At 44.1% G+C, this 60,948-nt stretch overlaps 2 protein-coding genes across 3 annotated transcripts; one reads left to right on the forward strand and one right to left on the reverse strand.

Moving 5' to 3' along the window:
- Nucleotides 1-8,519: 8,519 nt before the first annotated feature.
- Nucleotides 8,520-12,902, reverse strand: CETN2 (centrin 2). Its single transcript, XM_030305960.1, has 5 exons — nt 12,816-12,902; nt 11,687-11,845; nt 11,023-11,151; nt 9,545-9,682; nt 8,520-9,098 (listed from the first exon to the last, which is right to left on the reverse strand). The coding sequence occupies exons 1-5, from the start codon at nt 12,816-12,818 to the stop codon at nt 9,009-9,011; spliced, it is 519 nt and encodes a 172-aa protein (XP_030161820.1). The 5' UTR covers nt 12,819-12,902; the 3' UTR covers nt 8,520-9,008.
- Nucleotides 12,903-13,120: 218 nt separating this feature from the next.
- On the forward strand, nt 13,121-43,030 carry NSDHL (NAD(P) dependent steroid dehydrogenase-like). 2 transcript variants are annotated; one of them, XM_030305873.1, is made up of 9 exons: nt 13,126-13,226; nt 20,603-20,670; nt 21,529-21,640; nt 25,104-25,262; nt 33,571-33,717; nt 37,149-37,277; nt 40,015-40,157; nt 41,285-41,387; nt 42,470-43,030. In XM_030305873.1, exons 3-9 carry the CDS (start codon nt 21,569-21,571, stop codon nt 42,800-42,802), a joined length of 1,086 nt encoding a protein of 361 aa, XP_030161733.1. In that variant the 5' UTR covers nt 13,126-13,226; nt 20,603-20,670; nt 21,529-21,568; the 3' UTR covers nt 42,803-43,030. The 2 variants fall into 2 exon arrangements, with proteins under 2 accessions (XP_030161732.1, XP_030161733.1); XM_030305872.1 differs by lacking the exon at nt 20,603-20,670 and having other exon boundaries at nt 13,121-13,226.
- Nucleotides 43,031-60,948: the final 17,918 nt, after the last annotated feature.

Consider the following 60,948-nt stretch of genomic DNA (forward strand, 5'->3'; position numbering starts at 1 on the left):
CTAAGCATAATATTTTCAGGATCCTTCCACACTATAGTATATATAAAAATTTAATTATTTTTATAGCTAAATAATATTCCATTGGGTATGTATACCACATTGTGTTTATCAATTCATCTGTGGATGGACACTTGAGTTTCCACCTTTTGACCATAGTGAATAATGTTGTTATGAACATGGATGTGCAAATATCTTTTCAAGTCCCTAACTTCAATTCTTTTGGTAACATATTTAAGAGTGAAAATGCTGGGAGGCGCCTGGGTGGCTCAGTCGGTTAAGGTTTTCATGGGGCACACAATCCAGAAATCATAATGAAAAAAACTGATCATTTAAATGCACTTACATTTAAAAAAAATTTTTTTAAAGCGGGGTACCTGATTGACTCAGTTCGTTAAGCGTCGGACTTTGGCTCAGGTCATGATCTCACGGTTCATGGGTTTGAGCCCCATGTCGGGCTCTGTGCTGACAGCTCAGAGCCTGGAGCCTGCTTAGGATTCTGTCTCTGTCTCTCTCTGCCTCTCCCCTGCTCATGCGCGCTCTCTCTCTCTCTCTCTCTCTCTTTCTCTCAAATATAAATAAACAGTGAAAAAAATTAAAGAGTGAAATTGTTGGGTCATATGGTAGTTTAATGTTTAACCTGAGAAACCACCAAACTGTTTGGCAAAGTGGCTGCACTATTTTACATTTCCACTAACAATGTATCAGGGTTCCCATGTCTCTACATCCTCACCAACACTTATTATTTTCTGGCTTTTTTATTATACCATCCTAATATGTGTGAAGTGTTATTTAATAACATTTTAAAAATATAAGTCATACTGCGATACAATCTTGTTTTAAGAAATTCAAACCCAGAACAGAATAAGAGGAAGAAATCCATTTCCCATAGCCCACGAAGCACCTTCCTCTCTCCAGAGGAAACCACTATTAAAAGTTTGGTATGCATCTTTCCAGACCTCATTCTCTGCATTTATATTTTACATAGGTATGAATGTAAGATTATACATAATGTATACACATAAACTATGTCAGTAATATCATTTTCCATCCTTCTTTCCATTCATTCCCTTTTTCTTTCTGTTAGAGAAATTCCACCTGTGAAATCTGGCCTTATAGCTTATCCCACTGATTATAATGTGGTCTTTGATTTCCAGCAGAACTTTGGTGTCTATCTCATGCAGAAAAATCATGATGTCATTGTCACTGTAATAAGCCTGTTCTGGGGATGACCATTTCCTATCACATATACCAACAGCTCTTTATGCCCCTTTCTCCCTCTGAAGTTACCTTTCTTTTGTCTGGAAGGAAAAAAAGAATTAGATTTTCTCCTTTTTAAAGAAAACAATTGTCTAAGAGTTCCAAGTGGGAAACAGACAGTGTTTGATGGGAGATTGCCCTCTGCTGGCTGTATTAGTTAGAGTTCTCCAGCGAAACGGAACCAACAGATTATACATATACATATACATATAATTAATTATATTATATTATATCTATCTATCATCTATCTATCTAGACAGAAACAGAGAGACACAGAGAGAGATTGATGGATGGATGGATGGGTGGATGCATGCGTAGATTATAAGGGATTGCCTCACATGATTATGGAGACTGACAACCGTCAAGATCATCAGGATAAATCAGCAAACTGAAGACCCAAGAGAGCCAATGGTGTAAGTTTCTGAGTGTGAAGGTCTAAGAACTAGCAGAACCAATGGTGCAATTCCAGTCTGAAGGCTGGCAGGCTTAAGATCCAAGAAGAGCTGATATCTCAGTTTGAGTCAGAAGGCAGGGAAAAAGCCAATGCCCCAGTTCAACGGAGGAATTCTTTCTCTGTTACTAAGAGAAGGGTCAGCCTTTTTATTAAATTCATGCCTTATACTGATTGGATGAGGCCCACTCACATTAGGAAGGGCAATCTGCTTTTCTCAGCCTATAGATTTAAATGTTAATCTCATCCAAAAACACCATCAGAGAAACACTCAAAATAATGTTTGACACCCCATAGCCCAGTCAAGTTTTTACATAAACTAGATCATTGCAATAGCCAAGTGAATGTCTTTGGAGACCTAACCCCATAGCAGGAAGCTGTAATGCATTTAAGTAATTGCCCTGATGGGTGTTGTAGGCAATCAGAATTCTAAGTGAGAAATTAAGATAGAAATCGTGTAAGCCAAACCAGAGAGAAAGAGATAAACCATCCAGCTTCCACTTAAAAGTATTTAAACTCCTTGAAATAAGAATCAAATTGTTTTACTTAGCAGAGTGATAGAGTAGAAAGAGCATGAGCTTTAGAGTCAAACTCTGAGCTTCAGTCTTGGCTTTCATGCTTAACCTTCCTGAGCCTTAGTTGCTTTAAATGTAAAATGGGGTAATAAATATCACTGTGCAACACTGATAATACAAACATCAAGTCCTTTCTAAACCATAAAGAGTTTGGGAAATCCTAGGTCTGGGAGTTATAAGCCACTTTCCCTAGAATGATCTATTAAACCTGACCAGCAAGAGAGAACTGACTGTGGCTGAGAAAATAACCAGAACTTGAGAGAAAATAATAATGACATTTTGAAGTTCATAATAATAATAATAATAATAATAATAAACCCGTTTGGGTAGACATTAGCTATAAGCTTAGACTAGAGGACCTGAGGAGGCAAACTCTGGGAGGAAACAGGCAGGAAGCTAAATAGCACAGAGTATAATCTGTGATCCCACTGCTAGAGACTCTAGAAGGGAATGTGGCTCCTGAAAGATGGGAATTCTAAAAAGGAGAAATCTGCCTCTAACGCTTCACATTCCATAGCAAAACTTGCCCCAGAAATTTCTCAATCTCAAATAATCCAAATTAAAAAAAAAATGTCTAAGTCAGCCATGTAGCTATGCAGGGAGACCTTTAAATGAGCTCATACTGTGAAAAGATACATACTCTCATAGGCAATTCTCAACACAGCTGCCAGCATGAGACTCCAGTGTAAGGCATGTTACTTTCCTGCTCAGATCCCAGTGCTGACCACCACCCCCATCACCCACAGAACATAACCCTTACTTTGGGGATTTACAAGGCTTTAACTTACCCAACTGCTGCCTCCTTCTGCAACTTGCCATTTTTCACTTTGGTGTGAGTGAGGAACAGTTCACTGCTGCCTCAGGGACTTTGCACCCGGTGTTTCCTCTGCCTGGGTACTCTTTCCCCAGATCTCCACATGGCTTCAGGTCTTTTCTAGAATGTCATCTCTACAAGGAGGTCCTGTCTACCCTGTCTAAAATAGCACCCCTTCAATCCTTCACTAGATTGTAAATCCCATGGGGCTCCTGGGTGGCTCAGTCAGTTAGGCGTCCGACTTCGGCTTGGGTCATGATCTCATGATTTGTGGGTTTGAGCCCCGCATCCGGCTCTGTGCTGTCAGTTCAGAGCCTGCAGTTTGCTTCGGATTCTGTGTCTCCCTTGCTCTCTGCCCCTCCCCCACTCTTGCTCTGTCTTCTCTGTCTCTCAGAAAATGAATAAATATTAAAAAAATAAAAAAATTAAATAGACTGTAAATCCCATGAAGCTAGCAACTGTGTGTTTCTTTTTCACTTCAGAGCCTGGGTCAAGGCCTGAGTGCTCATTAAGTATTTGCTGAATGAATGAATGAATGAATGCAAAAGAAAGGAGAGAACAGTTCTAATAATAGATATTAAAAAAAAGCAATGATGTGGATCCCAAAGAAAAAAAAAATTCAGGGAGGCTAAAGCTGAAAATGGATTGAAGGTTTCAAAAACTGCTGAAGACAGATAGGTAAACAGCCTTTTAGTCAGTGCAAGTAAGAAAAAAAGCAACTTTCTGAAAGAAAATAAATCCTCTTTTGTTGGCATATTCCTTGAAGAAGATTGATTTTTCAAGCTAAAAAAGACTGGAGGGAAGGGAGGGAAGATCGCAGGAAGTCCAGGTGAGTGATGAGGTTGCTGGATCCAAAGAGTGATTAGTTGCCAGGAAGTCTAAACAGGGGCAGATACAGCATTGTAGAGATCGCAGGTCCCACAGTGACAAGGAAGAAAGGACATTATAGCAATCCAAATTTGGGTTGAGGTGGTAGTTTCAGAAATGAAAAAGAAAGGGGTGCATCACAATGACTACTACAGGGAAATGTTGGTGACATAATAGACTTTTGGGGCAAAGAGGAGAAAGGAAATGAAAATCACAAGCCTCTAAATGGTAGCTAGCAACAAGAATCAAACGTAGAAAGGCAGTGGTTACTAGGAGGCTTAGAAGAGATGACTGGCAGTCAGCAGGGAAAAGCTAGAAAAGACAAGTTCTGGTCGTAATATTTTAGAAATGGGCTTGGAGCTTCTGTGAGAGTCTTAGGGGCCACTGATGGAGATTTGGGTCACTAAATATGTCTGATATGTCACAGCATGGCACACTAGAATGATGTCACTGCTTCACAGCTGTGATCAATGCAGAGTGATTACTTTTGCTACAGCTGAAGATGTGCAGTAGTCCAGTGGCTTCTAGAATACAGCCACTAGAATACAGTGGCTTCTAGAATACAGGGGGCGCCTGGGTGGCTCAGTCGGTTGAGCATCCGACTTCGCCTCAGGTCATGATCTCAAGGCTTGTGAGTTCAAGCCCCACATCAGGCTCTGTGCTGACAGCTTAGAGCCTGGAGCCTGCTTCGGATTCTGTGTCTCCCTCTTTCTCTGCCCCTCCCCCGCTAATGTGCGCGCGCTCGCGCGCTCTCTCTCTCTCTCTCAAAAATAAATAAACATTCAAAAAATTAAAAAAAAATTTTAATTAGAATATAGGATGTTGAGCAGGGCAGGTTCTGAGACATGGAGTGGACGAGGGAGCCACTTGCTACAAGACACTTATCACAATGGCCATGGAGGGCTCAGAAACACACAGCACCTAGACTGTGGGCGAACTTGGCTTCGTGAGGGAGCATCATCAGGGAGCAAGCAGTTCTAGTCAAAGCAATATATCAATGCATAGTGGGATGGCTGTGGAGATGTGACAGAGTTGTAATTGTTGGTAAAGTGCTGCTTTGAGTGTATTACTCCCTTCGAGTGTGCTGCCAAAAGTCAGTATTTGAAAGTGTGACCAAAACAAGCATTTAAAATCTGATAGGAGGTGAACAGACCCCAGAAGATGCCCCCAGGCAGCCAATGTACATTTCTGCCCTTTGATGTCCCATCAACATCCTGGATCCAGCAGCTCTTCCATGTCTGAAAGACGGGGACTGAGCTACCTCCTTTCTTTAAACAACTTTCTGAGATAGATTTTACTTATATGAAGCCTGAGTATGGCTATTGATTAAGACAGCTGTTCCTAGCAGTTGTAATGCTTTGGAGCAAAGAAAACACTATTCCACTGGAAAGTTCCTTCAAGGAAATCCAGTATATTCCTCAGTTAGTACGGAGGCCCACAAGGCCCAACAGGAACTGGCTTTTTTTTTATCCCACCCATCTCCCCCCACCCCAAAGCCCCCATTCCCACCATCTCCCTGGATCTCTCTGCTGGATTCTCGTAGGAAGTGACCCCAGCTCCCTCTCTATCCTCACTTCTCCACCTCCCTCCACCTCTCTGCTCCAGCTCCATATGAAGATACTTCTGATCCCTCTTTATCTACATGCCTGCCATCTCCCTATGACTCTCTCTTGTCCATCTTACATCAACCAACTTCAGCTCCCTCTCCCTTCCAATACCTAGCTCAACATGAAATGCCCTCCCTTGCTCTCCATCCTACTCACCCCTACATTTTTCTACTACCCCCTAACATGAACTAACCTCTGCTCTCATTCCCCTCAGCTCCACATGAAGGAATCTCGCCTCCCACCTCCCTGTCCCAACTCTCATGAACAAATCTCTGTGCTATGTCAAATCCCACCCCACTCCTCTACAGCTCCCTGGTCCAGCTCCACATGAACTGACCTCTGCTCTCCCCATCACCCCCAAGCCCCTACATAGAAACTATGGGCTGGGCCATCTACATAGAAACTATAGGCTGGGCCATCTACATAGAAACTAATTCTTGCTCCCTTTCTCTCCCCTTTCCTCCTCCCCCTACCTGAATCACTCTTTCCTGCCCTCATAGACTGACTTTGGGCCCTCTACTTCCCAGCCACCTCTCCTCAGGATCTTTCTAATTCATCCCCAATTGAACTGACCTCTCCTACCTCTCCCACTCCACCCTACCCTACTCTCCATACATCTCCCTCGTTGGTTCCTGTTCCCTTTATCTCCCTTCCTATCTTCCTTCATTCCCCTCCAACTCTGTAGACCCTTCCTGTAAACTGTCCTATGCTGCCTCTCCCTCCCCATCTACCCTACACCCCCCAAGTCTTACCTAACTACTCTTCCTACATTTCCCTGATCCAGCTTCACAAAAACTAGCTTCTACTTCTCTATCCCCACCCTCTGCCATCTCCCCTACATCTCTTGGTTCAGCCCCACCTAAGCTGACTCTGCCCCCCCTCTGTCACCATCACTCTCCACCCACTCTACAACTCTGCATCACCTGCAGCTGCACTGACCTCTCCTACAATTTCTTCCCCATCCCATCCATTCCCTTCAACTACCTGGTCCAGCCCTATATAAACTGACTGCAGTCCCCCCTCCATCCACATTCCCCCACCCCCTTGTAGTCCTCTTTTCTGCCTTCCCATGAAGTGGTCCCAGCTGCCTCTCTGTCCTCATATTCCTGACCCTCATGTGACTCTCTGTTCCAGTCTCACACCCACTGATTCATGCTGCTCCCTGTGTCCCCATCCCCTCCACAAACCTATTTTAAAATGGCTGGCAGGCACCAATATAGTGAGTACCTCGTGCTTGTTTTTATCCTTAAGGATAACATGTTGGGGCGCCTGGGTGGCGCAGTCGGTTAAGCGTCCGACTTCAGCCAGGTCACGATCTCGCGGTCCGGGAGTTCGAGCCCCGCATCGGGCTCTGGGCGGATGGCTCGGAGCCTGGAGCCTGTTTCCGATTCTGTGTCTCCCTGTCTCTCTGCCCCTCCCCGTTCATGCTCTGTCTCTCTCTGTCCCAAAAATAAAATAAAAATGTTGAAAAAAAAAAATAAAAAAAAAAAATAAAATAAAAAAATAAAAAAAAATAAAAAAAAGGATAACATGTTACGTATCACTTTCCCTTCCCCCAAGATTCCTGACTATATTTCATTTATGAGAACATTAAGAAGGAGGAGATAAGAATGTTTCCAGGGTGACAGTTAACAGTAAAATGGGAAGTAGGACCCAGTCTTCCCGCTCCTTTCCATTATCGTATGTCTTTTATCAGATCACATGCCTCTTATTAGAAAACAGAAATATGACAAAGGTCAAATCCTCCCAGTAAATGCTGTCAACTCGACTTTGGAGGACAGTATACATTAAAAACTTCATGGATGCATATCTAACAAAGCTATGTGACAATCACACCAAGGAAATGACCTTGAGAACAAACAGTTCTGAAATGCCCTCTTGGCCCTTTGTGTGAGTCTGCATTGTGCCCTCAGAGACTCAGACTTAAGCACAACTCTTCTCCCCACTACACAGACAAGGAACCTGAGGCACTTGGAGAGGGAGCTTGTCCCAAATTACCCAGCCAGAAACTGGTGGAGCCCATGAGAGAACCCAGGTCTGAAGCTACTCTGGGTTCCCCCACCACATCCCCCCAGTGTTTCTCAGAGTTATGCCCCTGTAGACTTGTCTGGGAGTGGGTCACCAAGTTGTTCAGGATGCCAGTGTCCAGGGATGAGGCCCAGGGTCATGCCTCTTTACATGTTCTCCATGTAGGGTTACCACTTGAAATACAGGACACCCAAGCAAAGTTAAATTTCAGATCAACAGTGAATAAACAACACAAAGTCCAAATGGGACATACTTGTACTAAAAAAAAATTGTCTAAAATTAAAATTGACCTAGGTGTTCTCTTTATTAGCTGAGGCAACCCTATCCTGGGATTAGGATGCCCCCAGAAGTTTGAAACCCATTCTCTTCCCCTCCACGTGTGGGTGAATGAGCATTCTATCACTGTTGTTCATTTTCCATTTCCCCTCCGCCTTTCTTGTTCCCCACCCTCAGCCTGGGGCAAAGACTTTAACATTATCTGCCATGGCTTCTCTTATAGGTCATCCCATGTAGGGTGAAGAGGGGGCTAGACAAGGTCATTCAGCCCAATCTGACACAGAGATTCTGAGACACCATCCAGCAAATAAACTGACCAGAGGTTGGCTGAATTCAACCTACTGTCATAATAACTTGCCTTTCCCCAATTTGTCCAAGCACAAATTACCAATAAGACTCTCAGACTAACTGCGCCCAAACTATTTTTAAGGCATCATTTAGGCTTAGGTGAAATGGAAATTCTACTAGTTTTACATACTGATGGATTCCCAAAGAAACAAACAATTCAAGTCAGTAGTAAAGGATTAATTTTCTGTCCATCGGCTGGGAAGGAGTTGGGGATCTACCAGGCTGTCTTCAACACAGTGGTTTAGAAGATGAACTCATATTCAAGGTTAAAGAACTCACCCTTAGAGAACAAAAGCTCAAAATAAAAAAGGCTTTATTTTTAAGACAAAAAAACAGCACAAACACACATCCAAATGCAAGTGAATAACTTCACTGGGTTTTATAAAAGAGAAAGCTGCACTCAGGTGTCAATTATAACTGGAAACCTCAAAGAGAGGCCCCCTGCTTCTGGTGACGTGGGTACAACATGTGCTAGTCCAAGAAGTCATTCTGTGGTGTCATCAATGTGGAAATGCATGACAAGAGTGAGGCGATACAAGGCAGAACTGCAGGTGGGTGAAAGCTTTAAGACCCTTTTCTCCACTCTAATACGCTCTCATTTTGCTTTGGGGAACTAAAGTAACCAGCAGGTCACCTTACAAAGAACTTTAATGTCTAAGAACACTTTCAAATACCTAAAAGAGATTCAAGGTTGTTACTAAAGTTATACAGGGAGGTCAGTGGGGGAAAATAGTTTGTGTTCTCAAAACCCAGGTTTCACACAATATGAAAAGAAGACACTGATCTTAGTAAAGGCTGGTCTTTTTCATGATGCGCAGGAACTCTTGCTCATTGACTTCTCCATCTCCATCTCGATCAGCCTCATCGATCATCTCCTGTAGAACAATAAGGATTCAACTTAGATTCATTCATAAATGAATTAAAATGACTGAGCAATGGCTTTCATAAGGTTACATGAATAGACAGTTGTGGTCCACCCATTGCAAATGTGCTGCTTTTTAGAATAGCTTGGTTCCCAAAAAGTTATTTGAAAATCAAGCAATACTTTGTCATACATATCCAGAAGAGAGCCTGAAAATCATCCTGACTAGAGGGATTCTTAAAACCTAAAATAGGAGGTAAAATTTTACGTGTGCATTTTTCTGGGAGCAAGGCCCATAGGCTTGTCACACTATTAAAGGAGAAATTAAGTGGTCAAGAGAGGGACAAGAGAACATTAGTTTTCCTTCAAAGTGGGGCTCACATCAGAGAAAATGTTATTCAGAAAAGTCACACAGGGGCTCCAAGCAGGAGCTAAGCTCAAGTCCGATGCCTTACAAACCTGCAGCTCCTCATCAGTGAGGTTCTCACCCAACTCCTTGGCCACACGCTTTAGATTTTTGAATGATATCTTCCCAGTTTCATCATCATCGAAGAGCTTGAAAGCTTTCAGAATTTCTTCTTTGGTATCTTTCTCAGACTTAGCAAGTAAAACAAATAACACAGAAGCAGTTACTCATGCAGCAGCTCACCGGCACCTAACCCCTCTACGTGGTCTTGGTGATGGCTTTCATGACATAGGTCCTAGCTCACAGGAGATCAAACGTCATCCAGGGTAGAAGAGGACAAACTCAATGACATTATTATAAACAAGCTAAAAAGGAAATATAAAGGACTGACTTAAAATATTTTTTCTATACAAAGCAGAGAGAAACAGGAATAGAGGGTAGAGTTAAAGCTAGAGGAAATATAGTGCTTGAGCTGGCAGAAGAGGGGTCCTCTCGGTGGGGGAAGGGGGGTGCAGGGAGGAAAGAGAGGGCTATTTAACTTGTTATGAGGTAACAGAGAGTTACTGGGATCCCAAGTACTCCAAAAGAGGAAGAGAGGAAAATCCCCCAACAGCTCAAACTCCAGAAATTCCTGAAAGGTAGCTAAAGATAAACAGAACCTCTCTAATAAGAGCAATTTCGGAACCCACCTTTAAGGTGGGACAGCTTTACTAGGTGGTTACAGAAGGTTAAGCTTCCTGATCACTTAAATTAGTACACAAAGAAAAATGCAGGTATCATTAGATGATTTCAAAGCCACAGAATTATTAGAGTAGGAACAGACCTGTGACCTGAGACACACATGGAGTTACTTTTCTACATGCTACTAAAGCGAAGATAAGCCTCACAAAAGGGGAGCTGGAAGGCCAACGAATGAGCAATGGCCCAATGGGAACATCAACATACATCCTGGGTGGGATGACACTCAGGGGAGTGAGGTGGATTGGTCAGGTCTTTCTTGACCCCCTGGGCCCGTTAAAATGGTGACACCTGAGGGACTAGAGAATGGGTACCTTCAACCTTGAAAATGCTAAAAGACCAAATTCCCAGGGCAGTGAAAAGCTAGGCTGTTGGAAGTAACATGCCCTCAGGCTAAGGCTGCCCAGAATAACAAATGAGAGAGAAAAGAATTTTGACCTTTAAAGTATAGGCACTTCACCTTGTCAGGCACTGTAATATTGCTGGTGTTTACAGGTTTTACTGCTTGTGGTTATCATATTGACAAATCAGTTGAGAAAAATAATCACAAAAGAGTGACAGCAGTAGTACTTTTACGACTTTACAGAGGGTAAACCGACTTTTTGTGATTTGTGTGGACTTGAAGAAAGCCAAGAACCTAAGCATTCTAATTTTCAGTCATAAATACCATCCTTTATCAGCTGAACCCTCCATTTTGTATTAACTTTTCTTCAGTGAAGACATTTTCATATCTAGATTCAAATTTGTTCACCATTATGGGTGGAAAATATGCTGATTATTCCAGCTAACTTACCATTTTCTGAGTCATCACAGTCAAAAAGTCACTAAAGTTCATTTTTCCTGTCCCTTCCTTATCAATTTCGCTTATCATTTTCTTGATCTCTTCTTTCTTGGGTTCAAAGCCCAGTGCTCTCATTGCCACCTACAATGAAAACAGGATCATCTCAATACGCACATCTAAACCGTTAACAGGAACAAAAATGACAGCATTGAGAGTATTAAGCCAGCATCTGACACAATTTCATTCAAATGATTGGGAGAGGCGCCTGGGTGGCTCAGTCTGACTTTGGCTCAGGTCATGATCGTAGTTCCTGAGTTTTGAGCCCTGCATTGGGCTCTTTGCTGACAGCTCAGAGCCTGGAGGCTGCTTCAGATTCTGTGTGTGTCTCTCTCTCTGCCCCTCCCCCACCCGCGCTCTGTTTCTCAAAAATAAATAAACATTAAAAAAAACTTTTTTAATGATTGGGAAACACTAGAACATTATGCAGATTGATATTTGTGTTCCATTTTATTTAATAACACTTGAGGTAAAGAAAAGATAGGAAAACAGAACACAGTGCATCCTCCCCTGTTACTTCTTGCAGAGAGATGAGGAAAAAAGAGGTACAGTGGTGACAGGGAAACAAAAAGATGTAGAGGAAAGGCAAGGCTGGGGAGTTGGAATGTAAATGGCTTACCTTAAGTTCCTTAACATCTATGGTTCCAGTTCCATCAGCATCAAAGAGATCAAAAGCTTCCCGGATTTCCTGTTTCTGCTCTTCAGTAAGCTCAGGCTTAGGACTCATCCTTTTTCGCTGGGCAGATGTTGCCATGCTTGCCTTCTTAAAGTTAGAGGCCTTTAGACGTTTTACAAACACAGAAGCACAGTATTATGTAATATAATCTATATTTTACATAAAATAGTTACAGACAACAAATTATTTTAAAATTGTTTACACCAACCAATTCCGAAGCTTTGCTTAACAGAAGAGATAACAGGGTTTACTGGAAAGAACAGTGAATCCTTCCATGCACCTCTATCCCTCCCTCTTCTTTATTTACTACTGTTTCTAGAAGCAAGGAGACCCCTTGTTTGGTTGGACACCTCTGATTGAAAATCATCCTAAAAGAGATCTAGCCAAGGAGCTGACTGCATAAATGTACAGATAACCAGGTGACCTTGATTTTGGGGATCCTAATAATTATCTAGAAATGTCCTTACAACACCCACTCGCGGTACTCCGCTTCCCTCTATGCAGTCCGACTTTAAGAAGTAACCACGCTTCCAGATTTGGCCAAATATTACTAGGTTGCTAAAATGTATATTCTGCCAATATTAAACAATAAAACTCAATCCACTTGGCACATCTGTCCCTCCTGCAAGGAGCTCAAAACATGTCCCGAATATCCCTGTACTTAAATTTTAGGATGCATGTTACCAATCAAACATAATAAACCTCCTCCCCAGTTCTATGGGTAAACTTTGGTAGAGCGAGGCGGCCAGGTCAGGATCTGAGAAGTCAGGGCCTGCGGGTAACGTCAGTTTTCTTTGTCCAGGGGCGGTCACCGAGGGGGCCGGCAGGGGAAGATCAGGGGAGCCTAAGGGATGGGTGGGCGCAGCGCAGACTGTGGGTGAAGGGGAGCAGCAGCGAGTCACAGGCCCATCTGGGCGGCAGGCGTCTCTACACTACGCTTCCGGGAAAGAACTCAGAGGAAGGAGGGGCACGCCAAAATCGAGAACGGCGCAGGAGAGCTGGCAGGGCCAGACGAAATCTTGGAAGGGCTCAGCCTCTGGGCGCGGGGCACCAAAGGACGGCCTGCACTCACCATTGCCGACCAACTCCGCCGCCCGTTGTTACGGCAACCGACGTATACACTGACTCGGCGCCTTTCCCACCTCCCCACGCGCGCGGCCCTGCTCCCCATTGGCGGCCCACTAGCCGCCACCGCCCCCCATTGGCGCAGGGCTGTGGTGGGTGGGGCTAATCGGACAAAGGCCTGGCCCAGGGCCTGGGGGCTGTGCACTCACAGCTAAGACCTGGCCTCATTGGGCAGGATCACGTTATGAGCGCCGATTGGCTGAACTAGCGCTAAACTAAGCCAATCCCGTTGGCGGAGGAGTCTCGGCAGATCCTCTGCTCACGCGGGCGTGGAGAAACCGGTGCCCGCCGGCGGCTGCAGGTCTTTGAGTGCTAGCTTGGGGAGCGCTGAGGCTGGCCAGGGGATCACCTACGGACGGTAAGGGTTACGACCTCGCCCTGGGAGGCTGCCTTCTATCGGCTACAAGGCAGGAGGGCAAGGGGCTGGGTGAGGCGGTCTGGTCGGGAGGTTTCTGGTCTGGCCTAAGACAAAATTAGGGTCAGAAGGGCCAGAGAAGACCGTGACCTTGCGTGTTACAGCGGAGACTACACAAGGAGCAACTGAGACCCAGAGAAGTGAAGGGGAATGTTGCACAGGTTTGGACGGCTGGGACTTAGAAACCGTGTCCCGCTGAGGCTATTTCTTCGAGTGTCCATTCTATAGCACCGCCTCCCCCCCGCCCTGCCCGCAACTGATTTTAAGAGTGGATCACTGGGGCGCCTGGGTGGCGCAGTCGGTTAAGCGTCCGACTTCAGCCAGGTCACGATCTTGCGGTCCGTGAGTTCAAGCCCCGCGTCAGGCTCTGGGCTGATGGCTCGGAGCCTGGAGCCTGTTTCCGATTCTGTGTCTCCCTCTCTCTCTGCCCCTCCCCCGTTCATGCTCTGTCTCTCTCTGTCCCAAAAATAAATAAAAAACGTTGAAAAAAAAAATTAAAAAAAAAAAAAAAAGAGTGGATCACTTTGGTTCTCTCCTGGCTAAAAGCAGCCAAGGAGATGAGGTGGGAGCCTGGGAACGGACTTTGAAGGAAGTGAAGGAGATATGAGCGAGCATGAGGGGAGAGGTCGTTAAAATAGACTTTTTTGATAGTCACTCAGGCGGATAGGGGGGAGCATTCCAGGCCGAGACATTGCCATGAGCAAAGTCACGGAGGACTTTGAAGTGTGAGGGGTGCTTGGAGAGTGTGGTTTTAGATTTTCTTTTATTCAGTTTGTTTTTATCATGATAAGTGTAGTCTTTAATCCCCATCACCTATGTAACTCATCTCCCCACCTATTTCCCCTCTGGTAAGGATCAGTTTGTTCTCTATAGTTGAGAGTCTGTTTCTTGGTTTGCCTCTCGTTTTCGCTTTGCTCATTTGTTTTGTTTCTTAAATTCCACATATGAGTGAAATCATATAGTATTTGTCATTCTCTGACTGACTTATTTCACTTAGCATTATACTCTGTAGCTCCATCCATGTCATTGCAAATGACATTTCTTTTTTCTTAATGGCTGAGTAACATTCCATTGTATATTTATACCACATCTTCTTTCTCAGTTCATCCATCCATCAAAATATGGACTACTCCCATATCTTGGCTATTGTAAATAATGCTGCTATAAACATTGGTGTGCATGGATCCCTTTGAATTAGTATTTTTGTATCCTTAGGGTAATACCCATTAGTGCAATTACTGGATCATTTTTAATTTTTTGAGGAACCTCCGTAGTGTTTTCCAGAGGCGCTGCACCAGTTTACATTCCCACCAACAGTGCAAGAGGGTTCCTCTTTCTCTGCATCCTTGCCAACATATGTTGTTTCCTGAGTTGTTAATTTTAACCACTCTGACTGGTGTGAGGTGGTATCTCAGTGTGGTTTTGATTTTTATTTCCCTGATGATGAGCGATGTTGAGCATCTTTTAATGTGTCTGTTGGCCATCTAGAGGTCTTCTTTGGAGAAATGTCTATTCATGTCTTCTGCCCATTTTTTAATTAGATTATTTGTTTTGGGGGTATTGAGTTGTATCAGTTCTTTATAAATTTGGATACTAACCCCTTTTCAGATATGTCATATGCAAATATATTCTCCCATTCAATAGGTTGCCTTTCAGTTTTATTGATTGTTTCCTTCGCTGGGCAGAAGCTTTTTATTTTGATGTAGTCCCAATAGTTTATTTTTGCTTTTATTTCCCTTGCTTCAAGACACACATCCAGAAAAAAAAGTTGCTACAGCCAACATCAGAGAGATTACTGCCTGTGCTCTCTTCAAGGATTTTTAGGGTTTCAGGTCTCACATCTAGGTCTTTAATCCAAATTTTGAGTTTATTTTTTTTGTATAGTGTAAGAAAATGGTCAAGTTTCATTCTTTTGCATGTGGTTGTCCAGCTTTCCCAACATCATTTGTTGAAGAGACCATCTTTTTCCCATTGCATGTTATTTCCTGCTTTGTCAAAGATTAATTGACCATATAGTTGTGGGCTTATTTCTAGCTTTTCTATTCTGTTCTATTGATCTATGTGACTATTTTTATACCAGTACCGTACTGTTTTAATTGCTACACTTTGTAATATAACTTGAAATCTGGAATTGTGATACCTCCTGTTTTGTTTTTATTTTTCAGGATTGCTTTGGCGAATCAAGGTCTTTTGTGATTCCATAAATATTTTAGAATTGTTCCAGTTCTGTGAAAAATGCTGCTGGTACTTTTCATAGGGGTTGCAGTAAATCTGTAGATTGCTTTGCGTAGTACGGACATTTTTAAAATATTTGTTCTTCCAACTCATAAGCATGGGATGCCTTTCCATTTCTTTGCCTTATCTTGGATTTCTTTCATCATTGTTTTATAGTTTTCAGAGTACAGGTCGTTGACCTCTTTGGTTAAGTATATTCCTAAATATTCTGTCGTTTTTGGTGCGGTTGTAAATGGAATTGTTTTCTTAATTTCACTTTCTGCTGCTTTATTATTAGTGTATAGGAATGTAACAGATTTCTGTACATTGATACTCTATTTTGCGACATTACTTACTTCATTTATCAGTTCCAGTAGTTTCTTGGTGGAGTCTTTAGGGTTTTCTATATATAGTATTATGTCATCTACAAATAGAGTTTTACTTCTTCCTTACCAGTGTGGATGCCTTTTATTTCTTTATGTTGTCTGATTGCTGTGGCTAGGACTTCCAGTACTATGTTGAATAAAGTGGCAAGAGTAGACAACATTGTCCTGTTCTTGATCTTAGCGGAAAAGCTTTCAGTTTTTCGCCGTTGCGTATGATGTTGGCTGTGGGTTTTCCATACAAGGCCTTTACTGTGTTGAGGTATGTTCCCTCTAGACCTACTTTGTTGACGGTTTTTATCATGAATGGATGTTGTATTTTGCCAAATGCTTTTCTGCATCTAGTGAAATGATTATATGGTTCTTATCCTTTCTCTTATTGATGTGATATATTACGTTGATTGATTTGTGAATATGGAACCAGCCTTGCATCCCAGGAATAAATCCCACTTGACTGTGGTGAATGATTTTTTTGAATGTATGGTTAGATTTGGTTTGCTAATATGTTGAGGATTTTTGCATCTGTATTCTTGAGAGATATTGGCCTGTGGTTCTCTTTTTTTTGTGGTGTCTTTATCTGGTTTGGTATCAGGGTGATACTGACTCATAGAATGAATTTAGGAGTTTTCTTTCTTCTTGTATTTTTTGGAATAGTTTGAGAAGAATAGGTATTAACTCTTCTTAAAATGTTTGGTAGAATTTGTGAAGCCGTCTAGTGCTGGAGTTTTATTTTTTGGGAGTTTTTTGATTACTGCTTCAATTTCTTTGCTGGTAATTCGTCTGTTCAATTTTCTATTTCTTCCTGCTTTAGTTTTGGTAGGTTTTATGTTTCTAGGAATGTATCCATTTCTTCTAAGTTGTCCAATTTGTTGGCATATAAGTTTTCATAATATTCTGTTACAATTTTTTTGTATTTCTCTGGTGTTGGTTATTTCTCCTCTTTCATTAGTTATTTTGTTTAGTTGAGTCCTCTCTCTCTCTCTTTTTTGATGATTCTTGCTAGAGGTTTACCAATTTTGTTGATCTTTTCAAAGAACCAGCTCCTGGTTTCATGCGTGCTTGGAGAATTACAAGGGTGTGTGTGCAAGGGTATGGGCTGAAGCATTGGAGCTGGAGGTCCAGGATCTGCCCTCCACAGCTAGCCCAGTGTAAGAGGGCTCTCAGTCCTTACATGCTTCCCCTCTGGGCATTGGGGCATTATTTAGGGAGGCAGGGCACAGAGCATAAGCTTCTTAGGCTGAGAAAGGCATGAGATATATTAGCATCCATTAAATTAACGTCTTTGCTGACCTTCTTCCCTTTTTTCCCTTCCTTTTTCAGCATGAACCAGGTCCAAAACCATTCAGTCATATTTGACTCTTTTCCTGTCCCCTCTGCATTAACCAGCCTCCAGGTTCTATCCGTTCTCCCACTTAAAGGCCATTCCTTTTCTCTTTTCCACCTCTGCTGCTCCTCTTCCAATTCAGGCCTTTGTCAGCAGTCTCCCAGCTCCTACCAGCCAGAATTCTCACCGTGGTCTGCAGGGCCTGGCATATCATGCCCTTTCCTTTCTCCAGGCTCATTCCAGCTGGGACACTAGGTTCCTTGTTGGGCCTCAAACACACAGGCACAATCCTCAGAACTTTGGCTCCAGCTGGCCCTTCTGCCCGCTTGCTCCACTTCTTTCCCTCCTCCAGGTCTTTGCTCCACTATCACCTTCTTTCTTAGTGAGCCACCCTAAGCACCCTATTTGTTTAGCACTGCCGCCCCCAGCATGCTTGAGCCCCATATCTTGCTCTACTGTTTTCCCCTGGTACTTGCTTATTTTGTTCTTTATTGTCCACCCACTAGAAGGTAAGCTCTATGAGGGTAGGCATCTTTGTTTTGTTCACTGCTGGTACTCCGGTACCTGGAACAGTGAAGGGCACATATTAGGTACTCAGTAAAGCTTGTTTGAATGACTGGTGAAGAATGTCCCTGTGCCTGCTTCTCACCTGCCTAGTCTACCTGCTCTGCCAGGTTTGTCTTCCTGGTGAACACTCTGGTCAGGTCATCCCCCCTGCTCTTAAACCTTCAGAGGCTTCCCATGACTACAGAGTAAAGTCCCAACCTGGCATCTGAGCCCCCTGCCCAGTTTTGCCTCTGCTGGTCCTTATATGTCTTGTCTTCCATACCCTACTTCCTGGTCTGCAGGGTGACAGACAGCCTGGCAGAGTAGAAAGAACAGCCACAAAGTTCTGCCTTGGCTGTGTAAAATCTGTGTGGTGCAAGTCACTCGACCTCTGTGCCTGAGTTTTTCTTTTGTTGAATGAGACCTAACTGGGTGCTTTAGGGATCTTAATGGTGTAATATACTTAGATGTAAAAAGACCTGGCATTTGGCAGTTTTTCGAGCAATATTATTTCTTTTCTCTGATTTGCTCTTGTTATCTCCCCTACCCCGCATGCCCAAAACTTTAGACTTGGGTAAAATCCCTTCTCCGCACCGCAGCCAGAGTGATCCTTCTGATCTTAACACTCACCCTGCTTACAACTTCCCAGGGCTTCTCCCTCTCCTCTTAGTGTAACCTTAACTTGACACACAGTCCCTCTATATTCTCAACTTTGCTCCCAATCTTGCTTCATACTCACTATGACACAACTTGTCACAGTTGCCAGAACATGCTGGCTCTGTGCTATCACCTGTCCTTCCCACCCCTGGCCATGGAAAGGCTTTTAGGACACCCACCCCTGTTTGACTCACTCCTCCATGGCCTTGAGAACTTGGCTCAGGGATCGCCTTCTTGGGCCAGCCTCCCCGTTCTGGGTTTACCTTCATGAGAACTCAGAAGCATTCCACAATTGTCCACTAAGTCTGTCTCTCACACTAGATCGTGGGCTCCCTGGAGGTTGGTGCTGTGTCTTAACGCAGGTTCTGCCTGGCAGTGGCCAGCATTGGGTGAGTGAGCCAAAACCTGGGTGCTTGCTCTTTTACAAGTTGCAGCTCCACTTTTATCCCCGAGCCTTGTTTGAGCCCCATAGCAGCTCTGAGGTCAGCAGGGAGGATCACTGCTCTGCAGAAGAGACCTCTGGGAGCAGCTGCAGGAGAACAATACAACCCCTGCTCTGTTCCAGGCTCTTTGCTGGCCCTCAGGGGGCTCACAACCAAGTAGGAAAAAAAAGGTATAATTGAGCGTGCTGAGTATTAGAACGGGAGCAGACAAGGAAGGAGCTGACTGTCCCCAGGGAGGGAGAGGAGGTTCACAGTAGTGACAGTTGAGCTAGGCCTTGAAGGATAAGGAAGAACTCACCAAGGAGAGGGAAGGTATTCTAGGTGGAGGGGATAGCATAAGCTCAAGCTCGCAGGCATGCTGATGGGTTTCTCGAGGGCCACTACAAATCCAAAGCCAGGGTCTTTCTGTGTCCTAAAAATAGACAATCAGAGAGACGAATGACTAACAGAAACAACCAGACGCCTCAGGTCTATGAAAGGACAAGATTTAGCTGATTGAGTCCTTTGGGGAAGTGTGTTTTGCCTTGACTCCTGTTTGCAGTTTTCTTTCATACACAGACATTGTCTGTCCACAGACTAGACCGGTGAGCTTGTGGTAGCTACATCTTACCTTCCTGCACTGACTCCATGGAAGACAGCAGGCCGGGCCCCGACTACCCCCACACACCCTAACACACCCCTCTGAATTGCTCTGCATTACCCCTTTACAAAGAAGCTGATCTCCCATGTTTTCAAAGGAGGGAATACTTTTTCTTTCTATCTGGTTTGAGGTGGACAGACTGTCCCTTCCTTTTGCCTCTAGGACTTAGTTTTTGGGGACTTTCCCCAGTAAGAAGGAGATTAGGCTCACTTGCTTGTCTTCTTATATAATCCTGTCAGCAGCCTTTCTCCCCTTGCCCAGAAGTTGAGCAAGGCACTTAGATTTCACCAGTAGAAGGTGGATCTCTTCCTAGTTTGTTTTTTTTAGTTCAAAGCTTTGTCTCAGTATGAATATACTGGTTTTTAATGGATTCAAAGAACTAACATTTTACAGGAGAAAGATTTGAGGCTTCTGATGTGTGAACCTTAACAATCCCAGCCCCCTGAATGTTGCTCTTTAGGGTCTTATTTTCCCATTAAGAGCTATTCTGAGCCCACTTTTAAGAGTACGGTCAGTGGCATTCATTTCACATTGTTGTGCAACCATCCCCACCATCCATCGCCAGAAGTCTGCCTCTTGTAGAACTGAAACTCTACCTAGTAATCGCTAAGTCCCCAATTCCCCCTCCTCCCAGCCCCTGGCACCCACCATTGTTTCTACATATATGAGTTTGACTACTATACATATCTCATATAAAAAAGGATCATATGGTATTTGTGCCTGCCTGATTTCATTTAGCATAATATATTATGTGAAAAGTGAAGTTTTAAAATGTATTTTCCTGATAACTTCCATTATGATTTCAGAAACATGTTTCCGTAAAATGGCCCCATCAGACACAGAGGTTCATAATACCCATTTCAAGGCCATTTTATCCAGCCACAAAATCATTTCCTACAAGAACGTGTGTGTGTGTGTGTGTGTGTGTGTGTGTGTGAGAGAGAGAGAGAGAGAGAGAGAGAGAGAGAGAGAGACTAGAGGTGTGGAATTGGATCGGAGCAGTCATGGTGTTTGAGACCCTGGTGTTGGCTGCCTGGCAGCCACCTTCTCACTGATAAGTGTTCTGTGAATCTAGCTTTTTGCACGCAATTGGACTGTTTTCTTTGTCACAGATTTCACCGTCTCCAGATGTTAGGAGATCCATGGCTTAAGTAAATTGACCACTACCAAGAAAACAGACGTAAGACCAAATACATCTAACCCAAAATTGAATGCTTCTCTTTGTTTGCGAGTCAGTATTATGGGTGAATGAAGAGAGGAGCATATCCTAAGGGCCGTCACGAAAGCTGGTCTTATAAACTACTCGTCTGAGTGGTGTTATGGTTCTTTCATCAGCTGGTATGCTTCATTGTGTCTTGGTTGTGAAGTGCTCAGTCCCCACCATACTCTGAGCACTTCCTGAAGGCTTCTGACAGCCCCAGACACTGAGTTCTTCCACACATAGTCAGGATGGCTTTAATTTCACCAAGAAGAGCTCTGTCTTCTGTTATACTGTTCCACTCCCAGCACCCCCTGCCCTAGCATCATGGGGATGAGCAGCACATAGTCCCTTTTATTCACGGGGAAACTCAGCTGCAGCAGAAAGACAGGACTGGAGTGGATTTACCTAGTTTGTGGTAGGGCTGGCACCAGAACCCAGCACTCCCTGGGTCTGTGCATTTTCCCACTGCACTCCCACAATGTAATGATCAACACAAGGAAAATCAAGAATAATTGAAATGTGTGAGTGCCATGGAAAAAGCTACAATGCCAAAGATGCTCCTTTTGTTGTAAATGACGAGAGAGCCATTTAACTGGCTTCCCATTTTGCCTCTAATCCAAGAATGCAGTGAGTTATGGGCCCAGTTACACCTTTTCCGCAGAGAGAAGCCTGTCACAGGAATATTAAGCAGAGGGCTTCATTTAATAGCTACCACTGTGGTTCAGCTCTTTGTGGAAACTTGACAGGGGAATGGCATCCACACAAAAACACTAATGCCTCAAAAATGTTTCAGTTGATATTATATAAATGTCTGTCTCTAAATATGTCTTTATGAAGAGAAAACTTCATCGCAAACATAACGTTATTCGGAGCTGAAATGGAACAAGCATTTGGTGAGCCAATGAGAGACCAGGTCACACGGACACATTTGACAGAAGACATTCCAAATGTGAGTACTGACACACAAAAAAAAGGTTAACCAAAACCAGATAAGGGGAAAGTCGAGCACATATATACCAGGAAGCCACTGATATTACCTGTGGATTAAAAATTGTATTTGGTACATTTATCAAATCAATTAATGTTGAGTTTATACACATACACACACATATATACATATATATTCAAGGTTTCAGTTACTTATTGCTGTGTAACAGTGTTAGAACATAGTGGTTTAAAACAATACCATACCCATTTCTTTGTTCTTGATTCTGTGATTCAGGCTGGCCCCACTTGGGAGTCCTTGGCTGGTTTCCTCTGGGTTTACCCACCCACCTGCAGTCAAGGGGACCCCCCCCTGAGGTGTGAGTTCCAAGCGGCCTCACTCACATCCCTGGCAGTAACTGCTGGCATTGGCTGGGTGCCTCAGTTTGCCTTCATGTGGCCTTCAACAGGCTAGACTAGGCTTTTGGTTGGAATGGCAGAAGGCTTCTCTAGCAACCACACTGGCAGTAGCAAGGACTCCTAAGATCTAGCATTGCAAGTATCAGAAAGGACTTTAAGGAATTGTCAGGGCTCCTGGAGGTTCTTCATGTAGGTCTGCATAGGTTTGGTTTGATTCATTTTTGATGAATGCTAACGTTTCAGAAATGAAATCACGTCAAGATAAAATGTGTTTAGATCAAATGTTAATAAATTAAAGATGCCGAGGAGTTTCCCCACTAGATCACACTTGTCTTGGTGGGTAGCTCAGAATAAAGCCTCCTCTGTGCCTCTATAATAGAAGGTTAATGTGAGATTCTAATGTTCAGATGAACCATCAGAGTCCCTTGCCATCTAGTTCCTTGTTTGTATAAATTAGGATTTTATTGATACTCAGCAACCAAAAAAATTAGATTTCAATGGTTGTGTCATGGTGTTCTTTCTCACTGGTTGCCTTTATAAGAAGTATAAGTTAAAAATTTAAAAGAACACTTTTATATTACCTTATATATATGTTCTGTGTAAGACTTCTCTGAAAAGAGGCCCACTGCTAGAGACAAAGGAAAACAGAACAGGTTAAAAGAAACCCAGGGGCCTAGATCATTCTCTTACCTCAAGGTCATATTGCAATTAAAATCATTTAGATGGCTTTCTTTTCTATTCTTAAAACTCTCTCCAAGATGTTGATTTTATAACTTCTCTCAGTAACCCATTCTTGAGTCTCATTACCTGTTTACAGTCCAGAGTTTTATTCTTGTTAGTACATGTTCCTTCTTGTCCACTGTGCCCACTTGCTCTGCATCATCTTTCATGGCCATAAAACGTAAGTGGTTATTTCATATGATCTCTAACCATGTGGTGTTATAGGTGTGATTAAAGACGTTGGCCCATCACACACCTGACTTTTCTGGGGTAAATGTCAGTTCAGTTCTCATCACTACACAACTCTCTGTGGAATAGCCATTGGCCCACTCGTTCCAAGCAATATTGGTGCCACATTTCAAAATAATAATAATGATTAAAAAAAAAAAAAAAAAACAGGGGCGCCTGGGTGGCTCAGTCTTGATTCTGGCTCAGGTCATGATCTCGTGGTTCATGAGTTCAAGCCCCACATTAGGCCCTGCACTGACAGTGCAGAGCTTGCTTTGGATTGTGTCTCTCCTTCTCTCTACTCCTTCCCCACTCATGCTTGTGCTCTCTCTCTCTCAATATAAATAAACTTTAAAAAAATAAATAAATAAAATCATGAAAGGAAATTGCACTGGACATAATAGAAAGGTTATTTGATTTTTTAAAATAGACCATCAAACTATGAAACAATTGTAACTAGAGATGCTAGATAACAAGAGAATTTGAAATCCTTTGGGATACTATCAAAACATGTCTAGTTTGAACCTCTTTGAACTAAGGCAAGCTTTTAGCAAACCAAGAAAAATCAGTTTGGGGAGCAGGGAGGCTCAGAGTTATTCTAAACAACCTACATTTACCTATACAGCTGACTTGAGGGAAGGAGAAGGTATAGCCAAAATGAGGATCAAATGGAATTTGTGTATTTAATTTGCCTATGTCCTGGGAATATCTTAGAAATTCCAGTCAAGGTACAAATTATTTAGCATGGTGTGATTATATGTATATGAGAGTAATCAAACAAAACCTAGACAAAAATGGGTTGAAGAGATCATTTTGTTGGGGGTGGGGTGCGGTGTGGAGTAGTGAAGCTGATTACATCAGTAGGTTACACGTGCCTGAACAAATGATGCTTAAGCTCCAGAGCCATCTCTGGGTGGCCCAGTAGACTCCAGTAAAAATGCCAGTCCGTGGGATACTAGGTTGGGAGGGGCGAGTCTGTAGTAGGGGCCCTGACACCTCTGAAGTCTCCTGCATAACTCAATTGTATAGATATTTAAGGGATAAATAGAGGGGTTGTTTGTTTGCTTTCTAATCAGGATCAGAATTTCTTTAATATCTTTAGTTTCCACACTCCCAACTTTGATTTACTGTACATGAGCTTAGGGAAAATGGGTGTTTGTCATTTTCAGAAAGCCCAGATACAGTTTTAGAAAGACCCCAGGGAGGATGGATATCACTGGTCCTCCTTTGGAGACTGTTGGGGCCAGCTTAATCAGTGTGCAACAGACAGTTTTATTCTCCCTGGCATCAGAATATTGAAGTGCCTGCATCTGGTGCTCTGTCCTTCCATTATCCCCAGTTGCCAGATTTGGAATTTAGCCCAGAAAGTGCACATGTTGCAGAAGGTGAAATGTAAGCACCATAGCTCTTCCCTGATTCGTCGGTTTGCTCAGAGCTCAGAGAAGGGAAAGCAAAGCCTAGGGCCTGGCTGATTAACAGTTTACTGATCCTCCCTGCAACCCCTCCAGGAGATCCCATCAGACAGCAACAGTCTTGGATATACTAAGGTGGGAAGGGATTAGGTGACAAGTCCAAAGTCACACAGCACAGCCCTATAATGGTCAGTTTGAGGAAAAGAGGCTGACTTTCTCCTGCGAGCATATAGACTTTGCTTTCTTCTTACTGATATTTTAAGTCGACATTGTCAGTTGAGTGGGTGGCATGTTGTGTTGTGTTTTATTTTGTTTCTGTCTGTTCTAGAAGTGCCCAGGGCTCTGTTATTAGGAGCAAGAAGGTATGACTTTGGGGTTTTTTGTATTGTCCAGTTTTGATCATACATAGTTTCATTTTTTCCAGAGGTGTTTCCTGCTCCTTTCGTTAAACACACAGCATGCATGTATCAGATCATCCAATCCAGCCAAAGTCTATCTCAGTATCATCTGCTATCTCTCTTTCCTCCTTACTTGTCTCTGGAGAGGAGGGTGCCACTGGCAATAGAACGCCAGAATTATATAAAGCTTCCAACTTGACTCAAAAAGAATTTCAAACAAACAGATGGACTTGCTCATGAACATGTGAGTCAAAGTTCTTTATAGCTTCAAATTCTCATATACCCCCTGCCCATCCCTCTCTTTCTGCAGGCCACTAAGTGCACAGTGATTGGAGGCTCTGGATTCCTGGGGCAGCACATGGTGGAGCAGTTGCTGGCCAGAGGCTACGCTGTCAATGTATTTGATATACGGCAAGGGTTTGACAATCCCCAGGTGCACTTCTTTCTGGGTGACCTCTGCAACCAACAGGTAATGAATGATGGACCACCCAGCCTTGCCAGTTTTCCACAGGCCCCCAGAGGGAAACTACCAGGCTTACCCTGCTCAGAGGTCAGCCAAATTGTTTCAAAAAAATTTTTTTTGAAAAAATTTAAAGTTATACGAAAGAATTCAACACATACCCTCATTTCGTCAGTACAACTGCACTCTACCATGGTAGTGCAAAAGCAGCCATGGTCAGTACATAAAGGAATGGGTGCAGCTGTGTGCCAATAAAACTTTATTTACAACGTTGTCCACAGGCTGTACTGTGCCGACTACTGTTCCAGAGTATTCAGTTGATCTTGGAACAACATGGGTCAGAGACACCGACCCTCCGTGTACAACTTTTGACTCCCCAAAAGCTTAACTGCTAGTAGCCTACTGTTGACTTTACCGGTAATATAAACAGTCACTTAACACACATTTTGTATGTTGTATGTATTATATACAATATTCTTACAATAAAGTAAGCTACAAAAAGGAAATGTTGTTAAGTAAACCATAAGGAGTAGGGCACATGGGTGGCTCAGTCACTTGAGCATCTGACTTTGGCTTAGCTCATGATCTCACAGTTCGCAAGTTTGAACCCCACTTTGGGCTTGCTGCTGTCAGTGCAGAGCCCACTTTGGATCCTCTGTCCCCCTCTCTCTGCCCCTGTCCCTCTTGTGCTCTCTCAAAAATAAATAAGCATTAAAAAAAGAAAACCGCAGGAAGAGAAAATACATTCATGGTCCTGTACTGTATTTACCTCAAAACCACATATAAGTGGGCCCATGCAGTTCAAATCCGTGTTGTTCAAAGGTCACCTATGTACCCCAAAGTGCAGTCGCTGGTTTTCAGGGTTTTTTTATTGATATGTTTCACATTCCATAAACTTCATATTTTTAAAGTGTACAATTCAGTGGTTGTTTGTGTAGTTAAAAACTTGTGTGACCATCACCTTGGTCTCATTCCAGAACATTTTCATCATCCCAGCAGAAAATCCCAGGCCCATTAGCAGTTGTTCCCCTTTTGCTCTCCTGCCCTCCCAGCCCTTGGCAACCCACTCGTCTCCTGTCTCTGTAGATGTGCCTGCTCTGGGCGTTTCATATAAGTGGAATCATGCAATAATATATGTCCTTTTATGACTGGCTTCTTTCACTGAGCATGTTTGCAGGCTTTACTTGCGTCATAAGGGTATTAATATTTTGAGTTTTATTAGATGTTGCCAAATTGCTGAACAAAGCTGCTATATCAGTTTTCTGTTCACACCAGCAGTGTGGTTGGTAGGATCCGCATCGTTCTACGTCTTTGCCAACACTCAGTGTACTTAGACTTTTTGGTATCGCCATTCCAAAGAATGTGGAATGGTAGTTTGGTGAGGCTTAGAGTCATGTGCCCTCCCTATTCAGGAGGCCAGACTCTGTGCTCTTTGTTGATCCTCTGTGAAGTGCCTGTCAACAACCTTTGTCCATTTGTCTTTGGCTTACCTTATTTCTCTTATGGATTTAGAATGCTCTATCACAGACAGCTTCCTTCAGCCTGTCCGTGGGCTCTTATTCTTGACTTTGGCGTCATTTGCCATAGTTGTTTTACTTTGAATTTTAAGGACACAGCTTCCCTCGCAGGCTGTCTTCTCTCCCATCCTGCCCACACCTCTGAGCCTGGAGATGGGGTAGAAGTCTTCCTTGTTTGTCATTGCCACTTCCTCACTGCCCTAAGATCCCTCTGGCTGTGCAGATGGTGCCAGCAGACTGTACATACCCCAGTGCCTTCCTTGGGACAGTCATCCACAGCCATGTGTTCCCTTTCCCAGGGGACTCCATCTCATTTCTTAGTGATTTTAGCTCCTGGCCGAGGTCAGCCTCATCATAACTGTCGATAAGTTCAGTAATCACACAAATGACCCTGCCAATACCCTCACCTCACCTCTCCTTGGCCTTCTGTCACTCAGCCTCTTGGCTTCCAGGCCTGTTGTCATCCCCCACCCCAGAGCCTGTTATCGATACTAAATGTGTCCTCAACATGATCTCACTTACAGGCCCCCCACTCTGCACCACCTCCTATCTTTCTAGTTCATAACCTAATACCTTCACCTACCAATTCTTAAACCACACCCAGATTTCTGGCTCTTTTCCACTCTCCATCACCCAGTTTGTGTCCTCACTGCCTTTGAGTCCATGGCTGACTTACTCTCTTGCATAACACTTATCCCCCTTGCCTCTTTCTTCTTGTCTGTATCAGTCAGGGTTCTCCAGACAAACAACCACTAACGTGTGTGTGTATGTAGATAAAGAGGAAGAGGGAGAGAGAGATGGAGAAAGGGATAGAATAAGATTTAATTAAATAAATTGGCTCATGGGATTGTGGGGCTGGCAAGATTGAAATTTGCAGGGCAGGCCAGCCGGCTGGAAACTCATGCAGGAGCTGATGCTGCAGTCCTGAGGCAGAATTTCTTACAGAAACCTCAGGGTTTGCTCTTAAGGCCTTTCAAGTAATTGGATGAAGCCCACACAGAGTATGGAGGATAATCTCCTGTACTTAAAGTCAGCTGATCATAGATGTTAACCACAGTCATAAAATACCTTTATGGCAACACCTAGACAGGTATTTGATGGAATGATGGGACTGGAGCCTCACCAAGTGGACACATAAACTTCTACATCAGGTTGTACTTCCTAGGTATAACCCCAGTCCTGGTTAAATCTGATTCTCCCTCCTCCCTCGGGGCCTCTGGGCACTGAACAGGGCCGAAGAAGAAAATACAAGGTTTTTTGCCTTGTTCTTCATGGCCATGGCCTTCAAACTGGTCCCATGGTACCTCATGGCACCACATAACACTGACGTGCCTGTGACCGCATCCACGCTCTGCAGGTGCCTCATCTGTGCCAGCTGGAGCCCCTCTCTTCCTACCCAGTGATTCAGCTAGGGATTCTGGCCTTTCTCTCCTGCATCAGCAATTGATCCCTGTCTGCCCAATCATAGCCATCAGCACACAGACATATTGCAGGCTCACCCATCGTAAGAAAGCAAAACGCCCTGATGGGAGATCCCACTCCAGCCATTGCCCCACTTGTCTCTCTCGTGTCATAGGGGGAGCTCAAAGAACCATTTGCACTTGTCGCCTCTGATTGCTTCATTCCATTGTCTCTTACAAGTACTCCAGCTAGGTTGTCACCAACAGCCCCCTGTCACAGCCATCGGGGGCCTAGAGGAAACCAGATCCAGTGGCCAAGCCTAGGACACCCCACTTGCCCATTTCTCCTCTTGGCCATTCTGTCTCATCTCTATAATTTCTTTTTTCTGGTTCTTGTTCTCCTTATCTCTATAGTTTCTAAATGTGGCAGGCTCCAGAGCTTATTGCTTAGATCTCTTTTCTTCTCTGAGCACACTCAGTGTCCACGTGAATCCCCCCTCCCCTGGTTCACCGATGAAATACAGTCTAGGAGCTGATGAGCTCCCAGCTTGATATCTCCAGCCTGTAGCTCTCCTGGACTGTATCTGTCCAGCAGGCAGATATCTCTATTTAGATACATAATAGACATTTTAGACTTGCCATATCCAAAATTCAGCTCCTGGTTCCCTGCTACAGGCCCCCTTTCCCACTACAGCAAGCCTACTAAAGTCCTTTCCCTCTCAATAAATGACCCACTCTGTCTTTCCAGTTGCTTTGGCCAAACACCGTACATTTACCTTTGATTCCTTTCTCTTGTACCCTTCATCCCATTCATCATCAGATCTTTTTGACTGCACTCTCTGAATAGATCCCCAATTCACCAACTTCTTATTCCTTCATTTGTTACCATGCTTCTCGAAGCCACCACCCTTTTAATGCATAAATCAAATCTTGATACCCGTCTGTTCAGAAGTCTCCAGTGATCCAGTTCTGTTTAGAGCAAACACGTAAGCCCTTATAGTCACCTATGAGGTCCTGCATGATTTGCCCTCACTACCTCTCTGGCCTAACCCTCTCTTGTATTGCTCTGCTCATTGCTCTGCTCCAGGCACACTGGTGTCTTTACCACTCCTCAGACTCACCGAGTTTCTGCCTCAGGACCTTTGTACTCACTGCTCTTTCTATCAGGAATGCTCTTTGTGAACCACCAACCTTGCTCCCTAAATTTAAGTCTCCGACCAACTTATGCTAAGCCACAAGCCACTCTAGATCTCCTTTACTCTGTATTATATTTCTGTATAACACTTGATACTAGCTGATATACTCTGTATCTACTTGTTTATCTGCCCACCATCCCTGGAGAAAGGAAGTTCCATGAAGGCAGGGATATTGTCTCTCTTGATCAATGCTGTGTACTCTCAAAGGAGATGAGACTCCTTAGCAAACTTCAGCTTCCTTCCAAACTGCCCTCTCAAGTATCTACTACTCCTGTGATATGGTTGCTAGTCTTTTATTTACGAAGTTTTTTTTTAAGCACAAACTTAAAGCAAGACCCGCCAGCATGGTGTATTCTCCAGCTACACTCAGCTACTCAGGCACCAGCAGGGAGAAGGAGAGAGTTGCATTTAACCAGGGCTGCAGTTTGCCAGACCAACTTGATAAAGACAGATATAGGCAAGGTCAAGATTGCAATGATGGATCAAGAAGTCCAAGCTAAAGAGGATGTGAAGAGGGTGAAGGGGTTTAAAATGGGTTTGAAAGTCACTACTTAGGTTTTGTGCCGTATTCTTGAATTCGTTCATCAGTACTTCTTCTCTCCCATTTCTTTCTTCTAGGTTCCTTCCTCTTCCTGAAGTGTTTCCTTTAGCATCCTTCAGTGAATATTTGGGCAGAAAACTTTCTATGGCCCTTGTATGCTTGAAAATGTTGTTATGTCACCCTTTCTCATAAGTGCTTATTTGCTGGGGGTGGAATTGTAGGTTCATAACTATTCCTTCCAACACTCAATCTGATTATTCCTTTGGGGGTCTGCTGGGTTTTAATCTCATGCCTTTTAGGATTTTCTTTTTTATCCTGTAAACTCTATGGAAAGCGTGTCTAGGTCTGACTTTTCGTTTTGTATTTAAATCCTACTCAACACCTAGTGGGCCGTTGGACTCTGAGGATGGAATTCTGTCCTCATTTCTGGAAAATTCTTCAAATACTGACTCTACTTCCATTCTCTTTTCTTTCTGGAAGCCTTACCAGACATATATGGAGGGAAGGTGGAGTCCTTAATTATATTCTACATGTCTGTTAGTTTCTCCTTCATGTGTTCTTTCAAGTTCTGTCTTTGTAATATTTTATAGATTTCCTCTGTATCATATCCACTCACAGACAGTCTTGTTTCACCTATATCCCCACCCCACCCTCATTGTTTTGAAGCCAATCCTAAACACCATTATCATTTTTATTCCTATAAATATTTCAGTATTTGTCACTAAAAGATAAGGAGCCTTTTTAAAAACACAGTTCCATAACTACATCTAAAACATGGTGACAATTCCTTAAGTTCCAGCCTGTGTTCAAATACCCCTAAATGTCTCATAAGTGCTTTTAAATAGAGTTCTTTCCGAGTAATGAACCAAGAAGATTTCTTTCCAAATAACGAACCAAGAAGATTTCTTTCCAAATAATGAACCAAGAAGGTTAAGATACTGAAGTTGATTGAACTAGTTAAGTCTCTTATAAAAGTTCCCCTTCACATTTCATTTGTTGAATAACTGATATTTATTTAGAACTGTATTTATTGTCCTGTAGCATTTCCCATGGACTGGATTTTGCAGATTGCATTCCCATGGTTTTGTTTGACATGTCCCTCTGTTCTCTAGGGTTTCTAAACTGGTAGATCTGGGACTGCACTGTCCAGTAAAGCAGATGTAGTACAGAAAAAGGGAATATACATAATTCATTAATAATTTTTATCTGGATTACATATTGAAATGATACTATTTTGGATATATTAAATAAAATACATTATAATTATTTTCATCCATTTATTTTTACTTTTTTGATGTGAGTACTACAAAGTTTAAAGTCAGATCTCTGCCTTATATTTCTAGTGGACTAAAAGCTGGATCTGATTCTGGTTCAGTTTTTTCCTCTGGGGCACCAATAGCAATATGCACATCTAGTGCTCAGATTTTGATTTCTGTATGCTATTGCCCATAAAAGGACCAGGGTTCCTTGGGAATATAGCTTATTCAGGACTCTGAGCAGGGGTAGTACAGTGAGCCTGAGACATTTTCTTAGGACAAAATTAAGAAAGTGCTCAAAACCTAATAATATGTCAAAAGGACAAAGGAACCTGGGGTGCCTATGTGGTTCAGTCGGTGAAGTGTCTAACTCTTGACTTCGGCTCAGGTCATGATCTCACAGTTTGTGAGTTTGAGCCCTACGCCAGGCTCTGCTCTGGCAGGTTTGGAGCCTGCTCAGGATTCTCTGCCTCTCTTTGCCCATCCCATGTGCCCTCCCCCCCCCCTCTCTCTCTCTCTCTCTCTCTCTCTCTCTCTCTCTCTCTCTCTCTCGATATATGTGTGTGTGTGTGTGTGTGTGTGTGTGTGTATCTTTCAATAAATAAATAAATAAACTTTAAAAATTTTAAAAAAGAAGGATATGAACCAACTTGAGCTTCCACTGGCCAAATTTGGGACACTTAAACCTCACAAAAGGTAATAGTAGTGGATAGTAATGCATTGAATAAAATAAGAATCCATGTGTCCCTGAAAATGATAAAAAGAAAAATTAGGGGGCACCTGGGTGGCTTAGTCAGTTATGCTTCCAACTCTTGATTTTAGTTGAGATCACGATCTCACAGCTCGTGGGTTCGAGCCCTGTGTCAGGCTCTAGGCTGACAGCATGGAGCCTGCTTGGGATTCTCTCTCTCTCTCCCTCTTTCTCTCTGCCCCTCCCCTACTCGCTTCTCTCAAAATAAATAAATAAACTTTAAAAAAAAGAAAAACTAGTATAAAGGAGGGGGAACATCTACATTACAGAGGAATGCCAACTAATAAAAGTAAAACAAATGCTAGAATTAGGATTTTTACCATTTTGCAATAATGTGTTAATAAGTGTTCCAGGCAAGAATCATCACTGAATGTTCAAGATTGAAAGAGACAGAAGAGACATGAGGACTAAATACAATATGATCCATGATTGGATCCTGGATCCAAATATAAAAATGCCTTTAAAGGACATTACTGGGACAATGGGAGAAATTTGGATATAGACTAATTATTGGATAAGAGTGTCCTGTTACATTTATTGTGTGTGATCATTATTTAGTGGTATTTAGGAGGATGTCTTTATTCTTAGAAAATACCTAATGAAGAGTTTAGAGGCAAAGTGGCACAATGTCTCAACTTACTCTTAAGTGGTTTCAAAAAAAAAAAAAAGATCTTGTGTGTGTGTACCTACAAAGAAAATTTTGGCAAAATATTAATAATCAGTGGATCTAGGCACATAACTCATGATTGTCTTTGTTTTAGTGATGTTCGTCTGTTGATGATCATTCCTAGATCTTATTACTTAATGAAGGTTTTGTAAAATGGCGACATGCTATCATTCTTTCTTTCTTTCTTAATTCAATTCTTTGTACCTTATGCAGATTAAATGTTTGACTGTTTGTTTCCTTTATTAGTTTATAGAAGGAATTCGTATTCTTACTGGTGATCAAATTGTCCCTTTGGCCAGTGAGAGCCTCTTCAAGATGACACTTGAGTCCTTTTAACAGGACCCCAGGAGTCTTGGCTAGCTAGCTTCCTTACTTTCTGGCTCAACAAGGTGTTCCTGACTCGTCTTATCTATTTCCTGCCCCAGATCTATAATCAGCCATTGCTCTCAGGAGCTCTGGTTCCTTTTAGCAGTAAATTAAGCATACCTGTTTTTATTTCCTTTCAGCTCTTGCTGTTCCATATCTATTTTCACAGAAGGGACTACTCCTGTGTATTGGCTGTTTGCACTGCCTTTCATGGTGTGGGACTTTTTCATATTATTCATAATTTGTATCTATGAGCTGGTTTTCCCAGGAGTTTTACCCTCAGGTGCCCTGAATTGTCACACACATGCATACATACCCCCCATGGTACACAGAGGCACAGATACTGCCTTTGTCTGGACCCCACAGGCTTCTTTCTTATGCCCTAAACCAGTTTTTCCTGGGGACCAGTCAATGGGGAGGGGCGATTGAAAGGACAACATGGTTTCTATCCTATGTACTTCTGTATTATTTGAATCTTTTACAATGAGATGTATTTCCATGTTAATTAGACTTATGAAAGGGCAAGACACCTACATGCCATAGATTGGAGAGTGGGAATGTGAGGAGGCTGTTTACTTGTTTAAAGCAGGAATAATTTCTTTGGTCTCTGTTTGCTTTTCTAGGATCTCTACCCAGCTCTGAAAGGTGTAAGCACGGTTTTCCACTGTGCATCACCCCCACCATCCAGTAACAACAAGGGACTCTTTTATAGAGTGAATTACATTGGCACCAAGAATGTCATTGAAACTTGCAAAGAGGCTGGGGTTCAGGTAAGGGGAAAGCTGGAGTGAGTGCTATCAGGAGCATGTCGTGGCCCCTTCTAAGTGTGTGGGAGCCAGGGTTCTTCTTGCTCTCTTCCTGGGTCTAGCCAGGCTTGCTTCCTAAAATATTGTGAAGATCCTAGAATCAACCCTAGGAGCTGCTGGGCCAATTTGAGCTATAATACTCTAACTGCATCTCAGTAGACCATCTGAGGATGCTAAGGCTTATCAGTCTCTGGTTAAAGAGCTGTAAAATGTCTATTGCTTATATTTTTTATTATGATGTCATAAAATTTACCATTTTATCCATTTTTTAATTTACAGTTCAGTGGCATCAAGTACATTCACATTGCTCGGCAAACATCCCCACAACCCATCTCTACTTTCATCTTCCCAAACTGAAACTCTATCCCCATTAAACAATAGCGCCCCTCCCCCTCCTATCCAAGCCCTTGGCACCCACCATCCTACATTCTGTTTCCATGAATCTAGAGACCGCATAGAAGTGGATTTTATATCTAGCTTCTTTCACTCAGCATAAGGTCTTCTAGGTTCATCCATATTGTAGTCTGTGTCAGAATGTCTTTTTTTTTTTTAACCACTTAAAAACATTCCGTTGTGTGGATAGGCCACATTTTGTCTAGCCATTCATTCATCAGTGGACACCTGTTGCTTACATGTTTGACTATTGTGAATCATGCTGCTAGAGATGTAGGTGTATAAATATCTGCTCCAGTCTCTGCTTTCAGTTCTTTTGGGTAAATACCCCGAAGTGGAATTCCTGGATCATAACACTAATTCTATGTTTAACCTTTTAAGGAACTGCCATACTATTTTCCAGACCTTGCTTACATTTTCAAAGAAAAATTAGCTGTTTACTTTTTACCAATAGAAACCTGTTATAATTCAGATCTGAGGGCATATGAATTTCCACCATGTCATAGCTTGCTGCTTTGTTACAAATCTTGGTTCTCAGGATCATCACCCTTATGGGCCACCCAGCATCATCAGCTGACCCAGCAAGAACAAGTGGGTGCCTGGTGGCTCAGTCGGTTGAGCATCCGACTCTTGATTTAGGCTCAGGTCATAATCTCACGGTTCGTGGGATCAAGACCCATGTCAGGCTCTGCACTGATAGCATGAAGCCTGCTTGGGAATCTCTGTCTCCCTCCTTTGTACCTCCCCAGCTCATGCACACAATCACTCATGCTCTCTCTCCCTCTATCTCTCTCAAAATAAATAAACAAACACCAATAAATAAAAAAAATAAAATAAAACATTAAAAGAAAAGAACAAGTGGATAAGGAGCTCTTCAGAGGTCAGTGCCTGGAAAGGTTGGATCATAGTAATAGTGACCCCTTATACTTTGCAAATGATAAGACATTTTGCCCTGTAGTTGTCACCTGATTTGCTTCTCAGTAGGTAACCAGGAGCTACTAATGTATCTTAATAGGTGAGGAACCAGATTTGGAAGGCTAAATGATATCTCTTTGCCAGTAATGAAAGAGGTGGGATTAAAATCAGACCCTGTAATGCCAAATCCCAGACTCCTTAGTCTATACCATGCTTGAGCTCTGTGAATTTCACTGCTGCTGTTTTTTTTCTCACGGAATAAACAAATAAGAATAATATAGTACTCATATAATCATCACAGAGTATAAGTAACACTACTGGTGAAGTTGAAGCCCTGTGTGTTTCCATCCTCAATGCCATTGCTGTCCTTCCCCACCCATGGAGAATGACTGTCCTGAACTTGGGTTTATCATTGCTCTTTTCTCCATGTGCAACCAATATAAGTTATCAGTTTGCATGTTAAAAGCTTTATAGAAATGATATAGTGAATATATCTTCCTGCAACTTGCATTTTCTCCCAACATGTTTTTTGAGATTTTTCCGTCTCAATATATGTATATGGAGTATATTCACTGAAGTGGCAGAATAGCTTAGTGGCTGCAGTGCAGAAAGTGGCTTTTCATATTATATTTAGGAAACATTCCTAACACTGGAATCAAGAGACTGTTTAATGTGGGTTTTCTCCCCAAAGGTTTAAAGTGTTATTTTGCACATTCAAATCTTTAACCCACCAACAGTTTAAGTTTGTATGTGGTCTGAGGTAGCGATTGAATTTTTGTTGTTCAGCATCATTTATCATGTGACCCATCCCTTATCTGCTCTTCCCTGCCCCCTCCAGCACATCTCAGATGTAGGTGCCTTCCACGGGTCTCTTCCCAGCTCTTTCTTCTGCTTCATTGGCTTCCGCCTGTGCCCATACTACTGTGCTCTGCCTTCAGTAAGCAAGGCTTAAGGTCAATCTCAGTATGTGCTAGAACAACTCACCCCCTAGCCATGTTCTTCAGAATTTGCGTGGCTGTCCTTAGCCCTTTGCTCATCCATATAAATTTTAGAATCAACTTCTCGAGTTCCTTGATAAAGGCTGTTGGAGTTGTTATTGTCATTGCATCAAATTTAAAGGCAATTTGGGAGAGAATCGATACCTTTCCAATACTCAGTCTTTGTATCCATAAATACATAATAACATCTCTATCTCTCTCTTTAATGCCTTTTCATAGAGTTTTATCCTTTACTTTAGAAAGATTTTGTACATCTTTTGTTAAACTTATCCCTGTGTTCTTAATTTTGGGTTATTAAAATATCTTTCATATTTTTAATTGCTAATGACAAACACAATTTTTGTATATTGATTTTGGACTCACCAACTCTGCTGAACTGTAACTATAATATTTTCTGTATGTTCATAATGTTTTCTGTGTAGACATTTCCAACATCTGTGAATGGTAATAGTTTTGTTTCTTCTTTTCAAATTATTCCTTATTGTTTGTCTTAACCCACTACACTTGCTAGGACTTCCAGTACAATGTTGAATAAAAGCGGTAAAGATACGATTCGAGCTATTGGTGTTCAGTTTTTGACATGCTGCCTTTAACCAGAGGGCTGGAAGCTGGGACCCTTGTAAGAAAGCATTTCCTTTCCAATAGCACTTCTCAAGTGGGTATGGTGCACATGTTCTTGTGTACCTGTGCTGACATGCCAGGGTTGGTACCAGAAGCACCAGGCATCTTTTTCAGACAGACATCTCCCTCTAAGTTTGGGGGCTATCCTTCTCCCTTGAGGAATCATTCCCACAGTGAGATACCTGTTCCATCTCTCAGTAGTGATAGAGAAAAAAACGTGAAATCCACTGTTTTAGAATGCTATAGAATGTATCTCGAATCCACGTAGCTAACAAAAGATGCTGATCTTTGAATTATTTTAAAAATACCTGGATAGCAAAGCATTGCAGTAAATAATTTGTACGGTGCCTTGCCTGTGAGGGTTGTGAACATGTTGTTTGATTCTCTTTCATGCATGACCATCAGATTGTTTAAATAATGATCATTTCTTACTTTTATTTTTTTTAACCTTCCTTTCTCCTCTGCCAGAAACTCATTTTAACCAGCAGTGCTAGTGTCGTCTTTGAGGGTGTCAACATCAAGAATGGAACCGAAGACCTCCCTTATGCTATGAAACCCATTGACTATTACACGGAGACAAAAATCTTACAGGAGAGAGTACGTACCTGAGAACTCGTTGAGTGACAAGCGAGTTCCGTGAACATCTGTAAGGTTTAGATTTTTAAGAAAAATATTTATGAAGTTAGTGTTCTCAGGCCTGAATACCTAACTTGGGAAGTAAAATTCGTGGATGAAATTCGATTTAAAAAATAATAACAATAGCTTAATGTGAGTGTTTTACAGGAACTTTCTCATTTAAACTTCACAATGACCCTATAAGGTGGATATTATTATCATCACCAGGTTACAGATGAGGACAGTTGATGCACAGAGATTCACTTTCTTCTTGAGACTCTGCAACTAGTGGGTGGCTAACCCCATGCACTCAACCTCTACGCTATGCAAGGTTACTCAGTTGCCATAGAAATCAGAGGCAATTTATGATGATCCCAAGCATGCAAACAGAACTTGGGCTTGACACACAAGTGTTTTCATTTGAACACACCTTCCTAGTGGCACTCTTACCCCCTTCCTTTATTCTTAAACAATGAAAGGATCTTGCTTTATTTTAAGGAAAAGTACGTGGCAAGGCACTGGTTTCCACTTGGCAAACTAGCTTCGCCCAGGAGCGCCTGGTTTTAGCAGCAGTCCGAGTTGAGTAACAGGGCCAGTAAGCCTTTGGACTCCAGGGCTACAGGGACCCTGACAGCAGCTAGCTCCAGGACTAATGTCCAGAGAGAATATTACCCTAAGGGCATACTTAACTTGAAGGCCATAGATGCTCATTGAGCACAGACAGCTTGCCTTAGTGGGGGAAGCTGTGACCTTACCTCTCCCAGGTGTTTGCTGCATATCATACCCACTGAGGTTGCATTTCACAGCCAGCAAACTAGAGCTTAGTGCTGGCTTGGCATGCATCCCACTGTGCTGTCTGAGAGCCAGCTGCCTCCCATCTGTTTGGTATTCCTCCAACTCAAAAAGTTCCTGAATAACTCATCTGCAGGGAGACACAAGGGCATCCCCAATCTAGGGGGTGGAAGCCTGGCTTTTTGTAAGCTGCAATCCTGTCTCCAGCTTCTGCCACCCTCTCCTTGGAGCATGGAGAGCCTCACAGAGCTCCCACCTGCTAGGACTTGAACCAAGAAGCACTCTCATCTAAGGCACTGGGACTCCCCCTGTCTACCCTCAGGAGCTGTAAGTGGCAGCCATGCCTCAGACCATCAGTGCCTCACTTGCGTTGACTTTTGGCTGCTCAATTAGAAGTAAGCAAAGCCTATAAATGCCTGCAACAGTGACCTTCCTGGAGCCCCATGTCAGCCCCTGTTGGCACACATCTCGCTGTTGATTTTCAGACCTCTCAACTGATGATAAACTCAGTGAACTCAAAGTCAGCTTAAACTCACCAGGAGGAAAACATGTGCAAGAATTTTGCCACCATAGAGTAGAAATCCTAGGTGAGGTGGTACAATAAGTACACATATCAGGCACATACCGAAACAGTTGACGTGGGTCACCTCATTTGGTCCTCCCATCCGGGTAGGAGCTGTCGTGGTCCACATTTTTACCAATAACATAGCAAATCATTCGGGATGTTTTGTCACTTTTGAAGCAAAACCTGTTTCTCTGTACTTCAAGTCCTTAAGTTCTAGTTTGTCCACTAAGCCACGCGAAACATATCTTTTCTGACAGTGGATGACACAAATAACGGCTGCCACTTCTCGAGTGCTTACTAGGTACTAGGCACTGCTCTAGGCTTTACCTGTGTTGGATCATCTCTTTAGCTACCCAGTCACTGCACTGTTTCTCCCAGACCCATTACCTTCTCAGTCCCTTCTTCCTGGCCCACTTGGGTTCATCAGAGACCCTTCCCAGGAGGTCGTTCTTAGAACTGACCAGAGCGGCCTGTGACTGATGGAAACAAGCACGTGGAGCTTAAGGCAGGAGGCTAAAGGCTAACTTGCTAACTAGAACCCTCAGATTTTTTCCACAAACTGCAGCCAAGGCTCATCTTCCCCTGGCTGCAGTTGTGCATTTTAGGCCTTTCTCTTTTTTTTTTTTTTTCCATCTGCTACTATATTTTTTTTTTCAATATATGAAATTTATTGTCAAAATGGTTTCCATACAACACCCAGTGCTCATCCCAAAAGGTGCCCTCTCCAATACCCATCAACCCTCAGTTTATTCTCAGTTTTTAAGAGTCTCTCATGTTTTGGCTCTCTCCCACTCTAACCTCTTTTTTTTTTTTCCTTCCCCTCCCCCATGGGTTTCTGTCAAGTTTCTCAGGATCCACATAAGAGTGAAAACATATGGTATCTGTCTTTCTCTGTATGGCTTATTTCACTTAGCATCACACTCTCCAGTTCCATCCACGTTGCTACAAAGGGCCATGTTTTCGTTCTTTCTCATTGCCCTGTAGTACTCCATTGTGTATATAAACCACAATTTCTTTATCCATTCATCAGTTGATGGACATTTAGTAGGCCTTTCTCTTTAATCATACTGTGGTCGTGGTTGTTGTTGTTGTTGTTGTTGTTGTTGTTGTTGTTGTTTAAGTAGGCTCCACACCCAACATAGGGCTTTAATTCACAACCCTGAGTCGCATGTTCCATTGACTGAGCCAGTCAGGTGACCTTGATCATACTGGTTTTGACCCAGCTACCTCTCCTGTGTTTTCAAATTTGGGTGGCATGGGTGGATGGGATAGAGAAGTAGCTTCAAATTATACCAGAGCAGAGGCCAGCCTCCATGTCTCCTGTGAGTCGTGCTACTGACCTGCCCTTTCTGCTCTTTACAGGCAGTCCTGGACGCCAATGATCCTGAGAGGAATTTTTTAACCATAGCCATCCGCCCTCATGGCATTTTTGGCCCAAAGGACCCCCAGTTGGTCCCCATCCTCATTGAGGCAGCCAAGAAAGGCAAGATGAAGTTTGTGATTGGGTAAGTTGGCCCACAGTTGGTCTTCTTCATGACCCCTTGACAAGTATCAGTCAAGTTTGTGTAGTTCTCTTCCAATGTGGCCTTTTCTGCCACCCTCTCTGTTTGTCTCCTGGGGCTGCCACAAGTGACCACAAACTGAGGGCCTTAAAACAACAGAGATTAATTTTCTCCCAGTTCTGGGGGCCAGAAGTCCGAAATCAAGGCATTGGCAGGGTTGGTCCTTCTGGAAACTGAGGGAGAATCTCTTCCAGGCCTTTCTCCCAGCTTCTGGTGGTGGCTAGCAGTCCTTGGTGTTACTTAGCTTGTGACAAATCACTCTAATCTCTGCCTCCACATTCACATGAGCATCTTTTCTGTGTGTCTCTATCCCAATTTCCCTTTTAAAGGGATGCCAGCCACTGGATTTAGAGTCCATCCTACCCCAATATGTCCTCATCTTAACTTGATTACACCTTCAGAGACTCTAATTCCAAATAAGGTCACATCCAAAAGTTCCAGGGAGACATGAATTTGGGGAGGACAGCGTTCAACCTAGTACACTGTCAGGTAGCCTGGGAAAATATTTGTGTCCCTGTTGGGAAATTGAGGAAATAGGCTCAAGGGGGAAAAGAGTGGCACAAGGTCAAGGGCCAGGCCTTCAGCTCTCCTTGCATCTAGGAAGGCAGGTAGAGGTGTTCGCATTCCTCATCAAGGAAAGTGCAGGTGGTAAGACCCTTGCAGGTGGTGACAGAGTGTGGCTGTTTCCCCAGTACACCTTGGCTTCCTTCCTTTCTTTTTCTTTCTTTCCTCCTCTTATTCCTGTGTCCTGGCACCTTGCTTCTCTGCCTCTTGCTTTGCTTCCTTGCTGCCCTGTCTTCTTGCTTTGAGGGATTAGAAAGAGATGGTAGAAAAGTGTGAGGCCAAAGTAAGCCATTAGCCCAGAGTGTCCCAGGGGGAGTTGAAGAGCCGCTACCCAAATAGAAGCCCAGAGCAGATAATATCGGGGTTGGCCTTGCCAGGATAGGGCAGGCTGGGCACTGGGCTCTCAGACTCATTGCTTGGCCCTTACATATCCCACCTCTGAGGGCCCCAGGAACGTTGGCCCCTGCACATCTCTAACTGTGGAACCATTCCCGGCATGCCCACAGAAATGGGGAGAACCTGGTGGACTTCACCTTCGTGGAGAATGTGGTGCATGGACACATCCTGGCTGCAGAGCACCTCTCCCAAGATGCGGCCATCAGTGGGAAGGTAAGGCTACTGCTCCTCCTGCCCCGTGTGTGTTTGCCTATCTTTGGATTGTGTCTCCCCATGATTGGATTTGTTGGCAAATTGCCTTCATGTTCCCGTGTCCTGGCCGATCTGGTCCGAGGTTGATCCCCTATGGTAGGTGGTGGGGTGACATTGCAGTGCCACACAGCTCCAAACAGCCCAAATCTGGGGCCAATGAGCTGGAATTGAATAAACATTCAGGACCTGGTTCTCCATGTTACGTGACCTGGATACACACAGTGGACTTGACTGCTCCCAGCAGGGTCCCACGTACATTTGATGGGGTGCTTCCTATTCATCTTTTCTCATGCTTATTCTGGAAATTTCTCCATTTCTCCCCCATTGCCCACCCATGCCCATGCCTCTCACCACTCCAGAGGGGTGGATATACCTAAATGTCCTGGCATTTGGCACCTGGTGGGCAGGATGGACATGTCAGGGGAGGTGAGCCCTCACGCAGAGAGGGGAGAGCACATTAGGGCCTCCTCACCCTCCCCTCCCACTCATAGGGCCTCCATCTTCCTGTTTCTCACCACTACCTTTGGAAGTCCCTCTTTGGGCCTCATTTTTCTCCTGGACCTCTGCTGTTTTCCCACTGCTGTAACACTTAGGGTGGCAGGACTAGGGTAGGTGTATGGCTTTTGGTTTAGATGAAACACATCACATTTGAGAAATGTAATATAACCTGTTTGTTGCATCTGAAGATAAAGAGTTTTACCATGAAGAACATTATTATTAAATTAAGTGCAATTAACAAACATACTTTCCTGAATTCAATCTAAGCTTCGCTTAAAAATCCTGGCCCATAGGTAAAACTCCTCACCTTCCCTCTCGACTTTAAGGCTACCTGCCCGTAGCTGCAAACCAAAAAAGCCCCTCTGCCGCAGTCTGACATTGGTAGATTGGAGACACTAGGTGGGCAGGCAGGGAGAGCCACTAGCTTCCTAAAATACTGGTCCCAGGCTGAGCCAGCAGCGTGTGGCTGAGCTCCCAAGTTCCAAGTGTGGTCTTCTCACCTCTGCAGCTGGGGAGCATTTTCTAACTTCTTGTTCTCTCTCCAGGCATTTCACATCACCAATGACGAACCCATCCCTTTCTGGACATTCCTGTCTCGTATCCTGACAGGCCTCAACTATGAGGCCCCCAAGTATCACATCCCGTACTGGGTGGCCTACTACCTGGCTCTTCTGCTGTCCCTCCTGGTGATGGTGATCAGTCCTATCATCTGTGTCCAGCCCACTTTCACACCAATGCGGGTTGCACTGGCCGGCACCTTCCACTATTACAGCTGTGAGAGAGCCAAACAGGTCATGGGCTACCGGCCCCTGGTCACCATGGATGACGCCATAGAAAGGACTATACAGGGCTTTCACCACCTGCGGAAGGTCAAGTGAGGCACCCCGGATACTGGGCCCTCTCAGTGCATTCCCCAGCCACTAACTGTCCCCTGTGGATCAATAAACTAACCTCCTTCAAGTGAGTTTCCTCTGAGCTTAGGTCTCCTCCTGCCAGTTAGATGAGACCACACCCAGCTCTTCTGCTACCACAAGGGTGGAGAAAGCAGCAGACATTTCTCCCTTTGTAGGATTGGATTTGAATTTCTTAAAGCAGGCAGCTTCATATTCTGCTGTGTGGTGTTCTCGTTCTTTCCCTCTTCCTCTCTGCCACCCCTCCTGAGTCCTGGGTTACTTATCATTCCAGTGTGCTTGTGCATAATCAAGGAAGCTATAGGAAAGAAACAACCCATTTGCTAATTGATGATGAGAAAGTACATTTTCTTCCATGTGAACTGATACTAGAGGAGAAGCCACAAACTGTTCGGGGAGCCACATAATACAGATATACTAGAAGAAGAGCAGAAGTTATAAACACATGGTGAAACTTCAAATGTACATTTCAAATACACACAGAAGTTAGAGCAAAAACTTTTAAAAATTTTAAATAATTGTCACCCCACCACCAGCAATCTCCAGAGGGAAGAGACCGCTTGTTGGTCACCTCCATATTATGCGTCCAGGTTCTCTCTCAGGTGTAGCTGGTGTGCCTGCCTGCATTGTTTTTTCATAAAATGTTCTTTCATGGACACATGTCTCTTTAGCAGCAGAGCCCCATTGTCCATTTTAGTTGCAAGGTGGTAGTGTGCCCCAGCAGCCTGCCATTTCAGCTGTGTAGTTCCTGTTCTAACATGGGACGTGGGGCCACTTGACAGTCTGCCACTGAAGAGGTCAGAGAGAAGTACCTCCTGGATCTGCTTGGAGTTTGGGCAGAAACTCCACGAGATGATGCAGAAAGGGCTGTTTCTCTGCAGCTCACGTTCATAGAACCCTTCAGCCAGTTTCCAAAAGGCAAAGCACATACGTTTCAGTGCTCTCTATTTTCTGGTGATATTCTGCTTACAGAACCTGCTTTCTTCCCAGACTCATTGAAATGTAATGTTAAAGATTTCTGCTTTCTTCTCTGCCTTTGCCCAGGGGTGGAGAGGCAGCAGGAGAGACTGGAGTAAAGTGAAGGTCTTGTACATGCCATGAGGTATGTGTGATAGGAACGTCACCCCCGCCTGGGGGTAGACTGTACAAAGCTGATGGGGCAGGGGAGCACAAGCAGAAGTAAGACAGGGTCTTTGCCCCGGAGGCACTTAGAATAGAGGAGCTTGATATATGTTCACAAGCCGGGGTGCCTGGGAGACAAGGTGGTGTAATTTCAGGGGAAGGAGACATGGCTTCCAGGCAAGACCATCAAAAAGGCTTCCAACGAGGAGGCGACAGCATTGAGTTGGACCTCAAAGGATGGATAAAGGGTCCATAGGTGTAGACCCCTAGGTGGCATTTCAGGCTGAAAGGCCAGGTTCATAAGCAATGACTTGTCATAAGTTCATTAGTAGTGTGTTGTCTTTCTCAGATTCAGTGAAGTACAGAAGTGACCAGACTGGCTTGGGGGGGGGGGGGGGGGGCGGCGTGGAGCAGTGGGAGGTTGGTTTGGTTGAAGAGATAAGTAGGGCTGAGGATGCCAAGCCAAGAGGCCTTAAACTTTGTCCTGTATGCATGGGAAACTGTTCAGGGTTTACACAGTGGAGGGCAAAAATCAAGAAGCTTATATCACCACCCTGTGTGGGGCCTGGGAGATCAAATAGGAAGTAACAAAAGTCTGAGCAATGCTGTAGCCATGGAAATAGAAATGAAGCCTTAGTGGGAGCACCTGGAAAGGACTCAGCTTGCTGCCTGATTTCTTAGGCGGAGTGGGAGGGAGGAGGAGGCCACGGCATAGAACTGATGGACTCTGCTTTCAGAGCTGTGAGGAGGAGACTCTCAGGCCTAGAAGAGGGAGACTGGCAGACCAAAGTGCCCACAGCTTTGTCCTCCCAGCTTTCTTGGGAAAATGCTACCAGCTGCCCCTACAAAAGGTGTCCCTCACCGAACTGTCCAGAGTTCGTACGTCCTGTCCGTCTGTATCTACTGCCTCAGGGAACCTCTGGTCTGCTCACTTGTTTTGTTCACCCATTCATTGTACACGTTTTTTGGGCACTGCCTGGGCTTCAGTGGTGAATGAAACAGGTACAACCTGGAGCTGACATTGCAGTGGAGCTACCCTCCCTGCCGCAGAGGGCTTTTATGACTCCTTGCTCTGCCCTGTATTCCTGACTCAGACCTACATCACTTCCCACCCCCACCCCCATCCATTTGGAGAAAGTCCAACTGCCCGGGAAGGCTAGCCTTGGCACCCCCATGGGGAGCTTGTTAGAAATGATGGGGCCCCACCTCAGACTTACTGAGCAGAGACTCGGTGAGCCTGCCACTCTGCTTACGGGCTCCACGCATGGCTCCCCACCACTGAAGGAGACTCCCACCAGGTCACCAAGTCCAGCTAGAACCTTGCTTCAGTTATTGCAAGACTGAACTTGTCTTCCTAACCAGCCCGAGTCCCTGGGCCACCCCAATCTGTCCCTTTCCTGATGGCTGATAGCCTTGCAGTACACCTCCCTAAAATAACATCCTAGAGAACCAACCTAGGCCTGCGCCTCTCCCCCATGACATATCCATCTGTAAAATCACGCTGGAGGGAAGGCAGTTCTCTCCCGCTTGAGGACAGCTGAAAGTCCATGCCCAGTTCTGCATGTTCATTGGGGAGGTCTCTCATTTCAGTCCCTCCTCCCTCCCTGTTGATACTGACCTAGTTCAGCACCTGGCCCTCTCTGCACCTGGATCGGGTGTACTGGGACAGCCAAGATGATCTGTCTGCCTCCCCTGATCCAGACTTTATGTATCTCCAGGTCATCCTTCCTAAAAGAGACCTAGATTTGTCCCTCCTCTGTCAAAAACACTTCAGTGGGTCCCAACTTTCTCTGGAACACATTCTGCAGCCAGTTTTTCACAACCTGTGCTCAGCCTGCTTTTCCAGCCTTTTCCACTGGGCTTCACACCTACTGCACTCCAGCCAAACTCCTCATGCCTTGTCAGACGTCCCCTTGCTCACATTGCCCTGGCTGCCTGTCCTGTCCTCTCCCTGTTATGTCCCCAAATCCAAAATAGCCAGATCCCTTCCCTGCAAAAAGCCTACCCTCTTTCTCCCAATTGGAAATCATCCACTTGCTTGGGACTCCCAGCCTGTAGCTCTCAATCTTCGCTTTATTTAAGGTATTCCCTTGGTGTACTTCCTCCCACCCCTACCAGGCTAGGAGCTGCTTGAGGGCAGAGCCAACCAACATCCCCACAGCACCAAGTGGGTGCTCAAGAAATGGGGGTTATTACCTGCCTGGCTTGAAATCCTAGAGTAACTGCAGCAACAGAAGGAAACAGCCAGTGGGACTGGTTGGAGCAGGGGTTCCAGGCCTGGCATTCATGCATGGAATTGGGAGGTCTGTGAATTCTATGAATTGGCTACAACCTTTGGGACATCTGTGAGTATGTGTCTTTTGTCAGCAGAGGGCACGGAGCTGTCAGCTTTTCAAAGATGACTGTGGCCCAATACAAAATCCAAGCTGGTGGGATGGGTGCCAGCAGCTGTAGGGAAGCCTGCTTTTGAGGAAGGGTCCAAGAGAGACAAGTTGACAGGGAAGAGGCCAGAGTGGAGCTCCCAGGCCTCATTATCATCTCCATCTGGCAGTGTCCATGGACCGAGAGGTGGCTGTGGCCAGCTGTTCTGCCTGTAGGTCCATGACTTCAAGATAGAGAAGGACTGGAAGCAAGGTAGAAGTGGACTTGTCAGATGGGACAGAAATGCGTTAGGCCTCTGGCCACAGCCCTTCAAGTGCTGGTGTGCATTTCTATCCACTGACTAGGATATCCTTGCCTTGCTGTGTGATAACAGCCCTTGCTGGTAGAAAGTTCTCCCTTCTGCTGAACTGAAATACCTCTCTGCAACTCCCCTTGCCTTCCCTCTCTCCACCCAGCACCAGCAAGTTAGCCTATAAGCTCCTCATGGCTCCTCAGCTCCATTCTGCTCTGCATAGCTCACCTCAGGGTATCTGGTCCTGCTGGGCAAGCAGCCTGTTCTTTCAAACTTTCTTTCCAACATCATTCACTCCTCACAGCTTTTGCCCTACAGTCTCTCTCTCCTGGCTTCCTACAAAGCCCAGCCTGCACTGCCATCAGTCATTGGCTCAGCTGCCTGGGTCTCCTACAAGCCGCTACACTCCTCAAGGTCCAGGGACTTTGGATTTGTTTCTCTGCCTCTGAAGTCCTGTGCAGTGGCTGCTCCTGGGACCAGACTGAAAGGGAATTTAGAGGACAAAGCTACTAACACCCACTTTGACCAGCTGGGGGAGCCCCAGAGAGAAGAAGCCATGGTGTAGGGCACTCAGGCAATTAGCAGAGCCAGGGCTAAACCACAAGCTCGGAATCCCCTAGGTTAGTGCACCCCACATTATCCACCAAGATTCAGGCAGTTTACACAGCAAAGGTGCCCATCTGGGGAGGAAGGGGCACAGGCTCTAATCTGAGGCTTTGCAACATGAAGGGCTCAAAAGGCACAAATAAGAGGAATGGAGACCAAAAAGAGGCATGTGGAGAAACACTAGAACCTTCCATCAGCAGCATGCACCTCTTTACCCCAGCACTGCCTAGTTGTCAATTGTGGAAGACTTCAAATGATAATGGACCCAAATTAGAACCTACGCTTTGCCAGCTCTTTCACCCACTCAGCCCCAGAAGGTTTGTTCACATTAGATCCTTCAGCCCAGAAAACTTTCTAGCATGAACTGGGTAGGGGAGAAAGAGAGGGAAGAGGGTGAAAGCCTCTCAGCCCTTGCCCTGTACTGCAACTCTTGGGAGACACCTTCTCTAGTAGGTACTGGTAGACATACACACCACTGGCTTTGTTCTCTGTGGGGAGGGGTGGGGACCATCAATTCAGAAAATATTAACTGAGCACCTGCTAAGTCCAAAGGGATGCAGAAGTGACCAAGATAGAGCACTTACCCTCAGAGAGTCCCACAGGGAAAGTAATATCCCAAGTGCTCTTTCCCTTAAGAGCAAAGGTCCACAAACTGAACTTGGGGTTGAATCCTGTTTGTGTTTAGTCAGTAAAATTTTACTGGCATACAGCCACATCCATTTGCTGACATGTCTGTGGGTGCATCCATGCTACAACGGCAGAGTTGACCAGTTATGACAGAGATCTGTAACCCACAAAGCCTAAAATATTTAGTGTCTTCCCCCTTACAGAAAGTTTGCCAACCTCCGCTTAAGAGTGACTAATAGGCCAACAGGTACTTGAAAAGATGCTCTCAACATCTCTAATGGTTAGAGAAATGCACATATCAAAACCATAATGAGATACCACCTCACACCCATTAGAATGGCTACTTTTAAGCCAGGCAGAGAAAGACAGATACCATATGTTTTCACTCATATGTGGATCTTGAGGAACTTAACAGAAAACCATGGGGGAGGGGAAGGGGGGAAAAAGTTACAGAGAGGGAGGGAGGCAAATCATAAGAGACTCTTAAGGATTGAGAACAAACTAAGGGTAGATGGGGGGTGGGGAAGAGGGGAAAGTGGGTGATGGGCAGGGAGGAGGGCACTTGTTGGGATGAACACTGGGGGTTGTATGGAAACCAATTTGACAGTAAATTATATTTAAAAAAATAAAATACATAAAATAAAATACAAAGCACTGTAAATCTGAAAGATATAGAATATATTTTAACCTGTTTTGTAAACATACTCCATTTAGGAATATTAAAAATTATTGACCTCTTATTCATCAAATATTTTTACACTAAAAAAATAAATAAATAAATACATATAGGGCAAGCCCACTTTGGCCAGCTGGAAAAGAGAAGGAATGGCCTAGCTTCCAGGCCAAGGGAAACACTGTGGTCTGTGCCTGGAAATGGTAGGACGTGAGGTTGCAAGGGTCAAGGAACTTGGACTTGATTGCCCACTGAAGAGTGACACTGAAGATTGTGTTTATATGATGAAAAGAGTGCAAGGGGGACCAGAGGCACACACCACTGTAAGCGGTGGCTTGTGGCCCCTTCATCCATCTTCAGAGTGCATCGCTCCTATCTCCACTTCCATCAATACATCTCAAGGGGTGGACATTTTGGGGGGGCAATTACTCAATCTACCACAGTGGCCAGTAAGGTACAGCCTCCAGCTGGAAGGGAGCCAAAGGACAGACAAGTCCCAACAGGCTCAGCAGCCATGAATCTAGGGAAAGTCGTCCCCTCACCAAGGTGACAGAGGTAGGTCCCTGGGTAAACGGCCAATGCTCCAACCTCCTGACAGGCCATGGGCTTCAAACAAACTGCTGGATCCCTGCAGCCCTGTCTGCCAAATACTATTCAAATAACTCACTGGGCTAGTTTGGCACTGACTGATGATTGCAAATCCTGTACAGAGGTCACTAATATGATGGTGCAGGTTTAGAAGGTGCTGAGAAATGTGGGTGGATCTGCAGGGCGGGTTTGGAAAGGCCTAAGAATCCAGTGGCCCAGGTGAGCAAGTGTTAGGTCTCAGCACTGCCTCAAGGCCTGGGACTGGTTCTCATGTCCTGGCAGGAGAGAAACTAGGATTTGGACATGCCTCTTTGTGCTATATTTGGGGCTGGGATTAGTGTTTAGGGAAGTGAAGCACAGGCTAAGCTAAGGCCACCTGAAGACCATCTAGCCATAGCCAGCCAAAAGGGCTCTAATACGGACCCAGGTGGTGCTGAGAGCAAGCCTGCAGAGACGGCCTAGATGCGAGGCCCCAAGGCACTGTAGGCTGTACAGGACAGGCTGCATCGAGGTACCGCAGAACCAAGGGTCCTGACGTCCTTGTCCTATTCACAGTCAATTGTCTGATTGCTCCCTTCATCAAAGTCAGTTCTGGCCAGGCCACTGAATGCTAAAAAGCTGCCTTCAGTGTTGAGCCCAAGATAACCTTTGACATCTATGGCCCCTCTAAACCAGGGACTCTGCAGGCAGTCTGATCTGGAGCTTTAAAGGGACTCCCACTGGACTAGGAAGCCCATTGCTAATGGCAGCACATGGGGGCCTCTCCCCAGAATGCCTTCTGCTGTCCTTGCCTGGCTGACTCCTACAAGTCTCTATTGGGCTGGCAGCCAGGCCAGGTGAACCTCCTGCTGTACTCTCTCCCAGGCTCCCACTGTGCCTGCCTGGGGCTTCTTCCACCCATGACTCTAGCCCAAGACTCCTGGCTTATGTACCTGCCTCCCTCCGCACTAAGAAGTACTTCAAGGCAGGGCCTACCTGTGATCCCTGTGATCCCTGCAAGGCCAGCGCAGGCATTGACACTCTGGGGCCTACCTCTCTCCACCCCAGCAGGAGTGCTCCACAGAGCCAGAGAGAACCCTGCAACAATGAGAAAACAGTAATGACCCATTTTCAAATCCAGTCACATTTACAGGCACTGGGAATTAGGACATCAACATATCTTTTGGGGGGACATAATGCAACCCATAACAGGACCCATCTGATCTCCAGTGTCCAATGAGTGCTTCATTCCTAAGAGTATCCCTCCCTCACTCTTTCCTCAGCACTGGAACGTGGGGGTGACTGAGAGAGCCAAAGCTTCTAGAAGAAGTGGGACTGAAGACTCTAGGTGTGCCACTGTTCTCAAAATGAATTTTATCACTTACATTAATATGGGGTCATTCAGGTGGGCCCTAATGCAATATGATGGCCTTTATGAGAAGAGGAAATAGAGACACGGACACAGGGAAGACAGCTATGTGGAGGACAGAGGCACAGATTGGAGTGATGTGGCCCTGAGCCAAGGAATGAATGCCTGGGGTAATGCCAGAAGCTGGAGGCTGGAGGAGGTAGGAAGGATCTTCCCCCCTGGAGGGAGCATGGCCCTGCCCACAGCTTGATTTCAAACTTCTGGCCTCCAGAACTGTGAAAGGATAAATGCCTGTTGTCTTAGTCCCCCCCCCCCCCCGCCACCACCGATGTGTGGCACTTGATTGCAGCAGCCCCAGGACACTCCTACAGACACTTGCACAAATGTCCCCTAGCTCCTCACAGCAAGACAGAAGCAGAATCCTTGCCCATCTTCCCATTCTAATGCCAGCACCCCTTGTGCAGCCTCTCTGAGCTTACCACTTCCACCTTAATTGTGAATAAACAGTGCTCCTCAGCTTCAAAGCACTTTGGACATAGTAATTAACTCTCAGTTAATTGGATGAAATAACGTGACGCTCTAGTGACATCATTTCCATTCCGTGCCCAGATCTAGCCACAGGCAGTCTGGTGACTGCTGAGCTGTGAGCCTGTCTTGTGGTAACATGTTGTGCCTTTTGCAACCGTCCCACAGAACACTGATCTGGGAGGGCCCTCTACCCTCCTCCACTCCACAGGCTTTAGAAAATGACCAGCTATGGGCACTCTTGGCCAATAAAATACACATGACACAAATGGTTCTGTGACTATGTGTGTCTGTGTCTGATCTACACACCCCTGCCCTGTTCCACATCACTGAGATGCTCTTACTGGAATTTTTAAACAAAAGACTACAAAAACTCAGATGTATCTTCAGATATCCCAGAAATAGCCCTGTGGGGCTCTTTCTTTCACCCTCAGAGCCTGTGTACCCCCCTTGTGGAACAAAGGAGAAGAATCCCCTTACTCTTTCTATTCAGGACCCCAGCAGATGAACAGTACTTGAGCTGGGCAAATAGCTGTTTGCAATGCCTGGAGGCAGGAGCCTATTCCAAGTTAGAGTGGGGAGACATTTAGACCATAAGGATCATGAGGCATGGTGGGGAGGGGCAGGGCTGCAGCTGTCCTTACCACACCAGGGTCCCCCGTGGGCAGATAGTAAATGTGCACAGAGTCAGGGGACTGGTTTGGCGTCCTGTCTTCAACTATGCCACTGATAACATGGATGATGTCAACAGCCTCATCCCAGGTCTCCTGACTCTATTTGCGCCTGCCTTTGTCTTCCCCCCAGCAGCCAGGGTCTCCATGAGCCAGGCAGTCTGCTCTTGCCAGTCCCCACTAAACGCCAGGCAAAAGCTGCTCATTTCCCTCACCCCGTGTGTCCCAGCACATAGGCTGGAACATTGTCAATGGTACTTGTAACAAATAAAGAAAGGCCATTCCTGTTCAATTCTCTTCCAATCCTGCAGACTACTGGGGGCAGGGGGAATCCTCCAAATTTGGTGCTCTTGTGTTTTTAAACTGTATTGAAACAAAATAGACACAAAAGAATATGCATATCATGCATATCATATATAAGTGTACAGCTTGAAGACAGCTCACAAAGACAGCATGTCTGTATAAAAGCACTCAGATCAAGAAACATAATATGACCAAGCACACCAGAAGCCCCTTCTCTTGGTCCCCCCCTACTCACTATGTGTCTGTGGCTAACCGCTATCCTAGACATCTAGCAGCAGAGATTAGGTTTGCCCATTTTTATATTTTACATAAATGGAACCACACTGTATGTGCTCTTACACATCTGGCTTCTGCCCCTCCACGTTATGTATGAGAGCCTCATCCATATGTTTGCAGTTGGAGTTCATGCTCCACTGTTGTGGACATGGCATGACTGACTTGTTCTTTCTACTTTGATGGGCATTGGGGTTGCTCTTGGTTATTATAAATAATGCTGCTATGGATATTCCTTTTGTATGCCTTTTGTCGAACATGTATATGCAATTGTGTTGACTATATACCTGTTTTAGTTTGCTCAGACTACCATGAAAAAGTACCACAGATGGGGTAGCTTAAACAACCGAAATTTAGGTTCTTACAGTTCTGGAGACTAGAAGTCCAAGATCAAGATGTCAGCAGCTTCACTTTCTTCTGCAGCCTCTGTCCTTGGCTTGCAGACTTCTCTTCTCCCTGTGTCTTCACATGCTCCCTCCGTGCATGTCTGTGTTCTAATCTCCTCTCATTATAAGAAGTCATATTGGCCTAAGGCCCACTCTGTTCCAAGTGGGACTCTAATGACTTCATTTTTACTGAATGACTCCTGAAATACCCTAGTTCTAAACACAGTTACATTCTGAGGTACAGGGCAGGGTAGAAGAATTCAATATATGAATTTTGGAAGGACACAATTCAACTTATAACAATAACGGGGTTGTTGGGTCAGAGAACTCATATATTTAGCTTTAACAGATAAAGACAAAGAATTTTCCAAAGTGGTTGTACCAAATTACCCTCCCATCTGCAATCTGCGAGTGTTCTAGTTGCCCCCATATCCTTGCCAACACTTGGTGTTCTTTCTTTTAAATGTGACATCTTATGGCCTTAATGTGCATTTTCCTGAGAACTACTGAGACGGAGTACCTGTTCTGATCTTTACCTGCTTTCCTATTAGCTCACCTACCCATAGTGTTGATTTATAGTTGTTTATTTGTTTATTTCTTTGATATATTGTGGATGAGTATTCTGTTAGATTTCTGTATTGTGAAGATCTTCTCTCATGTTTGGGGTGGATTTTCATTTCAACAGTATGTTTTCATGAACAGAAGTTCTTCGTTTTCATTTATTCTACTTATCAAATGTTTATTTGATATTTAGTACTTTTTGTGTCATGGTTGAGAAATTTTTCACCACTCAAAGTTCACGAAGATATTCTCTTGTTTTTCTTTTAGAAGCTTTGTTGTTTTACCTTTCGTATTTAGACCTGCAGTCTGTCTGAAACTAATTTTTTGTATCATATACAGTAGGATCCAAGGACATTTTTTTCCCACATGAGTACCCAATGAAATGATGTTGTGTCCTTGTAAGGGTATCATCTAGATGATATTAATTTTTTTTAATTTTTTTAATTTACATCCAAGTTAGTTAGCATATAGTGCAACAATGATTTCAGGGGTAGATTCCTTAATGCCCCTTACCCATTTAGGCCATCCCCCCTACCACAACCCTTCCAGCAACTCTATGTTCTCCATATTTAAGAGTCTCTTATGTTTTGTCCCCCTCCCTGTTTTTATATTATTTTTGTTTCCCTTCCCTTGTGTTCATCTGTTCTGTGTCTTAAAGTCTTCATATGAGTGAAGTCATATGATATTTGTCTTTCTCTGACTAACTAACTTCGCTTAGCATAATGCCCTCTAGTTCCATCCACGTAGTTGCAAATGGCAAGATTTCATTCTTTTTGATTGCAGAGTAATACACCATTGTATGTATATACCACACTTTCTTTATCCATTCATCCATCGATGGACATTTGGGCTCTTCCCATACTTTGGCTATTGTTGATAGTGCTGCTATAAACATTGGGGTGCATGTGCCCCTTTGAAACAGCATACCTGTATCCTTTGGATAAATACCTAGCAGTGTAATTGCTGGGTTGTAGGGTAGTTCTGTTTTTTCAATTTTTTCAGGAACCTCCATACTGTTTTCCAGAGTGGCTGCACCAGCTTGCTTTCCCACCAGCAGTGCAAAAGAGATCCTCTTTCTCCACATCCTCACCAACATCTGTTGTTGCCCGAGTTGTTAATGTTAACCATTCTGACAGGTGTCAGGTGGTATCTCATTGTGGTTTTGGTTTGTATTTCCCTGATGATGAATGATGTGGAGCATTTTTTCATGTGTTGGTTGGCCATCTGGATGTCTTCTTTGGAGAAGTGTCTATTCATGTCCTTGCCCATTTCTTCACTGGATTATTTGTTTTTTGGGTGTTGAGTTTGATAAGTTCTTTATAGATTTTGGATACTAACCCTTTATCTGATATGTCGTTTGTAAATATCTTCTCCCATTCTGTTGGTTGACTTTTAGTTTTGCTGATTGTTTCCTTCACTGTGCAGAAGCTTTGTATTTTGATGAGGTCCCAGTAGTTCATTTTTGCTTTTGTTTCCCTTGCCTCCAGAGACGTGTTGAGTAACAAGTTGCTGTGGCCAATATCAAAGAGGTTTTTGCCTGCTTTCTCCTTGAGGATTTTGATGGCTTCCTGTCTTACATTTAGGTCTTTCATCCATTTTGAATTTATTTTTGTATATGGTGTAAGAATGTGGTCCAGGTTCATTTTTCTCCATGTCCAGTTTTCCCAGCAACACTTGCTGAAGAGACTGTCTTTATTCCACTGGATATTCTTTCCTGCTTTGTCAAAGATGAGTTGGCCATATGTTTGTGGTTCCATTTCTGGGTTCTTTATTCTGTTCCATTGATCTGAGTGTCTGTTTTTGTGGCAGTACCATACTGTCTTGATGATTATACCTTTGTAATACAGCTTGAAGTCCATAGATGATGTTAATTATTTATTTTTTTAATTTTTTTAAATATGGAATTCATTGTCAAATTGGTTTCCATACAACACCCAGTGCTCATCCCAAAAAGTGCCCTTCTCAATACCCATCACCCACCCTCCCCCTCCCTCCCACCCCCCCCATCAACCCTCAGTTTGTTCTCAGTTTTTAAGAGTCTCTTATGCTTTGGCTCTCTCCCTCTCTAACCTCTTTTTTTCTTCTTCTTCCCCTCCCCCATGGACTTCTGTTAAGTTTCTCAGTAGATGATGTTAATTTTGATTACCCAAAGTGATAGCCAAGTTCTCCTCTGTATAGTTACATTCCCCCCATAAAAATAATTTTCATGTAACTTGCCCCCTCCCATAGACTTAGCATCCATTGATGATTTTTTTTGCAATGGTGATTGCAAAATGTTGAGAAAAGTGTTTTTTTAATGTTATGTTACAGATAATGTGTATTGGAAAGTCCATCCTTTGCCTACTGCCCTGCACTATACTGCTAGCATTTCATTAGATCCTCAAACACTTGGTAAATTTTCTACTTTAACAATAAGAGAACAGGCCTCAGTCTTAAACCATTCATAAAACCACAATATTTTAGTTAATATGTCATATTATTCCCTTTTTATTGTAATGTTTCTTTTTATGGCTCCCCTCTATTTATGGCAAATGACTAGTTTTCCATTTGGAATAGTAATATAAAATTTACCTTTAATGTAAATATGTATGACTTTGGAAGAATGAGTCAATTTAAAGAACACATTTTAAGTAAATAATTGTATATGTGGTACTTAGATATGGCAAAAATTGGTGAAGATAGCATGCAAGTAACTAAAGTGTGGACAATACTGACTCCCAGTAACATGTCCTAGATCTACAGGGAGACACTAGCTCCATAGTTCAACTCTCAGTCACTTTCCTGAGCTCACCTGTGGCAACCGTCCTTATCAGACACATACTATAAATGAACTACGTTTACTATGTTTAAGGAAATGAATTAAAAACTCAAAAGATATCTACAGGGAACAGGATTGAAATCATATAGAGTGTACTCTCTGATAATAATGCAATTAAGCTACAAATTGATAATAAAAGCAGCTGGAAATTTTAGCATGTTTGGAAATTAGGCAACATACCTCTAAATAACTATAGGTGAAAAAATCATACTGGAAAGTTGAAAATATTTTCAATATTAAAAAAATTAATGTTTATTTTTGAGACAGAGAGAGAGCATGAGCAAAAGAGGGGCAGTGAGAGAGGGAGACACAGAATCCGAAACAGGCTCCAGGCTCTGAGCTGTCAGCACAGAACATGATGCGGGGCTTGAACCCACAAACCACGAGATCATGACCTGAGCTGAAGTCGAACGCTTAACTGACTGAAGTACCCAGGTGCCCCTATTTTCAATATTTTAATAAGGAAAATAATACACATATTATTATCAATTCATATTAATGTAAATGATAAAATTCAGTTTGAGAACAATAACACACCAATAGTCAAACTTTCTAATGAAATGCATTTTTTAAGGAGGCTTCATGCCCAGCATGGAGCCCAACATGAGGCTTGAACTCATGACCCTGAGATCAAGACCTGAGCTGACATCAAAAGTCTGCCACTTAACCGACTGAGCCACCCAGGTGCCCCAAAAATGTATTTTAATTTTTTTTTAGTTTTTTAAATGTTTTATTTATTCTTGAGAGAGAGAAAGAGACAGAGTGCAAGCTGAGGAGGGGCAGAGAGAGAGGGAGACACAGAATCTGAAGCAGGCTTGAGGCTCTGAGCTATCAGCACAGAGTCCAATGTGGGGCTCTAAATCACTAACTGTGAGATCATCACCTGAGCCGAAGCCAGAAGCTTAAGCAACTGAGCCACCCAGGCGCCCCCCAAAATGCATTTTAAATAAATGTGAACATCCTTCAGTTACCTTCATATCTTTGGTATCCTTAATACCTTCATGCCCTTGGACCCAAGGCTGACAAACCAGGTTGAGGAAGTTTCCTGGCCACACAATTTTTCCAGCTCCACCCCTGCTTTACTCTCCTGAAACTCCCCACCCCACCCTGCATGCCTTACTCAGGAGCCACAGTCCTTAATCTTTGGAGTACATCTGAATCTCCAGGGACATTTGTTAAAAATGTGAATTGTCAGAACTTATCTCAAAGAATTAGGAGCTCTAGGGGTAAAGCCTTGACATGTGTATGTTTCAAAGGTTGTCCCTTCCCCTCCTGACCTGCACCTTCAGGAAGGTTCCTCTCAAGGTGAGCTTTGACCTCCAGCCTGGCAGAGGAAATAGAATCTGTCAAATATAAAGTCCCTCAGCACCCCATCCACACTGGAGGTATGCATCCACATGTGTGTACTATCCCTTCTAGGGCTTTCAGAACCAGCAAACTGAGTCTCCTGGGGGAATTTAGTGGTACCCAGCAGAGAGATTTTTCTGAAGGTCTCTGGCTGCCTCAGATTGCTCTCCAGACTCAGCCACTCCTGAGTGGAGTGGCCTTGGGCAAATGACCTCATTGCTCTGAGTTTCAGTGTCCTAATCTGGACCATGTGTAGTTCTCTCTCTCTCCTTTCAGGCAGTCAGATAGTCAAAGTTAGGCTGCCCAAATACAAGTCATTCTCTGATCTTTCTAGAAATATCTTGCTAAAAGCCAATTACATGCTTTCTTTCAAATGTGACATTCTGTACAGGTGTTTAAACTCTGGCATAAGCAGCAAGTTGCATCAGCCTCTCTTCTATTTAAGGCCTGCACAATTCTAGTAATTTAATTTTGACCAAAAAAAGAAAGTCTCCTTAGGAAGTGTTAGTGTAGTGCAAGTCCCTCAAGAGAATTTTCCCAAGACATCTACTAACAGAGGCTGTTAACAATATGTCTGGCATATAGTAACCTTTTAATAAGTATTAGCTTTGCCATTGGTGAGACTAGTGTAGCTGCCACAAATGCCCCCAACCCGGTTCCACATGTACTGAATAATTGAGCTAATAACAGTGGAGGTTAGGAGTCCAGCTCCACTTGTTAGCTGTGTGACCTTGGGCCTTTGTCTCCTTATATGTAAAATGGGGATAGTCCTAGTGTTTCCCTCAGAGGGCTGCTGTAGGGGTGGACTGAGATGATTTCTATAAAGCTCTGGGCACAGGGTCCAACATAGAAGGCATTAAAACCCGTCAGCTATTTAGGTATCTCTAATCACTCTCTTCAGTTGAGCCACGTCAAGCAAGGCATGCCCATTCATTAATAGCATCTTGGGCAGGTTTTAGAAGCTTGGTTATTGAAATAGAGAGCAGATTAAAATGTCAATCTCAGACTTGATTTAACTCTCCCTTCCCCTAGTGCAGCCTCCTTGAGGCCCTCACACCACCACACCCTCTTCAAGAAAATTAACGGACACGAACTCATGGGAGAGTTTTGAATTCTTGAGGGTTTTTTGGGAATCTCTCCACTGTCAATCCCCTGCCATGCACAAACCAGCTCCTACTCTCCTTCCTTCCCTGGTAGGGGGAGGTGTGGGAGTGGCAAGGGGTGGCAACAGTGGCTAGTGACAATGGTAAGGTCTCTGTTGCCATCTTTTGTACATCCTGGGCATTTTTAGCTGGTGGCTATAGTAGTCCTTGGCTCTTAGAGGGAACAAATCATTTGGGAGCAAGCAGTTCAAACCTGATGGGCATCCTGTTCCCTCTGTGCCATGCTCACTTCCTCTGCTCCTTGCAACAGGATGAGTCTTGGCAAATGTGACTCCTGATGCCTGATCTCTGACCTTTTCTTCTCAGGCTCCTTCCTCATTGGGGATTCTTTTTGGTGGAGCTGGGCAGGGCTCCTCCCTGACCTTCCTTAACATTCTACATGCACTCAACTCTTACCATAATGCTTAGGTGATGCCATGTCCTCTGTGGCCTCCAGGGGTCATTGAAAATTGCCTTTACCCCAACACACTTGGTCTCCATTCTGGAAAGTCCTTCTGAGGCCCAGGCCTATAATATCCTGCTGTCGGCTCATCTTCTCCACTTGGATGTCACATGGGCTCTTCAGTCTCACTCTCTCCCAAACCAGTTTCATTACCTGCCCCTCAGAATGGCAGTCCTGAAGACTAAATTCCTGCTCCATTCCCTTCCTCAATTATTTCACATGAATAAATCTAATTCCCGTGTAAAAGATTTGTCCAAGTAACTGAAGCAAGTAGGCACCCTCTCTCTTTCTCATTCCTAGCCCAAACTCCCTCCAGGTTAAGCCCATTCCTTGTTCTAATGAACACCAAACCCTTGTCCTATTTGTGCACGGGCCAGTTTAACCCCTCCAGACCAAGGGACACGAGGGCTAGTGGGGTACTGCCTGTGGAACCTGGGAGTGGTGGCCAGGGAAAGGGGAGATGAAAGTATATCCCAGCCATATAGGAATGTTTCTGCTGGCGCAAGAAACTTGCATCAAAGGGGCCACAAATGAGCTAATAGAAGACAGACAAATGTGAATCCACATTTACTTAGCTTTATGTGGAGTCCTGACTTCATAGGGTGGGGCTCTGCCTTTGCCAGTTTCCTGATCCCTTCCTCTTCTTCCCAAGCTCATGGAGCAGGAAGCCCACTCCTTCCCCCACCCCCATTTAGGGTTGGCATTTTAGATTCTTATCTTTTCCATTATTTTTTTCTTCCTTCTATTATCTTGAAGCACATGCTGACCTTCTCTCTCTACCCTGCTTTTTTCCCTGGAGAAATATAATAAATGAATAAAGATTTACTCATCTCGAAAAAAAACTTCCGTGAATCCAGCTTTTACGCATATGGAATGAGCTGTAAAGAAACTTGATTGATGGTGGCATTTCACTCACAGGACATTCTCTCCTTCCTTCCCTCTCTCCCTCCATCCTTCTCCTTTTTTGCAAGCATTGACAGAGCAGCCCGTATCCCCTGTGGGCATAGCCAGGGGCTGAGACCTGTGACCTGAAAGAGCTCTCAGCTACCCCAAGAAGACATGACTTCCACTTTCCACCTCTGCCTCCTCCTTCCTTGAGGCCTGAAGCTCTAAATGGGTATGGTCTCTGCCATATTCAGGCTCCCCTCCAGGCTATTCTTTCCACCACCAACTCTTCCCATTTTTCCCCCAATATCATTCTGTCTCTACCCACTGACTCCCACCACATCCCAGTGGCTGGTCTTGCCTCAGGACTCAGTGACTTTTTAAGCCTCTTAGGCACTTTTGTATCCCCTACCAGACAGAGCTACGTGGGACCAAGGCCTGGCTCAAGGCAGACACTCAGAACATGTGTGACCACCTGAAGCCTGCCTCTGGATGTCATTTCCCTCTGTCTGTATCACAGGGAGAGAAGCAAGGAATGGAGCTCAGGGAGCACCTTCTGGAATGACTTCATACAATCCTATACAATTGTGATATTTTCGAGCAAATATACATGAATTTTTTTAAAAAGCTTTAAAAAGCAGAATTTAACCTGTTTTAAAAACACACCGAGTATTTACTGGGCTCCTACTTGTGAACAAGATTGTGACCTGAGCCAAAGTCAGACACTTTACCAACTGAGCCACCCAGGCACCCCTTTTATGGCAGTTTTATTAAGGAGAAAGTATACATTCAAAAGACTATCACCTCTTCCAAGCCAGTTCCTAGAGAGGGACCCACTTGTCCAAGGAGGCTGAACTCAACAGTGTGAGCCAAGCTCTGTGTGTTACTGGCTTGATGGGCATACTGGGCCCTAGCAGATTGGGGAGTAATGCCAGGAGGTATCCAGCTATGACTGTCTACTTTCAATTTTGAAACATGGGCATTTGCAAAATAGCATCTTTGTTTTCTTTCTATATTGAGATGATCCCATTCCATTGTCCCAACACTTGCTGAGTACTTAGTGTGTGCTAAGCCTCATGCCTGTTAGGAAGAGGCAGGAGA

This window comes from Lynx canadensis, chromosome X, assembly GCF_007474595.2.
Source record: "Lynx canadensis isolate LIC74 chromosome X, mLynCan4.pri.v2, whole genome shotgun sequence".
Lineage (NCBI taxonomy): Eukaryota > Metazoa > Chordata > Mammalia > Carnivora > Felidae > Lynx > Lynx canadensis.

Bases quoted from the DNA above. Each gene is read 5' to 3' on its own strand.
- CETN2 (XM_030305960.1), bottom strand. The intron at 11,152-11,686 runs GTAAGCCATTTA...TTTTCATTGTAG, and splicing joins TAGATGTTAAGGAACTTAAG to GTGGCAATGAGAGCACTGGG. The intron at 9,683-11,022 runs GTAAGTTAGCTG...TTACTTGCTAAG, and splicing joins CTGTGATGACTCAGAAAATG to TCTGAGAAAGATACCAAAGA.
- NSDHL (XM_030305872.1), top strand. From the start codon at position 21,569: ATGGAACAAGCATTTGGTGAGCCAATGAGAGACCAGGTCACACGGACA. The intron at 21,641-25,103 runs GTGAGTACTGAC...CTCTTTCTGCAG, and splicing joins TGACAGAAGACATTCCAAAT to GCCACTAAGTGCACAGTGAT. The intron at 25,263-33,570 runs GTAATGAATGAT...TTGCTTTTCTAG, and splicing joins GTGACCTCTGCAACCAACAG to GATCTCTACCCAGCTCTGAA.